The following is a 68,222-nucleotide window of genomic DNA, read 5'->3' on the forward strand; positions in this document are numbered from 1 at the left end:
CGGGAGATGCCGCCGCCGCCGCCGCGTCCGGTCCCCATGGCAACACGGGCCGGGGCCTCGTGGCGCTGAGCGGCCGGGACCGGGCCGGGCTGGGGCCGGCCGGGACCCGAGGTGGCCCGGGCTCTCGGGGGCCGGGCTGGGCTGGGCTGTGCTATGAGACCCGGCTGTGCTATAGGGAGCCGGGCTGGCCGTGCGGGCCCGGGGCGGGGGGGCGGCGGCGGTGGCACGGGGCCCAGGCTCTGCTCCGGGGGCCGGGCAGGGTTATAAAGGACCGGGCCGTGCCCCAGGGAGCTGGGCAGGCTCTTGCTGTAGGGAACAGGGCCGTGCCACAGTCATCTATATTGGGTTTTAGAGGGCCAGGCTGGGCTACAGGGTTTTTGCTGTACTGGTCTCTGTGGGGCTATAGCGGGCTGGGCAGGGCTGTGCTGTAAAGGCCCAAGGAGAGCTCTGCCACAGGGGGCTGAGCTGTGAGTGAGGTGGGGGGTCACGGTCTGTGCCAAGGGGACCGCTGAGCTGCGGCAGCCTGGGGACTGCGTGGTCTGTGGCAAGGGCTGGACTCCGCTGGCAAAACGGGGACGCTACTGGGGACACGACAGCCCCTGCAGGGAGGTGTGCCTTCCTGAGCCCGAGGAGTTGTTGTTGGATCTCTGGGAGCGCCCAGGTCTTGGCAGCAAAGACTGTCCGGAAGCAGGAGCAGCGCACGTGAGGACTTTTTCCTCTTGTTTTTCAGATGCTTGCTCAGGCGCATGGCGAGCCCCAAAACTCTGACTCTTTTCGGAAGCTGTGCTGTGGCTGTGTCAGGAAGGTGAGTGGTGGAGCAAAGGGTGCCATTGTCGTGGGTGGATTTACTGGCAGGGCAGGGAGAGGAGAAAATCAAAAAACCCTTTAGCCTTTGCTTCCCTCGTTCTTGATATCCTTTAGCATCTGTTGTTTGGGCTGTGGCCAGGAGGTGTCCCCTCTGGACTCCTGGAGCAAGGCTTTTGGTGACTCCTGGAGCTTTGCCGCAGGGTGGCTCCTCCCGTCCTTTTGCCAGTCAGAGACTTTTAGCATAGAGAAACAGCTGTTTGATTTCTCCTCCCTCCCAAAGTGCTAATGTCCCTGTTACAACTTCCTAAGCTGTCTGCAAGAAAGGCAAAGAAGAAGAAAGGTGTATTCTGGGGCATTGAGGTGGCTGAAACACTCAGGTGGCGTGGCTGGGAACTCGGAAAAGAGATGATCAAACATCTGATCTTGAAAAATGTTCATGAGAAAACCCAGAAGCTGAGCTACAGGTGCGTGGGAAGTTTCTTTCTCCTTTGTACTCCTCACACTCTCACTGCATCTTCATCCCTCCTGCTGTATCAGTCTTACTAGCACCTTTCCTTGGATTCATCTGCCCCCTCTCCCTTTGGGCTATGTGCTGGAGACAGCGCACGCACACTTACATAGCAGGACAGAAACCTGCTAATTCAGAAGCACAGCCCTTGTTCCTGGCAGGAGTATTTTAAGTGAAATGCCTTTTTTAAAATTCTGTTTTGCTGATACTTCTGTCTGTGAAGCATTTCCAGTCTAGTGAGATTTTAATTGTGGATGTATGCCAGCCAGTCACTCGTGTGTCCTAAAACCATTGCTCCTGGGAATCCCACTGGATGTTGAGCCACTCCAGCACTCCCTGTGACCTTCCCTGCTCTGAAACTCAAATGTTTCTGCCCAATGTGTTTTGCTCATGCCGCATGGCCTGAGAATGTAAAATATTGTTCAAGGAAGGGGTAGGTACTTAGAGCTGGGAATGGGTTTTCAGGACACCTGGGTTCTGCCCCTGTTTCTGCTGATTCACTCCCAAGGTACCCTTGGGGTCAGGTGTGTAAAGTGCTTCTAATTGTGGGGTCTGGAGGTTTTGATTCTTTATTCTCTTTCTTGCTGTCTAACTTAACAACAGCTGTATGCCCTCAGACAAAATCTCTTGTTTTGATTTCATTATCTAGATGTCCTTCCACGCGATTCTTCTTCACTGTTTTTCCACAGCCGATCACTCTGAGCCCTGGTATGTCCTTAACTCTGCCCATCGTTTTCCGGCCAACTGAAAAGGTAAAGTGGCAACATCAAACTTGCTCTCAGTGCTCAGGCTGGCTTCTGGGGGGGCAGCGGGCCTCTGCCTCTCTTGTCCTTTCTGATTTGTTTTCACTTGAATGAATCGGTCCTTAGGGAAGGTTCTAGCATGGAAAGACTGGGCAGCGTGACCTTCCTGCTCTCCCCACATCTTCTCACCTGAGGGAGCCCTAACCCCTGATTTCTCTGCAGATTTTGCCAGTAGTTATGAGAGGGATCCTCACAAAAAGTATTCCCAGTTTTTCACGTGCTGCTTCTGGCCATGAAATCAGTAAGATAAAGTGCTTGAACTGTCCACACTTGGTTTGATCACAGGGAACCTCAGCTGGGTGGTTTTAGTGCAGAACCTTGGGTTGAGGGACTCACCCTCTGCTTTCTTCCAGGAGACCCCAAAGCCTGTACATTGAAGGGCTACTGATTTTCTATAAGGGATATGTCAAGGGCCTCCCTTCTTTTCGATGGGGTGGGTTTCTTTAAGCTTTGTTTTTAACAGCAATTATTCTTTTTACCCAGCCCCTTTTCTTGATTTTCAGCTTGTTCCTCGTGTCTGTCTGTCTTGGCTCTGAGTGTTGATCTCTGACTCTTATTCACAGCTATGTCTTTGATGTGTATCTCAGTCCTAGCCGTAGAGCGTGATCATTGGGCAGAATCCCAGTACCCTGCTCTCTTAGTATCATGGTTTTCTGATGACTGTTCAGTGTTCCCTTTATGAAATAAGCTGCTGGCCTTGTTCCATTTTCAGTGAATAGTTTGTCTGCACCACATCAATCACTGGAGCAGGAGGCTCCCTTTCTTAGAGAGAGCAAAGACTGTGTGTGCTGCAGTGCCCAAGGTCTCTCCTTACCTGTATAAGCGGTACTCAGGAGAGGTGACGACTTCGGAGCATGGAAGACACGTATCTTTCAATTCCTTCTATCTTAGCTGGTTAGCAGATGTCCTGGGGCTATGTGTACACAGTGCTGTCAACGTTGCGTCTTTAAGTTGTGTGTTATCTGCTTAGGCCTCTAGCTGACAAAGCACTTAATCAAAGACTAGTATTTCTGTGCTCGTGGACCTCAAGGAGAGGTTGTACATGCTTCAGTTAAGCTGAATTGAGATCTTGAAAATACTGAAAGAAATCTGCATCAAAACAAATCAGGTGAAACAAATGTGGTCTTCAGCTGCTGTCTCTGAGGTTGTTTGTGTGTTCCCTGACAGAGTGAGGAGTATACCCGAGTACCTTACTCACTGCCTGCCTTTTCCGAGTGCTTCGTACACTCTCTGTTCTGCACAGAGGCCTCCCTGGTGCCTCTGTCGCTGATCATTTTTCCCCAATGCTCTCAGAGGTGAAGGTGACGGGCATTCATGGGTGGAGCTGCGGTGCCTGCAAGATGGAACCCGTCTAACCCCTGTCTTCCCTTGTTTTTCTGTGCAGAGGGAGTATGAAGACAGCGTCTGCTTTAAGAAGGCTGAGGGCGAGTTCTCTGTCACCCTGCGTGCTACGCTTCCACGCCCCTGCCTGTCCTTCCCAGCTGCTGTCCAGTTGCCCATCTGTGCTGTCCACAATGTCACGGAGACAACATTCCCTGTGCGCAACATTGGGTGAGTGAGATGTGGCTGGGCAGACCCTCTTTCTGTTTTGTCAGGTATTTTGCCACCTTCTTAGACTCTCCAATGAATGCAACTCATTTCAGTTGTTATTAGATCTGCTGGCTGCCTTAACAAGCAGCAGACCTCTGCCTCCTCTGAGGTCATAGCAGAAAAGGCAGCAGAAATGGTAGTACAGGTCAGATCTCACTGTGGGCACACCTTGGCACCTCACCTCTGTCTGTTTCCAGCATACGCTGACAACCATTCATGCTGTTGTGGTTTGACCTCAGCCGGCAACTGAGCACCACAGCCACTTGCTCACTCTCCCTCTGCCCCCCCCCCGGTGGGATGGGGGAGAGAATCGGAAGAGTAGAAGTGAGAAAACTTGTGGATTGAGTTAAGAACAGTTTAATAATTGAAATAAAATATAATAATAATAAAAGACTATACAAAGCAAGTGATGCACAATGCAATTGCTCACCACCCGCCGACTGATGCCCAGCCAGTCCCCAAGCAGTGGACCCCCCGGCCAGCTTTCCCCCAGTTTATATCCTGAGCATGACGGCACATGGTATGGAATGTCCCTTTGGCCAGTTTGGGTCAGCTGTCCTCGCTGTGCCCCCTCCCAGCTTCTTGTGCACCTCCCGCCTTCTCAGTCGGTAGAGCACGGGAAGCTGAAAAGTCCTTGACTGGTGTAAGCACTACTTAGCAACAACTAAAACGTCGTTGTGTTATCAACATTGTTCTCACCCTAAATCCAAAACACAGCACTGTACCAGCTACTAGGAAGAAAATTAACTCTATCCCAGCCGAAACCAGGACACATGCACAGGCAGTAGTTGGGGACCAGCATAGTGTCCCACTGAGAAGATCCCACATCCACAGGAGAGCCTGCCTGGTGTGGGCAGGGAGAGATGAGCTACTAGCTGGAAACATTTTAGTCTTTCTGTGACTTGATCTCTCTTCCCTCGGCACAGGAATGCCGTAGGCATGACAGTGGAGTTGCCGGTGCTTGAGCTGTCCTCTTTGATTTGGAGGCAGGCGATACGGAAGTTGGAGAGTCTCTCCAGTGCCTGCTCTTAGGTTCATGGAGCTGCCCAAAGCAGTGGCAGTATTCTATGGCTTGAACTCCTCATTTAGGAGCAAATTATGCTCCCAGTTACCAAGGACTATCTTATTTTAATAATGGAAGGACAGTAATTCAGTCAGTATTGTAGGAAGGAGTACAGTGAAGAAGTTCCTAGGTAGGAAGGAGGTATACTTCCAACCATTTACAGTGAGAGCAAAATAACCTTTACTAGTTGCAAAATGGCCTGTGCTTCCCAAAGCAGTCAGCTGATGCGGTAAGAGGGTGGAAAGGACAGAGAGCACGTGTACCTTAAGCAGAGCAAGGTATCAGCCAGAAACCATTTCAAGTGATTTATTCTCCCCTTAGAGAAATCATTTGTGCTGACTGAGGGGACCAGGGTAGTGGAGGATATGGATGGTAAGTAACATGCAGCTTGGAATCAATAAAATATAAAAAGCTGATGGTATGTCATGTTCTTTGCACAAATCAAAAAAGCAGAGGGGGTTCTGGAGAGTTGAATGAGGTATTAGGAAAACAGCTCAGTCCTCTCTTCTCACCTGGGCATATAACAGAAGAACAAATGTTCATTTGGAATTGAATAGCAGCAAACTTAGATACAGGAAAAGCAAATACTTCATTCTGGAGCTGATTTGTTTGCTGTCACATGGTGAAGGTGAGAAATTTTACGGCCATTAATAAAGTTCTTAGATGTAATAGCTAAGATTCATTAAAGTGTGAACAGAGCATTTGCAGAGACTAGAGACAAATTTCTTCCCAGCATCACTTATTTGGCCAGATGCATTAGGGGTTCTGGCATTTGACATTGGTTGCTTCACATCCTAACCTTGGGAAAGGTCCATCCTATGTGTGATTGCACAGGCAGCAAAGGATCCATTCATCTACTTAAAACGTATCTCCATTTCCTAGTGATCTTGTTACTGTGTTTGCCTGGGAGACGCCTAGCCCTTTCTACATGATTCCTGACTGCGGCATGCTGAACCCCGGTGCTGAGTGCATGGTCAAGGTGGTCTTCCAACCCAAGGTGGCTGTGGTGTATGATGTGGCAGCAACATGCTGGTTTGGAGGTGAAGAGAAACAAAAGAGGACTATCCAGCTAAAAGCCCTGGGTGAGTCTATCTTGCATTGAACACTGAAAGAAATGCGTATCATCCCTAACTGTGGAATAGCATTCCACAGGGAGGCTATGCCACAGTTGGCTCAAGCCACTGGTGAGCAAGTGAAGCCTGTGGTTTGAAAGCGGCCTGTGAAATTCTCTAATATCCTGTTGTCAATTTGGAAGTGTGATCTGAAGAGACAGTAGAGACAGTAGGGTCCAACATGCCCTTTGGCATGGTTTGGCCAAACTGGCATTTCTGGAGCCTGCTTAAGCTGACAGAGGGAAGAAATGAGATTAATTCATTGGCACAATGCAAAAACCTCCAGAAACTCCTGGTCTTGTCTGCACTCAGTCTCTCCTGTCTGTCCCTGCTAGGCAGATAGCCAGAGGGAAATGTCTAAAGCTTTCTGCATGCAAGCTAGAATAAGCAATGGTTTCATTAGCAAGTCTTTGCTTGAAGTGCCTTATATGGCCACTGACAAATAAAAGATGTGTAAATTAGGGCTGGAAGGGAGCTTATTTGGTTCAAAGCAGGGCCAACTTTGAAGGTAGATCCAACATCAGAGTTACCTGAGGTTGTTCAGAGCCTTGTCCAGCTGAGCGTTGAATATCCAAGGATGGAGATTCCACCTCTCTTTCTTAACCCAGTATATAATTCCCTTTAACAGCCAAATACCCCTACCTGCGGGTGAGTGTGACAGAGGAAGAGTGTGAAGGTGTACAGACTGGGAAGTTTCGGGATGTGCTATGCTTTGGATCAGTGCCAGTGGGGACAACTGTGGAGAAGTGTGTAGAAATCTTCAACATGTCCATGGTATGTGGAGAGAGAGACTACCTCTTGTGAGAAGTTGGCATGCTGGCATGTTTCCCTGGGGTATGTGGTCTTGAGTATCTCCCTTAATGCTGTGAAAATAACCCAAGTGGGAGTGTGAATAAAACAGAGATGATGAGTCTTCCCCTACCAACCAGGCCATTCACCCTTGCCTTCCAGCTACAGTGCTAGAAACTTACCCATTTGCAGCACGGTATGGCAGTTCCCGCCTGCTTCCCACTGCGCTTGGTCCAGATCAGGCAGCCACTGTTGTCCTTCACATCCTGCAGCTCTCCTGCTTACCCTGGACAAGCCCACCAGTCCTGCGTGGCAGCTGTGGCGGTCTCAAATTGGCATGCATGTATCCCAGGCAGCTGATGGGTCTTCTGGTGTGCTGCTTCTCAGTGGACTGTAACCTGGTGGATTGCTCTCAAAGTCAAGTGGGCTGCATTTGAGCACCTTGTTCTCTTTGCCAGCTCAGCCCATCACAGCCCCATTAAAAGCTGGATGTACTCAGAGACCAGTGACCTGGATGACAGTAGTGCTGGCTCCTCCACAGGCCCTGCAACTTGGGAGTGCCAAAGACATACTCGTTTGTTGTACTCTTATTATTCACACTGCAGTGGTGCTCAGCATCCCCAGGCAAGGATGAGGATCTTCTTTAAGGGGTTTGAGGAAGGCGTCAGAGCATGAGTCTTGTTTTTTGTGAAAAGAAAATCCCCAGACAAGGTGGGACTGTGGACGGAGAGAAATAAGTTATCTGCCTGCCTGTCCTCCTGGTCACAGCAGTCACCTAGGCTACTTTGGCCCTTGAGGACACCTTGAGACATTCTCCCCCTACCAGGAGGGACACTCCAACCCCAGAGATCACCAGGACATTTTGCTGCAGCCCACTGACTTCTGAGCATATGGCAGGAGCTTGCTGCCGGCAGTGCTCCAGCAAGAAAGGGCTGCAGAGGTTTGCACAGCATCTCTGTGCTGGGCTGCAGTAGCCTTGGTGTTCTTGGTGGTGTTCAGCTCTGCTGAAAACTGCAATTCTTCACTGATTAGTGTCCTGCATTCAGAGCTATTCTGGCTCCTGTTGGCTCCTGCGTTAACCTATTTCTTTTCTGCTTGCAGGTAGATGCACCATGTAGGATAGAAAGAGCAAAAGACCCTCTGGTTCGAGATCATGTTTTCTCCTGTGATGTGTCCCATGGTGTTGTCCCTGCCAAAGGGAAGCTGGTCTTGTGCATACGATTTCAGCCACAGACAGTAGGAGAGCACAGTACCGACTATTTCACTATCATATCTGCTGGATCCCTCCTGCAGACTGTCCTGAAGGTGGTTGGGTCATGTAAAGGTACCAGAGTGAAAGCTTTCCCTGTTTCTCCCTGTCGTCTTCTTAGCACTGCAGGGGAAGGGCGAGTGCCTGGGGAAGGACTAGGGACTGTCACAGCCCTCAGTCATATACTTACCTTCTGCTGGCATCCAGGCTGTCCCTGGTGTGCGGTTGGGGGTTTATACTTGCTTGAGACAGATGTGAGACTGTTGGAAGCGAATGTCCAGCTGTTTGCTAGGACTGGTGGGTTTGCTGATGAGGTGATTCTGGTTTGGGAAGATAAGTTAAGTGCAGCAGTGGCTTGTGACATGTTGACAGAAGCAGCTATGACAGGTCCAGGATCTGTCTTGCATGTTGTTGTGCTAGGTCCTTTGGTGTCCCTGCACCAATATTCTGTGGACTTCGACTGGATCAATCTTGGGGAAAGTTTGATGCAGACGCTGAAAATCAGCAACATCTCAGATGTCCCGGCCTATTACCAGTTTGATATTGATGGCAGAGGGAGTGTCTTCTCCTTGGATCGCCCCTGTGGAGTCTTGGAGGGCACAACAACACTAGCGCTGAAGGTGACCTTTCGACCTACTCACCCCATCAGCTATCACCGCAGAGTGGTGTGCCTTGTCCACCATCAGGTATGAGAGGCAAAGGGTGGTTTCACCACTGTGATAGGTCAGAGGGCTCTTCCAATGTAACCCACCAGGGCTGGCCTCTCTCACTTAGTAGCCCCTGGAAATCTCTTCCCACTGCATTTCCATTGCTACCTGTCCTGGGCTCTTGCTGAGCAGAATCCCCATGGTGTGGGTTCCTACCAGCAGCAGAGGGCTGGTGCGGACAGACAGTCAGTAATGCCTATGGGTGGGGTGAGGTGCGTCCTCAGTGGCTCCTGTCCATTTAGGTCTCTGAGTTAAATTCAGCTGCGCAGCTGTGCACTGAATGCCTTCAACTTTCACTCCAGTTTCAAGAAAGGTCTTGGGTCGCACCAAGACATAAAGTAAATGGCAGTCTAACATTGCAGATGCTAAGCCTTTCCCAGGCATGGTTTTGGAAGTAAGGTACTAGGATGGTGTAACTCTCAAAGCAATCACAGAAGGGCAGTTTATTTCTTATAAGCCTTTCTGGTGTTTTCCCAGGAACCCATGTATGTGGACTTTTTTGGTACCTGCCATTCAGACATAGCTAAGCCAGCCATCCTTCAGGCAAGACACCTCTCCTGGTACCGAACCAACATGGTGAGGGGACTGACCTTCTACCCCCCTGATATCCTGAGTGTGATGCTGAAGGATGGGAAGTTGCAGATGGATGAAAAGGGAGCCCTCATGCTGCCCCCCGAGGTATGAGCTGCCCTCCCTGGAATCTAAGATACTCCCATGCTGTTCACTGCAGATGTTGGTCTTCTGTTGCACAGGCCAGACAGATCTAGAAGGACTTGCAGGTGCCAGACTGAATTCTTTAGTATCTTTGCTGTTAATGTTCCCAGCACACACCAACACTGTCTGCGTCAGTTGTGTCTTGCCCAAGCTCAGCCACTAAGCCACTTTCTGGCTTTAACTCAATCACAGGGTCTTCTTTTGCTTCACGTAGCTTCAGATTGAGGACTGGCTTACAAACAGGAGCCTCCTTGAAGCCTAGACTTTGAGCTGTCCTGGGAACTGTTACCAAACTGCATCTTGCATGCCCTCTTGCTTGTGAAGCAGTCAGGACTGTAGTGCCTGGTGTGTCCCACAGGCACACTTCCCCTGCTCACACTGAGATGTTTCCATCCTGTAGATCCCTCAGGACAAGCCTCCCAAGGAATACTTTGAAGCCAACTCCATGACTGAATATTTCTATGATGGTGTAAGCAGCGACCTGGCCTTGTTTCCCCCTCATGTTAGCGTCAGCCCCAGGGAGTATGATTTTGGTTGCTGCGTGCCACTCCATAAGGTGGAACCGCTTCCTCTCTGTGTGACCAACCACACCAAAGGAAAGATCACTGTTGCCTGGACTCCGAGCCACGGCAGTGCCTTCCGAGTGAGCCCCGAAATCTGCGACATCCCACCTTTGAAGTCTTCAGCCTTCCGTGTCCTTTTCCAGCCCGCTCAGCTCAACAGTCTCTATGCAGCGGAGCTGGAAGGTTTTGCCTTCTACAAGGTTAGTAGGAATTACTAGGACCAGTTTCCAGAGAGGGCCTGGCAAGAGACTGCAGGCTAAAGGCTTTTGGGGGAGTTAAAATTCAAATGGAACCTTTTATTTTGGGTTTGGCAAACAGGCATCTCTCTTAACTCCTTTGGCTGCTGTTTTGATACACTGGTGTGTTAAAATTTCTCCTTCACCTGTGTCCTGGCAAAGATAAATCAGCAAAGCAAGCCACAGCTCATGCATATAGACAGTTACACTTGCTCTTACCCCCAGTGAATGTGAAGTAATGTACACCTCACTGAAGGAGGAATTACTGTGAATTACTGCACTATTAGCATAGATGGGAGCCTGCACAAGGATGGTTGTTGTGGCCTGGGTGATGGGCAGTAACTTGGTTTTTGTGTCTAGCCCTCCACAAGTAAAGCTGCCGAAGGCACTGTATATCACTGCAGCCTCTCCTCCCATGTGATGTGGGATTCGTATTACACAAGGCTGCAATTGCAGGAGTTTTAGCACCTAGAAACTTCCTGGTAGGTGAGAGGGATCTTCATTATGTTGTTGGTTAATTTTCTTGCATTTTTTTCCCTTCTAAGCCAGTGTGGAGGATATCTGGGAGCAACCTTAGAGTCAGGAGTTTCTTAGGCTCAGGTAAAGGATAGATTATTATTTTCAGTGACTCACTGTTAAGTGCTAACTTTAGCATCTGCAAGTATCTCAAATGGCACTAGAGTGTCTGTAGACCCTCCTTCCCTAAGGCAACTCTTGTAGTATCACAGAATAGCTTGGATAGGTCCTTCTGCTTGAAAGCCACTCACTGGTCTTTTGGGTCTAAAACGTAGCTATATGGGAAAGCAGCACTCATGTTCCTCATCTGGCACTGGTCAGTCCTTCCCTGAAAAAGTCAATTCCTCAGCCCCAGGGATGTCATTGAAACAAACTGCTGCTTGTGATGGTACATGCGCTTGAAGGCACTTTGCCACACTCCCTTCCTGCATGCACTCTGTTCTGTCCCTTGTGTGCCTGCAGGTGCTGAGACACTACAGCAACATTGAGGAGGAGGCCACCATCTGTCCATCCTGGTGCCTGACTGTCAGGCTGAGAGCACACACGTATGAAGCAGAACGGGAGCACTTCATCCCACAGTACATCCTGGATGTCCCCAAGGTGTGTAACTGATTGACGTTTGGATCTTTGCAGAGACGCTCAGTGTTTACCTCTGAAGTCTTTACTTTGTCTCCTATTGCACCATCCTGAGATGTGGCTAAGATGGTTTCTGATGGTGTGGAGACTCCTGCTTTGGTACAGAAGTAGGATGCTCTTTCTCCTGCGTTAGCTTCCCAGCCTCCAGTGTGTTAGGTTGCACTGAGCATCTCATTAGCTCTGAGAAGAAAGCTGTTGGGATCTCCTTCCTTTCTGTTTAAGTGGACATAGGCACTGGCAAGGGAGCTTAGTCCCCTTCCAGGAGTCTCAAACACTCTGCATGCATTTAGGCAGATGGAGGGCAGCACACAAGAATCCACGCTTACGGAAGAGAAGTGGTTGCAAGGTAGAGTGGAAGTTTCCCTGGCTCTTCCTGCTGTTTCTGTAGCACAAGAAAGTATTGTTCTTATGAGGTAAAGTGAGATCTGACCTTAGGAAGTAGGTATAGTCTTCAGAACCTCTTAGAAAATCTCCTCAGCTAGTCTAGGACACGCAGCCTGTATCTGATATACATGAGCTGGAGCAAATTCCAGCCTGCTGGAATTCTTAATCCAGGAGATCACTGCAGAGACTGCAGGCCCCAGCAAGCAGCTCACTTATTGGATGAACAGAAAGCATTGCATAATGGCAAGTAGCTTCATTGGTCCCATGAGCCTATGAAAGATGAGGGCCACTGTGGGAAGGGAAAAGACCATAATTTGTATACCCTTGGGTGATTTCCTTTCTTTCCTTGAAGAGAAGCAGTTACGAAGTTCTCCATAGACTCAGGATAGTGCTTGTTGGAACCTGGAATTCAACATAGTGAAAGCTTTTTCTTTAAGCTGGTTTTCTAAACCCAGTGCAAACAACCCTTCTTGCATGTCTCCACCAGGTTTTTCCTCCTGCGGCTCCCAACACTGATACTTACTGCAGTATGCTGCTCTTGAACACGGGCACCTCTTTGATAACCTTCAGTGTGAACCAAGCTGCCTGTCCCTCTGTTTTGGTTAAGCCCTGCTCAGGACACATCATTCCAGGAGGCCACCAAATTTTCTTTCTCTCCACTCACCCAGTTAACACAATCTCGCAGCAGCATGTCCTGCCTTTGCAGCTGAACTCTTATCCTGGATACACCAAGGTAGGGACAGGGAAGTAGAAGATGGTGAGCAAAGTTTTGTTCCCTTGTAGTCTTCACAGTGACTTGCACTGCGATCCCTGTTATATCTCCTAATTGTTAGTTTGGGTTTTTTCCTCTGGAAATAGGAATGAAAGAATATTTTCAACATTTAAGGCAGGGTCAACACTGCAGATAGAAGGTGCTTGTGGTGCCAGACATCCTGAACCCTTGTTCCCTTGGGTTTCCATCTCTTGGAATGCACTATACTATGCTCAGGGTCCTCCTTGACAGCACAACCTAAAGTCCTTCCCCTCCTCCTTCAGACCCAGTTTATTCTTGCTTCTCTCTTGGAAGGAGCAACATCTTTGCAAGGTCCCTCCAGAAGTAGCTGAGACTTCTAGCTAATGTCTGTTACTTTTCCCTTAATTCCACAGGAGATTGCTCTCCGGAGTTGTGGGGAGTCCCTTCTTTTGCTCTTAGAAGGGGATGGAATTCTCTACTTCAAGCCTGCCTATATAGGGACCTCCTCTACACGAATGTACACCATAAAAAACTGCACAAGGCTACCCATGGTTTTCACATGGAAGATCCATCAGTCTGACAGCAAGATCCTGTCTGTCAGCCCCACTGCAGGGATCCTCCAGCCCTATGAAGCCATGGTAAGTTCAAGTTCTACCAAAGTTGTATTTTGCTCTCTACAATACAGCTGAGGAGTGTTTAAGGCAGAAATGTGAGGGGTGCCAATCGTTTGGTCATTAATGCCAAAGTTGGAGAATACCAGTCAGTGTCTTAGTTTGGGCTGCTAGCCAGCATCTGCAGTCGTGCTGATTCCCACAATGTGGATTTGCCCAAACATGATGACATCTTCCTTGACTACAGGACCAAATGGGTCTTAAACAGGCACTAGATAACGATACCCTGGATGGGACTGGGCATTAACACAGCAGCAACTTTGTCGTGCACCAGGAAATGTTAATAGACGGAGGACAAATGAGAGCATGAGAGGGTTTATGATGTTCTTCTGTTCTCCCACCTGTAAATTCAGGTGCTTTTTGAGAGTAGTGAGGACTAGCATATCTCCACGGCCTGGCTTTGAATGTCTGAATGTGCATTCCCAATATGAACCTTTGATACAGGCAGAGATGCTGGAGGATTGAAGTGAGAGTGTCTCCAGAGTTGTCTGTAGAGGACTAGGTTAGCTGTAATGGAGGAAGGGGCTGTGCATTGAATGCAACCGTTGAGGTGTATAGGCTTGGCTCTGGTCTGGAGCTCCTGTGAGTGCTTTCCTTCCCTCTTGCGATTGCTCTCCTTCCCTCTTGTGATTTCAGGCTCAGGCGTGGACTTTTACTCCTGACAAGGAGACCAAGTATCTGCTGCGAGCTATGGTGTTTGTGAGGAGGAAAAGCCCAGACCCTGTGCCTCCCAGAAGTGTTGGTTATGCCCTACGAATTGTTGGAGAGGGGGTGCTGGGCACCATCAGGGTAAGGAACTGGGGCCCACTGGGTAGTAGGAGGGGTGCTAGGGTGGAATGGGGGTCTTGGGCTTCCCCTTTTTACACAATCTGTACTGGAGACAACCAATAAGGATTTACAGCAAAATTCCCAGACATTGCTTTCGGTGGAGATGACAGAGCTGATTCTGGCAGCCTAATGGCAACAGCATGATGTAAATGTCCTGCCAGTTCAAATGTGACCTGCCTGCATCCTCTGAGATCAATCCCAAATCCTCTGTTCCAGATTGCACTGAGCAAGCCATTTGGCTCCTTGGGACTCCCAGCTCGCTCCTCTCATTCTGTCTGCTCTCCTTCTCCATTTGTTCTGCTGTCAGTCCAATTTCTAAATGTAGTGGATCTGGCTGTTAAAGTTGTGTGGCCACAATGTAGGTTTCCTCCTATTATCTGCAGATCTGTGCAGGCACCTTCATTTTCAGGCAGGTTTCATAAGGAATCAGAGCTAATAAAATAATATTTTATAAGTCATTGTCAATCATGTTGGATGGATGGGTAGAAAGGTCTTAGAGGTATTCAGTCAGTATAAATTGCATGTAAGTGGATGACTAGCCAAAAGAGAGGGAGACTCTTAATGCAGTCATGGAAGGACCAGCAGACAGAGCTCAGCCCTTATGCCAAGTGCAGCTGGCCAGCTAGTGTCCTCACAGCCCCAAATGTGCTGCATCTTACCCAGCAAGCAGCCTAAATAACAGTAGGAGAAAGCATTTGGAGGACAGATTGAGCCCCTTGCAGCCCCGTTAGAACATCTCCCAGGACATGCCAGGTCCTAAACAGAGAAGGGAGCCCTTTGCACTGCACTGTGAGTGCCAAGGGATCAGCACGTGGAGAGATAAGTGGTGGCGATACTCGACCGCTATGCTCGACGTGTAATAGTGACCTTTGCACGGTGGGTTTGAATTCCAGGCACAAAAGGAGCACCTGGACCTTGGAAATGTTCTGGTTGGTGACCTGCAAAGCTGCAGCGTTGTACTGCTAAATGATGGGATCTGTTCTTTGAAGTACATCCTCAGTGTGGAACAACAGATCACCGGGCCTTGTGACCCTGAGGAGGTCCGCAGCGATCCACTGGGTACTGTAAGGAAGTTAGCATGGGATGGGGCCTTGGCCTTCCCCTGTTTTCTGCAAAACTGTTCTAGCATGAACTTGGGAGGTTGGGCTGCTTGCTGGCTAGATTGCGTTGATTGTCTTAAGTGCCTTAAGGTACCCATGTTTTATATGATAAAAGTATGCTTGAGAAGACATGAGACAATCTCCGTGTGTGGGTACAGCAAAGCAGCTTGTTTTGTGCTGTGTAAGTGGTAGAAACATTTCATTGTCATGTTAACTTTGCAAAACGTTTATCTGGAAACATAAGTAGCTTCCTGTTCCCATCACTTAATCAAAAATATCTGTGCTGTTCTTTTGCTCAAAGTTTATTTTTTGCACACGTGTAAATTTGAGCAAAATCAAAGCAGCAAGGGTTTTTTACATTTACTAAGGACAGAAGAAAATTATTTTCATGGGCTAGGAGACTGTTATATTTCAAAGATCCATCTTGAAGCACATATAATTAAGTAGGACAAAATAGGGGAGTCTCTTCAGAGAGAATTTCCACTGCATGAGCTTCCCTTACAATTCAGTGGTAAAGAGGCTACCCAGACCCTGGGATGTAGAAACAAGATAGCCAGAAGTCAGAAGGAGTTATGCCACCGTGCACAGCACTGGTAAAATGGCAATTATAATCCTGTGTTGGTGCTCGCACTTTGCAAAGGATGTGAAGGTGCTTTTGCATGGAGGTGCACAGGTGTGCAGAGGGCAGTTGTTGAAACAATGCAGGCAGGGTGTGCACACTCTCACCCTGTGTGTGAGTGTGATTTACATCATCTTATGTGTGTGCTGAAGGAAGAGATCCCTCAATGACTGAGAAGTACCTGCTCCTTCGCTTAGGGATTTGCTACAGGTGACTCTTCTATCTTGCTAGAAAAAGCATCACCCAGAGCCCGACAATTGAAGTTAGACCAATTTAGACCTTGAAATAAGGTGCAATTTCTCAGCAGAGAAGGTAGTTAAACAAAGGAGCTTCCCAGAAAAAGTGGTGGAGTGCAACCCTTAGCTGCCTTTCTAGAGGACCTCCTCTGGGGAAGTTCCCTGTTCTTTGCTGGCCAAAGGCAGGCTGGGTACTCCCAATGAGCTGCCTACAGTCATAGTCTGGGAATCCCAGCTTCAACACCTGAAGCTGGTCCTAACAATTAGGCATGGAGGGGCAGTGGCTTGAATGCAGGTAGGCTTGGGGAGCTGTGTCCTGAACACGCGTGTTGTGTAAGAGAGATCAGTGATGCCAAGAGCTCATACCATCTCTTTTCTCCTACAGCTCTAGAGCTGGAACAGTCCAGAGGGATGATCCCGGCAAGGTCAAAAGCCTCTGTCCAAATAACAGTCAGGCCAGCCCGTCGGCTGCATTATACCTGGTCAATCAAATATGCTATTTGTACCCCCACAGGTGAGAGATGGGTATTTTGGGAAAATCATTCCCTCCCAACCAAGGAGACTGTGCCATAACAGGCTGAGCTGCACAGGTTCCCAGTGCAGGGAACTTCTCACTGCCTGAAGAAATCCCTGTGCGGAGCAATTCACCAGAGCCAGATCCTATGTGCCGTCTCCTTTTTGCTGCACCTTTTGGGGCTAGGTATGATTGAGCCATAACACACAGACAGAGCGAGCTCCAAGTTTCCTGTTGCTGTGGTCACAAGATTCTCTGCTCCTCTGGGAAGGCCTTTTACGATGATGTCGTGATCATGGCCTTTTACGATGTGTCCTGAAATATATTCTGAGAGCTTCATGCAACCAGTCCTATGTAGCTGAGGTCCTTTTTGCAGATCTGGATTGGTCCCTGTATGAGAAAGAATGCAGTTGAACTAGAAAAGGCATGGAGAGGGGCAACAGGGATGTTCAGAGGTGGGGAACAATGTTTGTACAAGAAGAGACTAGTTAGACAAGGAGTTTCCAGCTTGGAAAGTGGAGAATGGCAATGCCACATGAATGGTATGACAAGATATAAACAACCGTTTATGATTTTTCAGTGTGAAAACAAGGAGCACTTCGTAGAATGACTAGGCTATAGGCTTAAATCAAAAAAGGGGGTTTTCACATAGTGCAGAACTAAACTGAGTAAATACACTGCTTAAAAATACGACATTCATAGTCTTTTGGTGACTTCTAAATGCGGAAGTCAAGCTACAGCTGGAAGTCAGTGGTTTAGAGGTTTTCAGAAGCTGCCAGAGAAAAGACTGTGTGTAAGTCCTGTTCTTTCTCTCTTTGGTCTGGGTAGGGCCTCTCTCCATCTTGCTGTCCCGGACAGCTGCCCCTTAATGGTGCATGACTACTTTTTGGTGTTTCTTTCTCTCCCAAGCTACAGATCTTGCGAGCACAAAAGAGGAGCAGCAGCCCCTCTGCTGCATTGTAGCAACAGGTGTCTACCCAACTTTCTGCATCGCAGATGCCTGTTCAGCAGGGAGTGCCAGCGGTATCAGCAAGTTGCACCTCTGGAGGCTCTTTTCCTTGGACACACTGAATGAATACTTGGAGCGAGACCTGACTCCCAGCGAGCTCACCTACAGAGTTCCCACAAGGCACAGGTGAGACGAGGAGGTGGCTCAGAGGATCTTTCAGTCCCTTGCATAAGCCAGACAGAGGTGCCACAGTTGTTGGCTTGTTTTGCAGCTCACTGCTGCATGGCACTCTGTTATTCTATCCTAGCCCCTGCAGGCAGTTGCTCACCTCCACTTCCCTGCTTACCCTCCCTAGAGAGGAGCCACAGGAACAAAGAATAATTTAGTTGCAATGGACCTTTAAAAGTCTCTGGTCTAACCCCTTGCTTAAAGCAGGGACAACGAGATCAGGTTGCTCAGGTCCTTGTCCAGTTCAATGCTGAGTATCTCCAAGGACAAAGAAACCACAGCTTGTCAGGGCATCCGATTCCAGTGTTTGACCACTTTCAGGGTAAAAACTTTCTTTCCTAGTATCTAATAGGAATACCTTGTGTTGCAACTTATACAGTTGCCTTCCCTGAGCCCTTGCTTCATAAGGCTGAACAAACCCAGGTCTCTTAGTCGCTCCTTGTAAGTAATATGCTCCAGCCCTCAACCATCTTGGTGGCCCTCCACTGGACCTGCTCCAGTACGTCAGTCACTTCCTTGTACTGGGGAGCTGAAAACAGGCCTCAGCTAAGCAGGACTCGCAGAGCCTCCATGTATGCCACTCACTCTTGTTAGGCATATATGAAAGATTGGATAAAATCCAAAGGCCTTCCTTACACCCAAAAGGGCCAACAACATAAGGTCAGAGAAGAACTATAAAGAAGAGAGCCAGTGTAGAATGATCCTTTCCCCTGTCGTGCCCTGCCAACCTTTCGTCCTGTCCCAATTTAATCTCTTCTTTCCCTCCTGTGACCAGCACGTGCTTGATCCCTCCAGTGTACACCCCTCACCTGCTGGATTTCAACTTTGGGGCTGCCCCAATAGGCTCAGAGCCTACCCTTGTGATGCTCCTGCTGGCGAACAAGGGTGTGGTGCCCGTGGAGTGGTAAGCAGTGCTTGCTGGAGCTCAGCCTTCTTTCTGGGGTCTGCCTGGGGGTATGGAAATGCTCACAGGGGCCGTGAGATGTTTACAAATTAAGATTTTGTAGCAGTGGCTTGTGTTGTGAAGCTGCAACTGAGATCTGTTGGTGGGTCTGGGTGGGGAAGCAAGCAAGGAATGGCAGAGAGTTCTGCAGATCAGACCTGATGAAACGTAATGTGACCACCAGCTGACCTAAGCCTGGCTGGACTGAATACGCTGACCATGGCCCCGGGGAAGTTTTGTGTCCCTGTTGCTGATCAGCTGACTGGTTCCCTAGGGCCTTCTTGTTTCCTTCTGATCAGAAGATGGACATGGAGCACTGGGCAGAGGATGCTGAGTTTAGCCCCCATGAGCTGCACCAGATGAGAATTCAGGATAACCAGCTCTTCAGTGTTTCCCCAAAGTCAGGGAAACTTCTTCCAGGACAGGAGGAATCTGTCCAGCTCTCACACAGGTGATGGCAACTACCTGTACTTCAGAGCCTCATGCTGCGTGCCAGGACAGCACATGCCATCAGAGTCCCCTGTGTTTCCATGCAGGATCCTTTCCCTTCGCATGCCCCTTGCCCAGCAGAGATTGGGCAAGTAAGAAGTCACTGAGTGTATCCAGTTTCTGGACCCCACAAAGCTTGTCTTCCTCAGGGGAATGTTGTTAATGTCCTTTAACACTGCAGTGTTAAAGGTCTGCATTGATCTGACAGTTGAGGAGACTAACAAGATGCTACACTTCCTGTGGTTTTGATTGTACAGTGATATTCTTATTTTTGTCATCAACTAGAGCTGCTAGCCCCTGTGTGCCTGTGGAGGGTATGAAGAAAGCTGAACACCTACCCTTTCACAGCAGACCTGATCTGAGTAGTACTGGCATTTCAAATGGTGTTGGCCTAGAAGCTTGGGTCCCTAAACTGGTGTATGACTAAAATCAACATTGCATCACTCGTTCCCACCCAAACACAACTGTCCCCCTCCCTCTCTCACTGGCCCTTATGCAACAATGACTCTTTAGCTGGGAAGTGAATTGTCTCTAATGTACTATGTGACCCTGATTCTATCACCCTGGGCACAAGGTTGGTTTCTAATGTTTTTCTCTTTCTCCTCTTTCACTGCTAGACATGATTTCATTGGCACTGATCACCTCCCTGTCGTGCTGAAGGTTTCATATGGCCATGAGATTCTGGTAAGGTAGCAGGTATCTCTCGCTTCTGTTTGCAGAACAGCAGCAGGTAGGAACTGAATTACAAGGTGTTTTCCCCAGAAGCTGCATGGCGTGCAGGGGGCTGTGGCCTTCCCCTGGAATCTGCGCTGCCTGGGCAGTAACACAGGGCCAAGCAGAGATATAAAACCAACATTCTGACAAACTCATGGTTCCAGCACAGTGGGATGTGGCAGTGCACTGACTACATGGCCCTTGGATGTAGCATCTGCTGGTTTCCCCAGCAAGGGATTTTTTTTTTTTTTTTTAATTGTCATTATTAACCTTTTTATTTGACTGGTGGTGTTAGCTCAGAATTGCTTCTTCCTCCAAACCAACTCCAAGTCCAAAAGAGCCCTCCTGGGTTTTACAGTCCCTGCATGCTTTCCACACTCAAGTATATCTCATGGACAGGATTTCTGGGCTTGCTTCCCCTCATTTCATCTGCCTTACCGTGAGTTCTTCCATGCAGTGATCCTGGAGTTCAGCACTGCAGCCCATCCTACTTCTCTCATATGCAGCTTTCCTGAATCTCTCCATCTTACCAGCTCTCCACGCTCTTCAAAACCCCCTGGAATGTGCTTTTCTCCAAAGTACCACCTGCACTGGCTGCAGTTTGGGGATGCACATGCTGGCACAGGGTTGGCAGAACATCCTCCAGCTCTGGAGGTATGGAGGCAGCTGCTTCCCCAGGCCCAGAAGGTACTCCCTGCATTCCTGGTTGGCTGTTCCCGCTGCAGCCTTGATGCCTTTGTCCACCCACTTATTTCTCCTGCCAATGGTGGAGGAGCTTCCTACTCATTCTTCCTGCTTCACTGCTTGCTAAAGCATCTCAGAGCTGATCTGCGGTGTGTTTTCCCTGAGCATTTCCTCAGGCTTGGAACTAATTTCTCTCTCTCTCCCTCTCTCAAACTGTCAGTTAGAGTCAAAGTCACCTTGTGCTCTGCCAGGCACAGCTCATGCCTGGCTGAACCTTCCTGTCTGTCTCTGAAGTTTCCTATGAGACCATTGTGTTCACACATCTCTTTTATTTTTCTTTTCTTTCAGGACTGTTGTCAGCTGAAAATCCAACCCTTTGACCAAGCTGTTCAAACAGTGGCTTAACTGTGCCTTCCCTCAAAGCCCTTGGACAGGCTCCCTGTGCTCTGCCTGCCTGGCACAATCCTGAGAGTGGATGTGAGCATTTCACCAGCTGGCCAGTGAGGGAATAGGCTTTGGAGCACCAGAAGCCTATAGGGCACACATCCTCTCTTGCCACATAGCCAGTGGCTTTGGTGGCTACCAGAGGCCACCACCCTACCTCACGCTGTCATGCAGAAGGGGCAGAAAAAGCATGTGAGGCTCTGGGGATGCTAAAAGGCCCCTGGGTGTGTTAGAGCTCTGGCAATGGGAGGCCAATCCAGAGACCTGGAGCAGTGCAGGTGGTTGCAACAAGCAGGGATGCACAGTGCCAGTACTGAACTGCTAATATCAGAAAGCAGAAATGGAAAAGGCTCCTCCTTCTGCAGAGAGGGCAATCGAGGGGCTGAACGCAGTATGCCTTCATTCGTTTCGGTCATGGCATGAAGAGCACAGAGCTGCCAGCTCCCGTGGCAGAGACTGCCCTAGGCGTGCTCACATGCCAGGGTTGAAGAGATCCTCACCTGGGAATCTGGTGAAATGTACAGAACATATGCTAACCTTAAGGGAAGCAAATGCTGTAATGTCAGCCCAAAAGTTAAGCTTTGGAGATTTGAGAAAGCAACAATAAGCAGAGGTGGAGACCATTGGGCTGGGGTATTGCTTGGTCATTCTGCCAAAGTCCAAATTGCCTGGCTTTGGAGTGGTGATGTTAGCCAGCTGCAAGCCAATGCATGATTTTTTTGGGGGGTTCAAACTCCACCTCTGTGATGGCTCTACCCACGTGGATGGATTTTGACCTCCTACTCCTCTGCTTCCCCAATGGAGTCTGTCTGCTTCATCTCCAGGAGGAGCTCCCTCTCCATTACTCCTTCCCCACTCAGCAGCCAGCTTTCAGTCCTGAGATGACTGGATTTATAGGTGCTCTGAAGGACCCAAACTGATTTCCCCTTGGCAATTTCTTCTGGCTGCAGGATGAAACTTCTGTGGGACTTGTGTGTTAGCCACTTCCTTGTGCAGGAGGGAAACAGTCTCTCGCTGCCTAATGCTCTCACAGGTTGTCCTTTGCCTCATCGCCACAGCCTGCCTGTAAGAGTGCAGCTGTGACCTTGTTCTCAGAGCTCTGGGATAGTTTGGCCAGGCAGAATCTGCAGCCCTCAGCAGTTTTAGCAGGAAAAGCCCAGCCGGCTGCAGGTGTTGCAGGATGATATAGGCTGGTTCCCAGAACTTGCTGGAGAGAAGGGCTGGATCCCCGGGAGAATCCCTGAGCACACAGGATCCATAAACTGGAATTGTTTGCACTTCTCTTCATAGCTGCTAATTAGGTATTGTGAGATGTTGTCACCTGCAGCACGTGTTCTCCAGGCAGCTCTCCTCCCTGGGGAGTCTGGCGTCTCTGTCCTCTCATGCTCTAAGTCATCGCTGTGGGACAAAGTCTGTGCACTCTGGAAGGAGAACTGATTGCAGCAGGTCTTCACTTTTCTCCATTTGTCTCCCTTTAACTGACGGTCCTCTAAATGTCGCACCCTGTGTCTATGGAAACTGATGACAGTTTTTCCTCAGCAGTTGTGGTCTGGTGGAATCCAAGCTGGCTTTTTGACTCAAGTAATATAAATGGGTGTTTCACTCCCAAAGCTCAGGAAGGTTCCTGTCCCTTTTTCCCTTTCAATTTGAAAGTGTCAGCTTTTGTCATCCTCCTATTTGCACTTCATCTGGCTTGCTGAGGCCCTCAGGAGGCTGAATGCTCATGTAGTGCTTTCAAAAGATCCCATGCGGGGCTTTGTTAGCATTGGATTTCTAGTCCTCTCCCCCTCCTCACTTTGCTTATGGAGCTGAACTGGAATGGGTTGTTTTGGAGGAATCTGCATTCTCTGCTCTTGTTTAAGCAGCTGATACAGTATCTCCTGCAGGTGTCTGTCCAAGACATCCACCTGCCATCGCAAACATCCTCTCCATCTTCTGCATATGCACTTGAAAAATAGCCATGCTTTAGGCTTAGCTAATTGTGAATTGAAGCAGCTTAGTTTAATGCAGAGACATTACTAGCTCTGTGACTGCTTTGCAGCCTCTGCCTCAAGGCAGACAGCTCAGGGGTGCTTTGGGGTGATCCTGTGGGAAGTCATGCATCATGACTCATCTCTAGCCTGATTGCAGTTTTCTCAAAATGTGGAATCCTGTGTCTCTTCCTTTCCGTGAAATAGCTGTATAAATCTCTCTGCTTTGCTTGAAGTGCTTGGCGGCTGCTTTACTAGCAGGATGCTGTTGATCATTACTTGATCACTTAAAATTCAGCTGGGATCTTCTTGCAGCTTTTGGACTGTTAGACACATTCTTGGAGCAGGATGTCCTCCAGGGTGAGGACATCCAGATGGTCGTTTCCAAGAGGAAGCCATTACTTACCTAAACTCCTGTCTTTCCAAAGGATTTGGCTGTCACAGCTGCACACTCTCCTGTGTAGAGTCCACTTCCATTCATGGAGAATTTCTACCATATAATTGCAGAGAAGCACTGAGGCTGGTGCCTGACATAGCAGGGAGGAAAGCACCTTGTCTCTGAAACACAATGCAAACCTTTCAGAGAAGAGCCAACAGTTGAGTAGGCTCTCCACCTCCTTGCTTTTTTTCTTAGGACACACTGTCCTGGTATTACCAACTTAAATCTGTAACTGCATTGCCCTCAGCTTGCAAAGTCCTTCAGAGTCCTTGTGCAGTTGTTAGTGATGGGGCCAATGCCCTGTGAGAAAGTGACTGCGTTTCTTTCCACTGTAGCTGAACTTCAGCGGCGTGACGGTGGAACAGGACCAGCGGTACATTCATTTTGCATCCACTAAGCACTTCTTCACACCCGTTGCCATTGGGACCTCTCACCCCCCCACACAGGTGAGCATCCTGGGGCCAAACCCAGCAGCAGCGGAAGGAAGGAGCTAGTGTTACTGTGTCCCAAGGACAGGCAATGTCTGAGGCATTTCCCAGGAAACAGAATGGCCTCCACAGGAAAGCATCACAGCAGAACTTTGAGGCTAGTACTAGGCAGTGCCTGGAAATGGCTGCTGGGATGGCAGCAGGGGAAGTACCTCTCACCATCTCCAGTTTGACAAGATTTGGCATTCACTCTAGCCAGACTGCTTATGAGGTGTGTTCGGCTGTTCCACTATTCTCTTGCATTGGATCCAAGTGAAGACTTGTCTGGCTGCTCCAGGCACTCTGGAAATAAATCCTAATTAGTTTCTTAGTAAACTAATTAAACTTCCTTAAGCACTTATTCAGCAAAAAAGGCGGCTTTGATTCTGTTCTGCCTAATTTACTTGGGAAATGAACAAGTCTGAATTGAATAAAGATCACTTTAATATGAGTGTTTTTGCATTTCAAGTAATCCGCTTTACAGTGATCCCTTTAGCTAATTTGTATTAATCTTCTCCTAGACTGAATTTGCAGGGCACCGCTTGGAGAGGCACTGTAGTTATCAATGTACATACGTAGTGACAAACCTTCAGCGCAGTCTCCTATCAGAGCCTCAGTGATAAATCCTGACACTATGAGGTCTTCTCATTCTTAGGAGACAAGCTGACTAATTAATTATTAATGCTTATTAGAGTCCTCTGGGGAAGTGTTAACTAGTTTAACTTGTGCATGGTATAATAAGCACTACTCTCTGACTCACTTCAGCTTTATGAACTCTACAATGGTGGCTCCATGCCTGTGATGTTTGAGGTTCAGCTGGACAACATTGTGAGGATCCAGGAGGAGAATTTTCAGCATCCTGTGTTTGCCTGCCTAACTCCTAGAGGAGAAATCCCCCCTGGCACAACAGGCCACATTGAGTGGATCTTCTCACCACTGGAAGCCAGAATGTACTTGGTAAGACCCTCCTCATGGCTGCCAGAAACAGGGTTTTTTTTCTGTTGTTGTGTGCTTAAAATTCTTTTGATCTCTTACTGATGGTTGGTCCATGTCATGCTACAGCTGAATTGAGCTCCGTTCCTCCAAGAAGCAAAGAGCCTTGAGAGCAAATGAGTGGCTGGTCGGGTCAGGAAATGGAGCAGATAAATTGTTATCTCATAAATTGCTTCTTCCCAAAGAACACATTTCTTCCAAAACCAATATGTATTTCTCAAGGATCAAACAGTGACGAGGGGTATAAACAGTATCTGATCAGATTTTTGGTTCATTGTTGGCCTCCAGTAACTCTCACTAAAGAGACTGAAGTCAGTGTCTTTTATCGTTGCAGTGTACACTGCTGCAGCCCTCTGGAAACAGCCTTCCCAAAGACCTCTGTCCTACACTGCAGCAGGCAGGCAGGGCCACAGCTGGAGCACTACTTATTGTCCCACTCTGTGGTAGATGCATGGAAAAATAAATAAATTGAATTTTAAAACTCCAACTTTTGCTCCAAGAGGGAGTCCCCGCCCATTTCATACAGGATCTGGTTAATTGACTCCTTAACCAACTTCCCTGGGTTAGCTGGGATGGTCAAGGCCTGAAAGAGCAAAAGAGACTGGATTTCTCCTCACCCATGCATGTGGTGTATTTAGACTAGTCCATTAGCAAGTATACTAGCTTCTTGCACATCTCTCAAATATGACTCTGGACTTAGTACTCTTATCTTGTCGGTGGCAGGTTGATGTTCCCATCCACATTCTGGAGGGTGAATCAGCTCTGATCACCTTCCAGGGAGTAGGCTACGATCTGAATAGCGTAGGAGAGACTGCCACATCCAGCAACGTTTTCTCTCCTTCAGTCTTTCCAGGTTCTACCAAGCTAACTGTGCCCGGGCAGGTAAGTCCAGGTATGCTGATATGAATAATATGGTTAGTCCAAAAATGTGTGAGAGAGACTGAAATATGGAAGTGGCCCCATCTAGCAGTAGCCTGTGTTGCAGGGGAGTTCATTGCCATGAGATAAAGCAAGATATTTCCCTTCCAGCAGGTCATCTAGAGCCTAACTCATAAAAGCAGTTGTTCTGAAAGGTGCCTTCCTTCGAGCTTGCTGCTTCTACTGCCGTTAGAAACAAAAAGGGTTTAGGGTTTGTTCATTTTCTGAATTTTCTATTAAAAGTTGCCTTCCATCACAGCTACCTTTCTTATTTGCAGCTAAAACACCTTTTCTTCAGTAATTCAATCACAAAAATACTCCTGCCATACCCTGTCAGGGCTTGGCTGCCTCCATTTCACAGCCAAACTCAGGTGATGCATAACCTGAACACAGACTGCAGGATGGTCACTAATTCGGGCACATCCCGAGGAATGCATTTGTTTGACCTGTCGCTGGCTCAGCAGACAGGCATTTGTTTGGCCTGGCTAGAGCTGGCCTGGACAATCTGTTGTTAAACTCAGCCACAGATTCCAGCGTAGTGAATCAGCATTAAGCAGCATCAGCAGAGGCATACTCCAGGCAGGTAAAGGATTCACCTGTGTGACATTAGCATGCCTACCTTGGAGCCCAGCCACAGCTACATATGCTCTTTGGCTTCCAGCAGGGCGATTGCATTCCTAGGCACAGCAAAGAGAAGATGATTAACAACCTGCCTCAGGCTGCCAACGAAGATGCCATTCCACAAGGCTCTGTTGCCTGTAACCAAGAGTCATTAGCTTCTCTAATGATTGGTGTAATTAATTAGCGTTTGCGCTGTGTCTGGAGAATGGGACAGACTAGTAGCATACTAGTAGCAAGGTATAGTAGGGAGCAGTTTCCCAAAACTTGCATTCAGGCTGATAAGGATTTTGCACAAGCACACGCCTCACGTGTTTGCCAACTGAAGTAGGAAAAGGCCTGGATTGCAAGTGCTGCAGGGAGAATCGGGGTGCTGCTGGTCCTCTGTGCTCCTGACATCCTCTCCTGCCGCAGCACCAGTGTCATGTTCTATTCATTGCTCATTTAATCCCACTGCAACAGGGCTATCCTCTTGCTGTAAAGAGTAATTGCAACCAGAGCAAAAATGAGAGAAATATAACACTCCCTTAAGTTGTTATGGTAAAGGTAACTGGCAAGTATCATCTATGAATTGCTGGTTAATTTAAAGACGACTGTGTGACTGCCCTTCCCCAATGGCCACATCCCATCTTCCTTCCCTGCTGTTCCTCCTGGTTTCACCTTGCTTCCTGCAGGCAGCCACCTTGTCACACCACAGGATTTGCCTTGGAAATATTCCAGACTGCACCAAAGCCAGTCGACTTGTCTTTCTCAACAATATCTCAGAGAGTAAGGCTGTTGTGTTTGCCTGGCGGATAAGCACCTGTAAAGACAAGAGGGTGAGTCCTTCCTTCTCTTTCCTCTACAGCCTTCTTGCCCATCTCTGTTGTGCCACAAAAGGACCTTACAACTCCATTTTCAACCAGACAATCAGAAACGATCCTAGGGACTTGGCTTTTGTACTAGCTGATGAAAGGAAAGGGCAGAGAAAAGTGAAGGCAAGGGTTAGGATAGGGGGGGAAAGACAGGAATTCAGAAGGGGAATCTGAAGACTCCAGTGAGGATATGTGAACCTGGAACTAGAGGATTTGATAATGAACCTCAGGACCCTGTCTACCAGAGAAGTCCGTGGTCGTTCTTTGAATATATCATCTGCATCTCTCTCATGCCACACACCTCTGAGAAGGGAAGGGGAGAGAGTTCCCACAGTCCTGTGTTCCCTGCAAAGAGAAGGCACATAGGAAAGTCCCAGGATAGTGAAACAGCTCCTCTGTAGCTTGGTGGTTTTTGGTTGGTTTTTCTTTCCCCAGGTGTTGCAGATTGCTCCAGAGTCAGGGGTTGTGCAGCCTGGAGAGAGCATCCCTTGCTTCATCGCCCTGCAACCTTCAGGGAGTGCTTCCTTCTACAGCATAGATCTGGTGTGTGAGGTGAGACCCACGAGGTACCTGTATATTACCATCACCTGGGCATGTCACTGCAGTTCCCAAATGGCTGGCCCCAGCAGTCAGCTGCCTGCTGCTTCCAGCTGAAGGCATCCTTCTTAATGCTGGCCATCACTTCTCATTACTGAAGATACCGAGCTTCATCTCTCCTGATGCTTTAAGCATCTCTCTCTGTCTGTGTGGCTCACTAGATGAGGTGTAATTGTGCAACACATGGCTTTGTGAGTTGAACCCAGCTACTGGAAGTCACAGTTTGAATGGGAGTGGCTTTCAGTGGATGTCAGAGACTTAAATATCTGTAAAAAGCAAGTCTTGCTTCTTTAACATTAGTGGGGGCACAGACTTGCAGTAGTGTCCCTCTGGACACTTTCTAGGTGTCCTTTGGCAAGAGATTGTGTCTTCTCTGTGTAAGTCTTATAATAGCACTGTTCTCTCCCCTTCCTGCCACTGGAAGACATGGAAAGGGAGTGAGCTCTGGCTGGGATGTCCTGGAAGGGAGGAATGGGTGACAGGCATGGACTTGAGCCAGAGACTGTGTTATTTGCAGCTCCTTTCTAGCCTTACTCCCTCCAGTCATGGTTTGCTTCATAGGTATACATCCAGGAGTCCCTGGTTCAGTATGAGAGGGACCTGCAGGAGTGGGAAGGGGCGAAGGAACAGCAGGCTGTAGAGTTCACCATCACAGAGAAGGACCTTGGAACTAAGAAGCCAAAATCACCTGCAGGGGTAAGTGCTGCCAGAACTTTACACCCGCTTAGCTCAGCTCAGAAACAGCAGCTAGGTGTCAACAAGAAACGTTCTTTAAGAAAACCTAGGCAAGTTGATAAGAGGACATGAGGCTCTCATCTACTCAAGATCTCATAGCTGGTCTGTGGATAACAGAAAATAAGATCTTGGTTTCTAGCCAAGAACCCTCTTGCACTCTCTTTAACATTGAGAGAGGGGATAGCAGGTGGGGACCTTGGTATTAAAATGATTTTTCTGATCACCTTACAAACTCTGAATTTGCTAACAATCATCTGAAATTTGGAAGTGTATAAGAAGCCGGGGGGGGGGGGGGGGGAAGCAAACAGTGGCGCTGGAAACCGATCACTGGATTTTTAACCATGAATAAACACCGGAGAGAAATGTGTAACTAACATTAAGAATGTGGCCTGAGAGAAGAATGTGAGGATGAGATCATTGACTCTCAGCTGGGGCAAAGTAAAACAAAATCCTGGAGTGTTGTTCTGCTCCATATCTTTCCTACACTGTGATTTCTCTTTCTTCCTCTTTTTTTTCTTTTGGTTTTTGGTTTTTTGTTTTGTTTTTTTTTTTTCTTTTTAGAGGTCATCAGATTCTGCTGAGACAGAAAATCTTCCTGAATCCTCAGCTGTGATCAGGAAATACAAAGTAAGTCAGGCCTGTCTCGCCCATAGTAGAATCAAACTGACTGCTGTAGGAAAGAGGCAGATGCTGGATATCACAGCATGGGAGCCTGGACAGAGAGCACAGCAAGATTTGCAGCTTCAAGGCTCTGGGAGACAGACTGGAGGAGCCGGAAGAATCAGACTGTCTGGCTGTGTCCTGCGGGCAGTAACTTTCCAGCTGAGGCGAACAGGAAGTGAAACTGGAACCAAATGTGCACCCGTGACTGGAGAAAGGGGGAAAGGTTTTGAATAAGCAGAAAAGATGCACGTGGGCAGGGCAGTCGGTACCTGGACTGGTTTCACACTGGGGCCACAATGGAATGTGTGCCATGATGGAAAGCGGCAGGACCCTGGCGTGACATGGTGCAGACTTTGTTGTCGCTGCTGAAAGAGCTGCGCTCTGTGCCTCGGGAGAAGCTGCAGGCAGGAACTGCCTTGATTTAAGTGCATGGAAAGCTTTAAAGCTCAATTTGCCTGGTTGATCTCTGTTTCCCCTCAAGCTCACACAAGTGTGTGCATGGGCCCACGTTAGCTGCTCTGAGTTGTGAAGGCAGCTTTTCCAGCAGTGGTGGCAAGGTGTGAACAAGGTCCCAGTGAATGCTCTGCAGAACTGCCTGGGCCCAAAGGCAGAGCCACGCTGCGCTTACAGCCAGCGGCAGCATGTGCTGTGGGAATGACAGGGCTTGTGGAGAACCAGCCAACCCGAGAAGTGGAAGGGTTAAGAGGAGTTGGTGTGAGGTTGGGCCTGAGCAGGTTCATTCAGCTAGGAGTCATAGCTTGTTATCTCAGGACTGCCACCATAGTAAGGCTGTAACAGTGCTTCTGGGACCCTGCAGAGTGCCTCTGCATGCCCTGCAGTGTCCTGTGTGAAGGTATCAGCTCAGAGCAGCTCTAGCTTGGACTGTCTGCCCTGTGCTGTTAGGTGTGATCAGTGATGCAGGTCGAGGCATTCACTGGGATGAACATAAGGATGGTTGTGGAAAAGTAAAAACAGTTTCATTTAGTCCTCTAGGGTTTTAGCTCCTAGTGACAATTTGGAGCCTGCAATGGCCTGCTGTGTCTGTGTCAGGAGCGGTGAAGGCCTCTGGCCTCATTCCCAGAGGCTGGACAGCTATGTCTTGAAGGTCACTGAAGTCCTATGATGCCTGAGGGCTTCTCCAGAGCTGGGTGGTGTCCTTCTGGCCCAGGCTTCTGGAATACTCCTGCCCTAAGAAACTTCCCCCAAACTGACTGCTGGTAATTCAACCCCAAACTGGCCCATGTGGTGTGGCTGGAGTCAGTTCCTGGCTTCCTTCCAGGCTCGGGGGACAATTTCCGCATGCATTCCTGCACATCCCTTCTCCCACAGCACTCCCGGTGTCCTCAGAAGAGCAGAGGTGATCTCCCAGAGTTCCACAGGGATAGAGCTGAGTACAACAGCCCTGAGTGCCCTGGGGAGACCCTGAAACCCTGCTGACACTCGGGGCTCGCATGCTAGGCGGTGAGGAGGGAGCGGACCTGATTTCCAGCCTGGCCACTCGTGCCTGATAACAGTACTGCAGTGCCAAGATCATTTTGACACTGTCTCTTGTCCAGGATCTGGTGGTTCTGACTGCTGGACTTTCCAGTTCTCATGCCAATGCTTACACCTATGCCGGCCTACCTATGGCCAGAGAAACAACCAAGTACCTGCCATTTCTTTCTCTCCAACAGACGCTACCCCCTATTAAAAACCACCCTATGCCCAATCTGCCTGCCGGACACTTTCAGAGGAGGCTACTCTTAGACAAAGAAGCCAGCCGTGTGTGGGTCAAACCAGAGCCTCCCAAGCCCATCCTCTTACACCTTGGTGTGACAGCCAGGTCCTACTCTATTGAGGACTTCTACAGCAACTTCACCTCGGAGTTCCCCAAATACTTCTTGTCCCGGTAAGAGATCCAGCTTTTTGGATTGGCATCTTCATCTGAACCAGGGCTGTCCATGCTGTGATATTGCACTGAAGCTGGAGCTTAGGCAGGAGGTGCCTTGCTTTCCCCAGCATTAGCTGACAGGACGTGTTTCTCTCCCTCCCTCAAAAGGGAGATACTGTCAGAGCTCAGTGCTCCTCTTTTATGATAGTGTTCCTGCTGCTGTCACAAGTGCAACAGCTCCCACTCTTTCCCCAGCACCCTGCACCACTCCCCGCTTGCCTGCAGTGCTGCTGCTCAGCCAGGACAATGCAGGTCTTTGGTAGTTTGGTTCAGTAGTGCTGCCACTGATGGAACAACTCCTTCTTTCTCAGCCCCTTCAGCGACTGGCCCTTGGAGAGCAAGTTTGTGGACAGGAGTAGGGACAGAGACAGGATGGACATGGACCCCAAATGGCTGTCCCTGGCTGCTGCTTCCAAACAGGAGTTGCAGACAGTGACTGACATACTCACAGGTGTCATCAGGTGCGTGTCCCTTCACCCTCACCCATTTTGGAGCCCCTGTCCTTCAGGGGAGTGTGTGCAGCACAGCCAGCCCCCTGCTAATCCCAGAGGAGTCTGTGCACTTGCGTTGCACCAGAACAGGGGATCCAGCCTGTCAAAGGCTGCCTTGGGGGCTACAAGCTCAGGAGTCCTGGTGTGACAGCCTGTTGTGGTTTAACCTCAGTCGGCAACTGAGCACCACACAGCCGCTCGCTCACCCCCCCCCCCCCCCCCGGTGGGATGGGGGAGAGAATTGGAAGAGTAGAAGTGAGAAAAACTCCTGGGTTGAGATAAAAACAGTTTAATAATTGAAATAAAATAATAACAATAATATCATCATAATAATATACAAAGCAAATGATGCACAGTGCAATTGCTCACCACCCACCGACCAATGCCCAGCCAGTCCCCGAGCAGCGGCCCCCCCGGCCAGCTTTCCCCAGTTTCTGTACTGAGCATGACGTCACATGGTATGGAATGTCCCTTTGGCCAGTTTGGGTCAGCTGTCCTGGCTGTGCCCCCTCCCGGCTTCTTGTGCACCTCCAGCCTTCTCAGTCGGTAGAGCACGGGAAGCTGAAAAGTCCTTTACTGGTGTAAGCACTACTTAGCAACAACTAAAATGTCGTTGTGTTATCAACATTGTTCTCACCCTAAATCCAAAACACAGCACTGTACCAGCTACTAGGAAGAAAATTAACTCTATCCCTGCCGAAACCAGGACACAGCCAAAGGCAGAGTCTTGCTCCCCAGCTAGGGGCTGCACCCATCTCTGCATAGTGATCGGTGTCACTGCCCAGGAACCAGGGCACTCTGCCTGCCATGATCTTGGGAACAGGCTGCATTGGGATTCAACTGTTTTGTCTGTCAGCTGCATAAAGAACCAGTGCTGGGGAGGCAAAGGTAGTTTCCTTAGCTCAAGCCATCTTGCTGCCTCCCTTAGACCCAGAAAGCAAGAAGGGTCAGACTAAACATTGACATCAGTCAGGGTTTTCCTCTGATTTGTACTGTCTTGTAATGATCCTCTGGGATCATACAGATACCTGATTTGCTGGGACTCATCCATTATTTTCCTTCTCCCAGAGGCCTCTTGGAGAACACCCAGTTCCATGACGCAGTAAGAAGAAGCCTGGATGAGCCCATTCCATATTTCTCCCAGTTCCGGTGTGAAGAATCAGCAGAGCTCCGGGACAGGAGACAGTGCTCCACGGTCCCCTCCAGGGTCTCTGCTTCCCCAGATCTTTACCTTGAGAAGGATGGAGAGAGGAAAGAAATGAGGCAGGAAACCTCTCCGAACAATGATTTTCTGGAGTCTTGGGAGAGGATGAGTGAGATTTTGCACCATGAGCAGTTGAGGGAGCAGAAGGAGATGATGAGCAGGTGAGGAAGAACTCACACAGAAAAGGCAAGAGCTGCACAGGCAGGAGAGCCATGGCAGCACACCACCTGGCCAGAAACCCATTTCTGCTTCTGCCCTGCAGCATTTCTGCTGGGGTGTTCTGTGTGCTCTGGGTGGAAATCAATGCTAGCCTGCCTAGCCACCTTCTCCCGAGTGTGGTTTGTGAAGAGTGCAGGTTTGCTGTGTCCTGGGGCTGAGTCCTGGGCAGTGCCAGGATGTTGGTGGTGAGTAAAGTCTGCTTTACGCTCGGACACTCCTGGCCGTATTACACATTAGAGTGCAGTGGGTGCTTACCTTACCTTTTACTTTTACTGCAGTATTTCATCACTTTGCATTTGCTGTGGCTACACTCTTGCACGCTGCTACAGGCCATGAGCATATGCACAAATACTAACTACAGCACAGCTTGGAGGGAGAAACCCGTAAAACCACAGTCACACAGCTCTGTCTGAGGTCAAGGCCTGACGCCAGCTGGTGACAGTTCTGGGAGAAGGGTCAGCACCCCATTGCTCAAGCCTTTGGTTCATTGGCCTCAGTGTGTAGGGAAGAGTGTGTGCTCCACTGCTGTGCCTGATGTGTCCTGGGAGGAGTCACAGCAAGCAGCCTGCCTTATCTGCTTTCTGATAGCTGTCCTCTGCCTGTACTTTTGCCCCTCCAGGCAGCCGGCCTTTGGGAACCTGGTGGAGCTGCTGCTGGAAAACACACTGCAGAATATCCTGATCGAAGCCAGCCGTGGGGAGGTGGTGCTGACAGCCCGGCCCAGGGTCATTGCTCTCCCCCCCAGCCCTTTCCGAAGGTAGCAGAGTATATCTGTGCTGTGGTGGGGGACAGGACCTGTCCTTAATATGTCAGGCTGAAGCACAAGCCCGTTTTCTAGACCATGTGGATTAGCTGGATCGATGCCTATCAATGCCAAGGCTGCCTGTGCAAAAGGGGGAATCCCCTCCCAAAGCCTCTGCCCCTTCTTGGTTTATCCTGAGCCACAGAGCAGAGGTGGTAATGCCTTTCTGTGGACCCGAGACCATCATGCAGCTCTGGGGCAGGGCGCTGTGAGTGAACAGCTGGCAAAGGGGGCCAGCCTGAGGCACTGGAGAGCCCAACACAAAGAGGATCTCTTGGGAAAAGGGGTCAAGGAGCAGGCAGCACAGCCTTTGACAGCAGAAAGGGGGCAAAGCTTTTGTAGTCCAAGATGGTGTGGGATCTAGTTAGGTTGAGGGAATGGCCACCGTTGGGGAGGCAGATTTGGGGCTGAGGGCAAAGCATGAGGATTTGCCCCAGCTTGGGGAGAAGTGCAGGGAGATTGGATTGAGGGAGCGTGGGAGAAGGTTGTTGGATGGAGATGTCATCTCCAGAGCTGCAGGAGTCTTGTCTAGATAGATGATGGGTGTTCCCCGTGATCCCTCAGGGAGGGATAGTTGCCTGGGGTGAGGCGGCAACAGCCTGCACTCCCCCCACCCCAAAAGCAATCTCTTCTTCTTCAGAATCACCAATCCAGCACCCCCACCCTCAAGAGCATAACTGCTGGGCACTGTGCTGCTTGAGCTCTTCAAGCGCATCAACTGTCTCCACTCTTCATCCTGTCCCTGTGATGTCCAGAGCAACTCTGACACTCTCACACCATGACCTGAGCTCAGCATGCTGGCTGCCTCTCAGGAGGTATGTCCTGATTATGTCCTCAGCTCCAATTTGAATCCTCTGGTAACTCCACAGCAGAGTTCATGAGATCTCTCCTCTCTGTGGCTGGCCACGTCATCAGAAAAGAACCTCCCTGCGCTACAGGGAGCACATGGACAGCCTCTGTGACTGTTCCCACTGCCCCCAGTCTGTACCAGCTGGGAGAGAAGTGGAATCTGCTTTGAAATGTAGCCGAGGAAGGACTGACAGCTGGGCATTGAGGTGCTGAGCCCCTGCCGACATCAGTAGGGTGCAGGTACTGAAATCCTCCTCTCCCCTTCCTTGCTCCAGTGGCTACTGCAGGTCCCACATACAGCGACCCAGCCTGAGAGAGCAGCTGCAGCCTGAGAGAGCAGCTGCAGCACCGTCTAGCACACTCGGCAGCCCAATAAAAGGAGCTTGGCCTCTGGGCACACAGGCACCGGCGAGTAGCGTATGTAATCGATGCATCTGGGTTTGGGAGCGCCCTGGAGGAGCTATCCCCTTTTCAAACTGCAAGGCTGTCACCTGGGGAAGGGGATGCTTTGAGCCTTGGCCTGGCGCAGGGGTCCGGCAGGCTGCGGGAGGGTATCACTGTGAAGGAGCGGGGTTTGTCACAGCCGGGAGGTGGCAGTGTTACTTGTGAGAAATCCCAGGTGCCAGCGCGGAGCTGCGCCCGGTGCCGGGCGCCGGCTGCCTGCTCCTCGGCAGAGCCGGCAGGCCGGCCGTGCCAGGCAGCAAGGGTGGGTTTGCAGCATCTCCCCTCTTCTGCAGCCCTGCTACGGGCTCCGCTACGCAGGGCTCACCCAGCCACCCTGCTCTGGGGGGGATGCAGCTGGTGTCCCCCTCCAAACCCTCCTGTCCTGTGTTCCCGGTGCCAGCACCGAGCCAAGACCGGGGCTGCACCTTCTCCCCTTGCAGCCCAAGAGAAGACCGTGCACGAGGAGCTGCAGAGGGCTTTCGCCCTGCTCGGCAGAGGGCAGATGCCTGCTGTGCCCAGGGGTGCTGCAGCTCATCCAGCACCACCCCAGCGCTCTGCTCTGTGCAGGAGCCCTGCGTGCGTAACCATTACTAAGCCCCAGGGCCGAGCTGTTCCTCTTGTCAGAGATACAGCAAAGGCACTGCCAGCTCCTGAGCTCAGCCTGGGCTCCTGGGGCCTTCACGTGGGTCCTGGATCTTTCTCATGAGAAGTGAAGACCCTCTCCTCCCTCCCCGACACTCTGTGTGCCAGGTATGCTAAGTCACGGCAGCTTTTCTGTCTTCCTCTGGGCTTCAGCTGGTGCTGAACAGGTGACGGGGTACCACCTCCTTCCTCCCCAGCTCAAGGCAGCAGCAGGGCCTGGCTGTTCAGTCCAATTAGGGTGACTTTGCTTGATGCAGGCTCCTCAGTAGGATTTGCTCGCTACAGATGCTCTGTAGTCCTGTGACAGGCTTCCCAAATGGGTCACACAGGCAGGGGCAGGAGCCTCGCCATTGTCCTAAAGCAGGTTGAGTCCAGCTGCCTGCAGGAGCCCAAGAGCAGCCTGGAGCAGCGGAGACAGGGTCAGTGAGTTTGTCCATCCCCAGACCTGCTGTGTGATCTGATGCTCTCTGGACTGCGTCGCTGTTAACTCCTCTGCCTTGTGGCACAGATGGGTCAACATGGGAAATGCTGTGTGTTAGTGTGCTGTAACACCCAAGAGCAAATGGATGGAGCCTGAGTGCAGACACATGTGCAGGGAATGACTTTTTTGTCATTAAAGCTCCTATCCTCCCCACTCTCCTGTACTGAACACAGCCTGGACCTGGAGAAAACGGAACTCACACTGTACTTGCCTGTTGGAGCACTATCAGAGGTAAATTCACTTCTCTGATTAGGGTCCCTCTAGTAGGAGAGAGCCCTGAGACAGTGCCTTCAGCAACGGGTGAGTCAGGGAACAAGAGGTCTGAGAGCTACCTACACATCTGAGAGAGAAATCTTTCTTCCCTCGGCTCAGGTGTGAGATGGTGGTTTGTCACCTCTATTCTAGGTCTTCTCTGGTGCCTGTCAACCAGAACCACTCAGCGTGCACCAAGCAAAGCCATTAGCAGCTGTCACGCACTTTTCTTCTTTTATCCTCATCCTAAGTTAAAAATACACCAGGGACAGCCCCTTTCCCAAACTGGGGAAATTCCTGCTTCCTCTTCTCAAGCTGGGAACTAGACCCTGGCCCTGGTTTTGGAAAACACTCGCATGTGCAACCAAGCCATACCGCTGTCCCTTTGGCAAAGGGAGTGGGAGACAGCAGCACCCCCAGGCACCGCTTGGGGTGAGCTCTGCAGAGTGGGGAGCCTGCAGCAATGCACTCACCCAAGGGCTTCAGTGCTTCCCTGCTGCTCCTCCCCACACTTGCATCTTGGGGGCAGTGGTGAGGTGAAGGGTGGGCAGAGATGTGCAGCGCTGGTGGGGAGGACTTGTCCCTTAGCAAGAGGCTTTGTTGCTACCCACTGCCAAGGGTGAAGGCGATGAACCGTGGGACTGTAGTAGAGCCAGACCCACAGCCCAGTTCCCAGAAGAGGGGAGAAGCCCTGGCTCTGCTGACCACATTTGGGTCTCAGGCAGGAGGAAGTCTGAGCTTGCTGTACTGGCTTCCAGGACTGGATTTGGCCCCTGCCACAACACCAGCCATGTTTCTAATGCACATCTCTCTAATGGAGATATTGTAGATACGGGTCCCGCTCCTTCCCACTGGTGTTCGGGTGGTGAAGTAGGGTGATGTTCCCATGGGGCTGGGGTTGGTGGCCAGGCCATCCAGGACAGGCTACTGGCAGGTATACGGCCAGCGTGAGGATGGCTTGGCAAGCTAATGGGGCTCCCCTCCTTCTTGTGTTAGTTATCAGGAGTGCTCAGTCATCAGGCAGTTAATGCAACACACAACAGGCCTTTTCTTCTTGGCTGTTAGTCCTGGCTCCTAGGGAGGGGTGAAATGGCCTTGGGGCAGGTGGGCAACAGAAGCTATCCTGAATCCCATTAAAACATTTAACACCTGCTGAATCGTGCCATTGTCTGGGAGATAAAGGGAAGGGAACAAAGCTGCTCTTGGTCTTCCCTGCCAGGGTGTCTGCAAGGCTCTGCTGTCCCACTGCAGCTGGGGAGCCTGGATCCCCTGCAAAAGACCCACTTGGCGTGGCTCTGTGTCCATGTGGGAAAGGTGGCAGTGTTAGGGGACAGTCCCCTGGGCCCCCTGCTGCAGGTGTGCACAGCCCCTGGTTGGAATCGGCCCCTTTTCCCCCTGTACTGAGTATTAGGTAGGAACCTGGAAAGGTCCTGCCCTGACTAGCCTGCGGTGTCTGCGCAGGCCAGGTAAAGTCTGGAAAGAAAAAATGTGAAGGTCATCCTCCCAAAACCCTTGGCAGGACTGGGAAGAGACCCTTCATCCCTGGCCTCCCATGTCTGAGATGCCGGGCTTTGCTGGCTCAGCTGTGTTGCTTTGGTATTTGGGAATGGGGACTTTTTAGTCCATGCCCAGGTCAGGCCGGGGCACAACGGTGGCTCCCGATGGACATGAGAGGTGTTCTGGTGTGAGCTGGTCAGTCCTCATGGGACAGTGAGGCAGCACAAACCCTTGGCTGCTGCAAGAGGAGGCTGAGCCTGCCTCTGCCGGGGCCAGCCCTGCTGAGTGCATAAGCAGGGGCTTGGGTCCCAGCGCTGCCTGCCTGCCTGCCTGCCTGCCAGGGAAGAGCACACGCCGGTAGGTGCTGCCCTGGAGATGCCAGGGCCAGGGCAGGTGGAAGATGTTGCCTGGGATAGCTGTCCAGTGCAGGGCACTCTGCAAGCTCAAGGGACCCGCTTTTCTCCCGTTTTCCATAGGGTAGCCCTGCAAGGGCAGTCTTTGCTGTTATTTGGTGCGTGGTGGGGCCCTGCCCTTGCAGGAGAGAGGTTGGGGTGAGAAAGCATTTCTGGCAGAGCACATAGTGCTGTCTTGGAGATGTCTGTTGGAGCTACAGCAGCAGCAGTGTGGTGTTTGGGGGTTTTCTAGCTTCTCCGGAAAGGGGGGGGGGGCAGCCAGGCAGCCTATGCCAGGAGCTGCTGCTCTGCTCTGCTCTGCCGGTGCGTGGCCTGGCAGGGAGAGGCGAGAGTCCTGCCCAGTGCGTTTTCCACGCTGGGAAAGAAGTGGGCAAGCCCGAGCATCAGGGCCTGTATAGTGTCAAAAAGAGAGGGAATATCATGTTTCCTCTTAGCACCACAACCCAGGGCAGCAGTGGTTCTGCGTTTCCTTTGCTGCTAAAACTACTGGAAAAGAGGATCAGGGTGACCGAGGCCAGCAGGTTGGCATCACTCCAGCTCATTCCCGTGCCAGGCTCTGCTGGGCTGGGAGCCTGCAGGACCTCAGCCCCAGAGACAGCAGCAGGCAGGAGGGATGGAGCCTGCCTTTCAAAATCCTGATTCTGAGAGACAAGTCTCCAGGGAAGAAGAGTTGGGTGGCAGTGGCTGATAAGGATCTGCACCTATCCACTTATATTTGGGAATCCACTGCAAGCACACTCCTGCTCTGGAAAGGACAGTGGTGGCAGTTTCTAAAGCACACCCAGGACCAGGATACCTGCAGGTGTCTGCTGTGGGTGTTAAAGCAGCATTACCCCCTTCCCCAGCCACAAACACACCCATCTACACAAACAAACACGCCAGTGCACTTGCACAAAGGAACTTCTCCTGCCACAGAAGCTGCACTTCATGCTCCGTTATCCAGGGAGCTGCGGGTGCCAGAGTAACCCAGAGAGATAGGCCAGCTCCTGCTGGCTCCAGCTGAGATCAGCTGAGGATTGTCAGGGCTGAGAAGCGTGGCTGGGTGCTACAGGAGTGTGTCTAAACTTCTCCTGGCCCCCATGGGCTCTGCACGCTGCTCCCAGAGCCAGCATGGGGGTGTCTGCACCGGTTACCCCGCTGTGACACAGCCAGGATGCGGAAGAGTGGTGTGACTCTGGGATGCGGTGACTCCACGGGAAGGCATGTGCACATGGAGTGAAACACATCCTGTTCTCGCGGCTGCGTTGGGAGGGCTGGCTCCTGGCCCATGCAGCCGTGCTGGAAACGCTCCCAAAGAGAGCGAGCAGAGGTGGCTTTGTTGAGTTCTGCTTTGCTGCCCGGCTCAGAGGTCTGTGGGCTCCTGTCAATGAAGTGTGCATCTCCCTGGTGTGCCCAAGGGGTCTTCAGCATGAGTGGGGGGATTGGGGGGGGGCAAGGGGGTCCTTGCCATCACTGGCACCAGTGTCAGGTTGCTTAGGATAGGCGGTAGCTTTGCTTTCCAGCCCCGGGACCTTACCGCTCCCTCACCTTTCAGCAGCCCAAGGCATTGCAAGCAAGCAGCCCCCACCCCAGAGCTGCCCAGGTGGGGTACCCCCACACCTGTCTCCCCTGGCCCCCCGCTCTCCCCTCACCCCCAGCTGCAAAGTGAGCCAGGCAGGTGGGTGGAAAAGTGACAGCTGGTGTTGTTCCAGTGCAGGTTAATGAATGCCTCCTCCTCTCCCCCCCCCACCTCCTCCTCCCCACCGCCCGCGCCAGCACCCAGGCTCCTGGCTCCTATCAGCCCATCAGGCTCCCATTAACAAAGGCAGCCCTGGAGAGTTTGCATAGAGACCTGCTCTGCCTCTAATCTAGGTGGGCTAATCGCCTCCCTTGCCCAGCCTGCCTTCCCTGGGTCAATATTTGCTCTGAGCAAACACAGAGCCGTGACAGGTGTGCTGGGAAGAAGGCTCGCCGCCGCCAGCCCAACCCTCTCGCCTGTCTCTGCTCAGTCACATCTCTCCGGCCCCCCGATCACCGGCCAGCCAGCGCTATTTTTATCAGGGCTATAAAAGCCCCATCCAGCCGGCGTCACCCTCATTTTCTGCTCGTGAGCCGGCGGGGGAAGGCGAAGCCGCTCACCTGCCAGCTGCCAGCGTGTCACCGGAGCCAGGTGAGGTGCTGTAGCCCGGCACACCTGGGCCGGGCTCCTGCCTGCCCAGCTGGGAGCAGGGTCCTGGGCGGGGAGGATGCCCTGGGGGCTCCCCTGGGACAAGCACTGAGAGCCCAGTGGCACCCCCGAACTCTCGGGAGGGAAGGGGATGGGCTCAGGGGACACCATCCCGGCTGTCCCCTTCCCTTAACTCTTCCCTTCTCTCTCTCCTGTATTTTCTGATCCTTTCTGTTCCACTCCCCGCCTTCATTTACTTTCTTCCTTTCTTCCTTCCTTCCTTCCTTCCTTCCTTCCTTCCTTCCTTCCTTCCTTCCTTCCTTCCTTCCTGCCCTGTTTTCCCACCCTGCCTCCCCACCCTGCTGTGCCAGTTTAACCCACCCCTGCTCTGTTTGGCTTTCCCAGGCAGCAGGTGTCAAGCATCCAACCTTCCGGACTTTACCCCCGGAGGAGCTGGTTCAGGGCAGTGGGTGCAGCACGGACAGCGGCTCCCAGCTTGGAGGGACCCGGCTCAGGAAGAAGGATGGGGAAGGGGCTGCTGGCAGCCCATGGCAGAGCACCCCTCCAGCCCACGCCGTCCGAGCCCAGAACAACTCTGCACTTGCCTGGCGTCGAGCCCCACGTGCAAGACCTGACCTGAACGTTTTGTTCGTTCGGCTCGCGTTAGGCAGGTCCAGCCCGTCTGCAAGCGTGCAGCTGGCGCGCACATGCGCCACACCACCCGCACACCGCTACAGCGTGTCCCATGTGCCCGCGACCTGCAGCCCATGTAGGGAGCGCACGCTTGCTTGCAACTCACGCAGGACATGCAAGCTGGTTTGCAGCACGCATGCCAGGATGAACATACAGCCTGTGTGCGGAGCGCACAAAGGACGTGTGTACAACACACAATCTTCACCTAAACACACGCGTGCAGCGTATGACCTGTGCATGGCACATGCATGAAGCGATGGACAGGCAGTGCATGCATGATACAATCTGCACGCAGCATGCACAAATGCCATGCGACCTGCACACGCATGGGACATGGGACCTGCGTGGCATTGGTACACATGGCATTTCTGACACTCAGCTTTGCAGGCTGTGAGGTGCAGGTCCCACGTCCACATGCTCTTGGCATGACAGGCATGTGTAACACACTAGGCACATGCATCCCACCTGTGCGGCTGACCGCTGCCTGCAGCAGCTTGCTGGGGAAGGACAGCCTGGCCCTTGCGCCCCGGCAGCACTGCAGGGCTGTGGCAGGCACAGGGAGCCCTGGCAGCACTGCCCTGCCCTGGCACAGCACTGGCCCAGGGTGGAGCTCGCCAGCCTCTGCCAAATGCGCAGGTAGGTCTCAATGGTCTGCTGGCACCAAGGGAGCTTTATCTGCTGACACAGTGCAGGCAGTGCGGAGGGAGGGCAGAGGATGGGGGGGGTGCCGCATCCTTTCCCACACGCCTCTGCCCAGGTTCAGTCCCAGGAGCTGCACTTCCCAGTCCTTCCAGGGTCCATCTGCCTGTGCACTGGGCTGCCCTGGGCAAGTTTCACCTGCTGCTCACCCTCATCCTGCGGGCCAGGTACCAGCTCCTGCTGGAGGCAATACCCCTGCCCATGCTTGCTGTGGAAGGGTATGGGGGGGCTGGATTTGACAAGCTGGGGAGTCTCTTCCAGGACAGCACTGCCCACTGCCTGCCCTGCTCTCAAAGCGCAGTGCAGTGCTTGACTTGGACTCCTGTCCCATCCCGTGTCCTGTCCCATCCCCATTGCCTTCTGCCAGCACAGAAACATTCGGAGCCCGGGGCTGCTCCTAGCCACATGGAGACAGCAGGGAGTCCTGGAGGGCTAGGAGATGGGACAGCAATGGACCTGCTTTCCTCCCACCCCAGTAGGTTGTCTGTGGGGTGCAAAATGCTCCACACCTCCTTGGCTGGCCATGTCTGCAATTTCTCTGACAGCCCCAAGCATGGTCCTGCCCTGCCCTAGGAATGCCGCTCCCGGGCGCTCCCCAGCAGGCACGAGCACTTCTCTTGTAGCACAGGATCCAGCTCCAGCCCCGCCATGCTCAGGGATGCTCTGAGTGTACAGGTGGGTCCCGAGCCCTTCCTGCAGTCTCTCCACAAACGCCGCAAAGGCTGAGCCCAGCCCCACAGTGTAGATGGAGGAGAGGCTGGAGGTGAAGGAGCCCAGGAGTGTGCCAAGGGACAGGATGATTCCTGCTGCTTTCCCTCACCCCCATCCAATCCATATGCAGGACAAGGCTCAGCAGCCCCTGCCCTGGAGCAGAAGAGCCCTGCTCCCTCCCTGGGGTGCCCCTGCAAGGGATGGAGACAACGCACCTCCTGGGCTCCCCGCCTGGGCAGAGGCTCAGAAAGTTTCCAACTGGTGGTGTGGGAAAGCACCAAAATCAAAGAGCATCTCCATGGGTGCTGAGCTCCCCACGTCTCTCCAGAGCCAAGCGCCCATCCTAGCCTGGGAACAGCCACCACACAGTGTGGTGACTGGCCGTCACGGTGGCCACAGGCCCCTTTGGGCCATGTCTCTGGGCTCTGTCTCCTGCCACCAAGCCTGGCAAAGTTGAAAAGCCAAGAAAGCACAACACATCCCCTGTTACGCGTAACCCCCTGCAGCTGCCCCGCTCAGGCTGGGATCAAACAGAGCACAATTAATAACGCTGAGCAAAGCCAGACCCTGCTGCCCATGCTGCTCCAGCCGCCACACGTGCGTCCCCGTGGGGGCAGAGCCCGGCAGAGATGATATCTGTCAGAGCAGGGCTGCAAAGATGCTGCCCGGCCGCCTCACTCTCCCTCAGTGATTCCATGCACTGCTGGGCTGCCTTGTGCTCTAGCATGAGCCTGCACCCTGTGGGACCTATGTTGCACCCTGTAGATAGCCCTGATGCTCCAGAAAAGCATTTTTTTGGCTTTTCAGGTATCTGGGCAGCAGCCAGGGAGCCAGACCCTGTGCTGGCACCAGCAGCAGGTCTGTGTGAAGGGCAGCATGGGTGTCCCAGTAGGAGAAGGGGACAGCCACAAGCAGCAGCACTAGAAAATGCCCGCCCCCCCGCCACCTTCCCAGCCTGCTCTCCCTGTCCCAGCTCTGCCAGCCCAGTGGCACTGGGAAGCCGTGACACCCTTCAAAGCTGGGGGTGGCCCCGGGAAGCCACATTGCCCTAGGGGCTGTGTTGGCTGGGGAATGGCCCTTTGGCAGGGTTTGCACCCAAGTGTGAGCTGATCCCCAAGCTGGGCAGAGCCAGGGGCTTTAAACACCCACGTCTCCCATGTCAGAGCCAGCACCAGTGCCAAGGGCTGTGCCAGTCTGGCAGGGGATGAGGCGCAGGGGGGTGCTGCTACCTGCACTGTGCGGTGCTGTCCCCCCACCCCCTGGGCCCCACATGGCCGTTTGCGTGGCATTGGGGACCCGGGGACCTGGGCTGGGGATTTGCATGGTGCAGCTTTGCACGGGGAGGATTTGCATGGGGAGGGCAGGGTGCAGGAGGCGCACTGGGGAGGCATGAGTGCCCATGTCTGCATTTGCATATAGGTGTAGTTGTATGCAGGTGTGTGTGTGTATGTGTGTGCATTTGCATATATATGTTTATGTGTGTGCATCTGTGTGCATGGCTGTGCATGTGTGTGTATACCCTCCCTGGGTTGGGCAGGCAGTGCGGAGCTGGTGCATCTTGATGCTGCATTAACTGCGCTGAGTGTGCATGTGTGCGTGTGCGTGTGTGTGTGTGTGTGTGCTCCTGCTGAGCTAAACGTGTGCGCTGGCCATGCCCCTTGCCACACTTGCTGCTCCGTGTCCTCCATGGTGTGTGGATCATATGAAGGTGTGGGTGTGAGCAGAGGCGTGCACCGTTGCTGGCTGCTGCGGGGTGCTGCCTGCGGGCTGTGTGTCCTGCCCAGCCCGGATGGGGTGTGCCATCCCGGGGCAGGCACTGCTTTGCCGCAGGATGTGGCAGAGGCAGCTGGTTAACCTCTGCACCCCAGCGCCCTGGGGGGATCAGCCCAGGGAGCTGCCGCTGCACACAGGGCTGTGTGGGCACCCCAGGGGCTGAGCACCAGGGTTGTGTGGGCACCCCTAGACCCCAGCTGTCCCCCACCCAGCCTATTTGCCATGGCTTTGTTGTGCCTGGAGGAGATGCGCAGGCTGAGCAGGGGGTCCCTGCCCCTGAAGGTCACTCTGTCCCAGCACCGCTGCGTGTACCCAGCCAGCTTCCACAAAGAGACTGAGGCTGCTTGTGTCCCTGGGGCTGGGCTAATCTTGGAGGTCGGGGTGTTGCTGAGCACCCCCTGACTGTCTCCAGCCCCCCAGCTTGCTCCTGGCCAAGGCAAGGACCAGGGCAGGGAACACAAGGGACTGTCCCAGCTCTGTGCTGGGGTCCTGCAATCCCCCTTCCAGGCTGTAGCTTCAGATACTGCCCCCAGGCAATGGGTCCATCCCACACATTCCCCCCCCAGCTCGAGACCATGGAGAGAGGCAGCCTTCAGCCCAGCTGGCTCTGGGACAAGCTTATTGCTATTTGGCAGGCAGGGTGGAGGGGAGAGGTGGATCCCAGGCGTGGAGCTGCATCCTGCTATGGTGAAACAACAGGCAGCTCTGCCCAGCCCCAGCCCATTCCTGGCCATGGGGAGCATCGGGCACAAGGTGGGTACAGCCTGGCATCCTCCCCCCTGCACCCACAGGCCACTAGGATGAGGGGACGGGTTTTTCTATTGACCCAGGAAAGGGCTCTGAACCCCCATGAGTGAAGGGGATGGGGGGAGTCCTGCTGAAGGACTCAAGGTGCTGGGGGGAAAAAAACAGAGCTTGCACTAGTCCTGCATCTTGGAGTGTGTCAGCCCCATCCTCCCATGGGGCCTCTGGGGAAGGGGTGAGCAATGGGGCTCCCCTCTCCCAGGCCAGCTGGTGGCCCCGGGAAGCACGTGGGCAGCCTGCCCAGGAGATGGACGTTGAGTAGGGTGCCAGGGCTGCTGCTCCTGGCCCAGCTGTTGCTGCCTTCGGGAGCCCCGAGGCAGGATGTTCTGTTCTTGCCGCAGCACCTGGCTTGGCCCCTGCCTGCGCTGCCTCCTCAGAGCTGCTGGAGGAGGGGAGCCGCCACTGCCAGGCTTTTTGTCTGCCTCCTGGATGAGCGTCACTCTGGCTTGGGGCACCTGGCACTACAGGTGTTGCCGACAAAGGAGTGGAGGAGCACCGGTGTGGAGTGGGACCTTGGCCAGGCACTGGCTGAGTTGGCATCCCCTGGCTGGGGGGCTGAGGGAGCTGGGGAGGGGAGGTCCAAGGACCAGCCCACCCCCAGCCCTGTTCTTGCACCCTGCACCCCCATGGCAACACCCCAGGTGCTGGGTAAAGCTGGGACCCGGGAAGCTGTGCTCACCCCGTGGTGCCCCTTCAAATATGATACAAGGTACTGCAGGAGATGCACCCGCAACTGCATCCAGGACGGGCTGGGTGCAGGGTTGGACATGCTCCCTCTGTCTCCATCACTACTCCCCTGGGACTGGTCTGCACTGGGCACTGTGTGGGGTCCAGCATGTTTCTCCAGGACACTAGCTATGGGGTGCCCTGGGGGTGCCAGGCTGGGGTCATCTGGGGTAACAGGCAGGAGGTTGCAGTGGCTGGCACCAGCGGGCTGCATTTCAGGTCAGGATCTGGACCCAAGGACCAGGTACCAGCTCCTCTGCCCCGGTGCCTGGCATCCCCATCTGGGTAGGGTATGATGGATGTGGGGTGGACACCTGAAGCTGCAAGGGACCTGCCACCCTGGGGCCCCTTTTGGAGCAGCCCAGCTGGGTTTTGTCCTGCTGTCAGTCCCATACCGGGGCTGGGCCAGCCTGGGGATGCGGCAGTTGCCACCTGCTCACACCCAGGCTGTAATCCACAGGCAGGAGGTGAGCAGCTGGCGGAGCCTCCCTGACCTTCAGGTGGGATTAGTCCCCATGGGAACAGTGGGGAGCAGGCAGGTGAGGCCACGGCTCCCCCAGCAGCTCCTGGGGACTGAGCAAGGCTGGCAGAGCCGGGGGACTGAGCACACCCCCATGCCGGGGGCAGACCACAGCCCGCAGGCAGGGCCAGGCAGGGGCCATGCAGGACGGGTCCTGGATGGCTGGCAGGGGGTGAGCATGTATCCCTGGGGGTATCCTTGTCTTGGTTGGTCTTTGCGGGTACATCTCCAGAGCCGCGGGTGCCACAGGGCAGAGAGGGCACCCATGGTCCCACAGGGAGGGGGTGAGCAGCATGCCCGGGGGTGGCCAGGGTGCCGGTGGGGGCAGCGGGTGAGCAGGTCTGGAGAGCCGGTCCCAGCGGGGGTACTGGTGGCTGGCTGAGAGCCACGGGTGCGTGGGGAGAGCAGAGGCTGGGGTGAGGGGTGCTGTGTGGAAGACCACCTCAGCAGGCTGTTTGGAAGACCCGGCTGTGAGCTGTACCCAGTGTGGGTACCCCTTGCACTGCAAGTGGCTGTGCCCTCCACTGCGTCCCTGCCCTTCTCCGGCCATTGGTGATGATACCCAGAGCCCAGTCAGCATCGTGGTCCCCAGTTCCCATGGGGTTCCTCTCTCACTGCCTGCTCACCCTGAGGACTCATCCTGCTCTGGGTGCAGCAGGAGCTGGGGCAGGTACCCAACAAGCTCTGCCCAGGGGAGCCCAAGTGCCCGGGACCTCTCCGGGCACAGAACGGCTGGCAGCCCACGGCATGCGTGTGCGCCTGTGTAGGAGCTAATCCCAGCAACATCTGCCAGGCTGTTTGCGATCCCGGGAGTTTCCGGCTGCGGGGAGGGGACGGCTGGGTGCACGGGGGACACGTGCGTGCGGGGCGGCTGGCGTGTGCCAGGGCTCCCTGTGCAAGGCAGTGCCTGTGCAAGGAGGCTTCTGGGGAGGGTGTGTGCCTGCACACGTGTGTCCTCTGTGGCCAGCAAGGCCCCAGGAGGGGACAAGTGGCATTGGGGACCCCAGCGAGCCCCTCAGCTCTGCCATTTGGGGACCCAGCAAGAGGAAGAGGGGGTTTGGGCTGGGATTTACCAATCCTGGTGTGGCCATGTTCAGGGCAGCCTGGAAGGGGAGATGCTTGGGGAGGGAAGGGGGGTGTTTGCATCCTTGCCGAGGAGGATGATTTCCCAGGGAAATGAGGCTGGGGGAGAAAGGGGAGGAAAAAGGAGCAGTGGGGCTGCGTGGGGGGAACAACACACTGCCCCGATCTAATCAGCCAGACCCTGCAAATAAAAGCCACCTGTTTTGGCCCTGGCAGCAGGAAGTCATCCCCAGAACAAACAGAGCACCAGGCAACTGGGGAGAAAGACAAACAGGGGCCGGCACCAGCTCCATCTGCTCCTGCTCGGCCCAGGCCCTGGACCTCCAGCCCCTTGGGGTGACGGTGCAGCTCCCAGAGGGGTTGGGGGCAAGGAGAGAGGGGCTAGTGGGGCTCGGGGGGGTGGCGGCCAGGGCTCAGCCCATGACATCAGCCAGAGGCAGGACTGCACACAGCTGTGCTGGCCTGGTCAGCTAGCCCAGATACTCGTAACAGCAGTGGGAAAGACAGCATGCTGCCATAAGCCCCAGATGTGTCCCAGATGTGGCATCAGCATCAGGATGCCCAGGCAGCACCTGCCTCACCTCCCTCGGGGCTGCCTTTCAGCCTGCTCAGCTCCCCAAGCCAGGCACCATCCCAGGACCAGCACCTGCACAAGGCATAGGGTATAATCCCACAGCTGGGGACCATGGACGGCATGGTCTGGACTTGGCACGGAGCACTTGGGCGACCCTGTCCTCCCACTGTGCCCCCGGGGCTGCCGGCCGCCCACACTGTGCCCTGTGGCATGGAGAAACCCGATCTGTTTTGCTAGCGCAGGAACAGGCTGAGCCGGGAGCGATGCGGGGTCCTTATTAAATTAGCTTATGCAGGAGGCCCTGGGTGAGCACTAACCAGCTCCCAGAGCCAAAATTAGCAGCTGCCCTTGAGCAGAGTCGCTGCCTGCCCCCGCACCAGCCTCCCGCTGCCCGTATCCCCGGCCGGGCAGGTGCGGCTGGGGGCTGGCAGGTGACCCAGCCACGGGGATGCTGGGTGGTGCCAGGGACTGCCTGGAGGCGCTGGGAGATGCCCCAGGGAGGGCAGGCTGCATCAGTATCCTGGGGTGCAGTGGGGAAGGGCCCTTGGCACAGCCACTCGTGGGTGACCCCCCTGATCCACTGTCCCCGGACGCAGCTGCGGCTCCCATGTGGCTGCCCCAAATGTGCCGAGCGGGGGGGTGAGGCACATCCCAGCGTGTAGGACACGCTGAGAAGCGAGGAAGGGGGGCAGCCTGCAGCTGGGGGTGAGTTTCTCCCCTGCAGCCCCTGCAATGCTTTTATCCAAAGGGTTGTATGGGAGTGACTAAGCTGCCTGCGTGCCCCTCATGGCATACCACCAGTGCCCCATAGATCCTGTAGCACACTACACAGCACCCCACACACCCCATACGTACACCCCATAACAGCCCACAGCATCCCACATATCCTGCGATGCCCCACACCCTGAGGCTCTGTAATACTCCCCACAGTGCCATGCACCCCATAACCCCAGACTGCCCTCACACCCCATAGCACCCCAAACTAACCAGCACCCCATGCCTCTGCTCACACAGCCCAGGTGAGGAGCAGCAGCGGCGTGGGGGAACCCTGCAGTGCACTAACTCTGCATCTTGCCCCACCTTCCCCAAGATGTTGGCTTCCCTAAGGTCTGCCCAAACCTATCCCCCAGCATTTTGGGGGATGTTCTCAGGCCGCCCAGCTGTGTGCCAGGGGGTCTGCTTGCCCCCATGCATCCCCTTCCCTTCCCGGGGAGCATCTCCATCTTTCCCCCCATCCTCTGCTCCCCCAGGCAGTTCCCCGGGGGTCTCCCCCCCTGCTACGAGCACCCAGGGCGTCGCAGGCTGAGGGTCGCCTCCCCAGCGCCTGTCCGCGGCCAGGGGCCACCAACGACCTTTAGCTGGAGCAAGATCCAACCGCTGCCAGGCTGCACCCTCTGCTGGGACCTGCAGGCATCGGCGCAGCCCCGCACCGAGCCTCCGAGCAGGGAGGGAAATGCTGCCCGGTGCGTTGTCGAGCAGTGGGGGGACACACGAAGAGGACTCACGAGTCCTGCCCCCAGCCCGTCGCTGCTCAGTCCCCAATTCTTGCTGAGAACGGGGCAGAGATGCCAGGCGTCCTAACACCACCACCAGCTGCCCACGCTGCACCCTCCATCACTGGCACTGGCCGGGCTCTCTTGGGACACTGACCCCGTGCTCAGGACCCCCAGGAGGGCTGGGGTTTTCCTGGGAGGGTTTGGGGTGCTCTGGGCCAGCCCTTGCTCGGAAGCCAGCATGGCTTCTGCCCAGCTGAGGGTGGGGAGTGCCCAGCCTCACCGCAGGCTACGCAGGGATGGTGCAAGAAATGCTGCTGCCAAGAGACCTGGGATTTCACAGCTCAGCAGTGCACTCTTCTTCCTTTCCAGCCTCTGTTAGCCTCATCTAGCCCAGGTTCTGGTGGGAGGCACTGGGGATGTCTGCATGGCATGGTGCAGTCCCAGGCAGGGCTGGTCCTGCTGCCCAGGTGAGGGGGACAGATCTGCCCCAAAGCTGGTCCCCTCCTGCTGTGCACGGTGTCCCCTGCCTGGGCGGGAGGTGTGCGGGCAGCACGGGGAGCCCTTTGCCAGGCCAGGGGACATGCCCAGGACATTGCAAGAGAGGAGCATGTAACTCGGGTCCACCAGTGCCCGGTCTGGGGTCAACACAGAAACCTCTGCAGGGTGTTGCACATCTCCCGGAGCATGGATGGACCAAGCTGTGGCTGTGCCAACGCCTCCTCCACCCCTCTCGCTCACCCTAACCTTCTCCCACCCCACACGAAGCCCTGCCTGTGCAGACTGAGTCCCTGCCCTGCCCTGCCAGCTCCGGCCACGCAAGGCAGAGCCTGGCCGGAGGAGGGACCCGTGGTGGCAGAGCCCCAGGCGGAGGGGCAGTTGCAGCCCCAGGCGAGCCCTCCATCCCAGTGTGAGGACATCAGTGCTCCTCAGCTCCCAGCTGGCAAATCACCGCTCCACCCTGGCACCTCCTTCCCACCAGCCTCAGCCCTGGCAAAGGCTGCGGGTGACCTGGCAAAGGCTGGGTCCCTAATCCCCCAGCCAAGCGGGGACATTGTCCAGGGGCAGAAAGGAAAGCGGTGCGTCAGGCCCTTTGCCCATTGTGCCCTGAGCCCCTGCACAAACACAGCCCAGCACTTTCATTGTCAGCCCTGCGGGGCACGGGGGGGCCGCTCTCGCCACACTGCCTAACTGGAATGGACAGCTGGAGTCTGGGGTGGGTGTGCACCCCGCCCCCCCCTCCCCCATCCCCTGCCTGCTGACACAGCGCCCTACCCGCCTGCACCATCGGCACTTCGGCCCCCGCCTATAAAGGACAAGGGGAAAAGCCGGTGCCGGCACTGCCACCGCCACCTTCGCCTCTGTGCCCTGCCGACCAAGTAAGTACCAGGCTGTGAGCCCCCAAGCCCCCCCCACTGCACAGGCGCTGCCACGCTCCTTTCGCCCCCCCACACCGAGCCCCCCCACCCAACACACACTCTGGGGAAGGGCAAGCTGCGGGGTGCTGCATGGCATAGCAGGGGTGTGGGCAGGAGGGATGCTGGCACCCATCTTTGCAAGAGGTGGGCTGCTCTGCCCCAGGGCTGCACCCCGCACCCATGTCTGAGTTGGGGTCACTGCCACCCCCCCTGCACCGGGTACAGTGCCACCATGCCCAGCTGACCCCAGGAGTCATCGCAGGGAGCTTGGGAGCCGAGAAACTGAGGCAGCCCCGGGTACATCACATGGAGAGATGGAGCATCGCAAGTGCCCCCAGCAACTTGGGGGTCACCGGACAGAGATCCCCCAGCACCAAGGGAAGGGGAATGGGAAGCATCCCCTGTGCCAGCCTGGGAGGGCGAGGGGCTGGTGGCACAGGATGTGTGAGGGCAGCACCGCCAGCACCCCAGGCTCGGTGGCAGGCAGCGGGGTGGCTGGGGGCTAATGGTGGGCACCTGCCGGGGGTGATGTGTAGGGCTCTGCCAGCAGCCAAGCGACCCGCATGACCAACAGTGAAGCTATGGATACCCTGGGGCAGTACAAGATAACAGTGTGGGAGGAGGAGAGCTTCCAGGGCAAGCGCTGCGAGTTCCTCATGGAGTGCCCCAGCATCATGGAGCGCGGCTTCCGCAAGATCCGCTCCATCAAGGTGGAGTCTGGCCCGTAAGTGCCCCACCAGCCTCGCGGCCCTTTGGCACACCCCGCTCCAGCAAACCCGTTGTTCCCAGGGGACTGTCGGGAGCTGCCGGGGAGGCAGGACACCCGGGTCCTTCCTCGGCTCCGACACAGCCTCATCGTGCGACCTCCCTCCCTGTGCTCCTTGCGTGGTGCCTCAGTTTCCCCATCTGCAAAGCAGGGAGACCTTGTTGAGCCAAGGTGTGGGTCGGAGGCACCGGTGTGGCCCTGGGGAGAGGGGTCCCACTCTCAAAAGGGACGTTTGCTGCTAGCAAGGACCCCGACCTCCGTGACAGACCCACACCCTGCCAGGACGTCTCCATCCCCTGCACGGGAGGGAGAAGCCGGCCCTGGGCTGAGCCTGGGGGCTGTGCCATGCATCCCTGAGGGCTTTCCTCCTCTACCCTCCAGCTGGGTGGGTTTCGAATACCCCGAGTACCAGGGGCAGCAGTTTATCCTGGAGAAGGGTGACTATCCCCGATGGGAGGCCTGGAGCGGGAACAGCGGCTACCGGACCGAGCACCTCCTCTCCTTCCGGCCCATCAAGTGCGCGGTGAGTTACGGGGACACCACCGCGGTGCGCTTGGGGCAGGCAGAGTCTCCCCCCAGCAGCCCAGCATGGAGGGAGATGACGGACAGACAGGAGGACGGGTTACGTGGGATGTGGGATGGAGGGGTGAGGTGCGCACGGAGGTGCTGTGGGGTGGAGGGGTGGCTGCACCCACTGGCTACTGCCTTCCTGCAAGGATCCTGGGATGCTCTTTTGGGCTAAAATTTAGCCTGAAACACCATCCCAGCTCCTTCTGCTTTGTGCATTGGAAAGCCACCTCCTAGGCTAGGGTCCCCGGGCCTTGTCCCCCCGCCCTGGATACCTGGGGATGGGGTGAGCAGAGAGGAGCCGTCAGGACCGCAGGGATGCTTGGGGTGCGGGGTCTGTGCCCCTCCTGCCTGGGGTACCCGAGCCGTGCCCAGGCAGATGCAGCCTCTATCGCTGCTCCATCTGCAGAGACACTGGTGCTCGCAATAGCGGCACGTCTGCGCCTCCGAGCGGGGGGTCCCCCCCCAACTTTTAATAATCACCAGGCAGATATGCTTGGGCTTTAATAAAGGGGATGCGATAAGATCACTCCTTACTGGCAGGACTGCTCCTCGGTGCAGATAGATGCGTGTGGGGGCTGGGCACGGGGGACAGTGCCGCATCGCTCAGTGTCCCAGCAATTAACCCCTCGGTGCCCAGCACCCAGCAAAGCCGGGGGGACCGCTCTCAGCAGCCTGCCTTGCCCTGAAATCCTCCTGCAGCCTCGGGGAGCATGAGGATGCTGAGGGCAGGAGCCCATGTGGGTGCAGAGGATGTGGCCACTGTTGCCCTCACCGGCAGCTGTGCATTGGGACCACAGGGGCGTGAGAGCAGCATCCTCTGGGCAGCCCTGGGGTGTCCCGGTGAGGGGGTGCCAGGCTGCAGGACATCCCCATGCCTTGCACCAAAGCTGGGCATGGTCCCAGGCCTCCCACGGTGCCTTGGTGCATGTCCTCCTGATGCCACATCCTCTATCCCTGCACAAGCCACCCCATCCACACTGACCCCCAGCTCTCTCCCTCCGCAGAACCACAACGACAGCAAAGTCATCCTCTATGAGGCAGAGAACTTCCAGGGGCACAAGTTTGAGCTGAGTGACGACTACCCCTCGCTGCAGGCCATGGGCTGGGGCAACAAGGAGGTGGCATCCATCAAAGTGAACGCTGGAGCGTGAGTCCCGCTGGAGCGGGGAGAGGGGTGGTGGGGGCTGAGAGCAGGGGTTCAGCGAGTACCTCACTCCTGCATAGCCCCAGGGATGGGGAAAGGAGATCCCAAAAAGGAGGGGTGCCTGCCTGCCCCCCTTCCTTTGAAAATCCAAGCCATGGGGTGTTTCCTGTCCCTGCTCTCCCAGGGCAAGCAGAGGGATGGGATGGGATGGGATGGGATGGGATGGGATGGGATGGGATGGGATGGGATAGGATGGGATGGGGGATTTGGCCCAGGCTCTGAGCCAGGGGTCTGCCTGCAGGTGGGTGGCATACCAGTACCCGGGATACAGGGGCTACCAGTATGTGCTGGAGCGGGACAGACAGAACGGCGAGTTCAAGAAGTACAACGAATACAGCAGCCAGGCCCACACCAACCAGATTCAATCCATCCGCCGCGTCCAGCACTGAGCAGGGGCAGGGCCGCGTGCCCCGCAGCCTCCGGGCTGCTGTGCAATAGACCTCTATCCAGTAGCAAATAAAGGCATTTGTCAAAAAAGGGTGCTCCTGCCTCTGCCCTGCTCCTCAGGGGGCTGCCAGACCCAGGGGACCCCCTGTGGGGTGGGAGACAGGGTGCCTGCCCCAGCCCTGCTGCCCCCCAGCACTCAGCAGTTGGAAGGGGTTTCTCCTTCCCCAGGCAGTTTTGGACCCGTGGCCACCTCCACCCTGGGCTGAGCTCTCTGCACCCCACCTCTGGCCCGTGCACAGCGACCAGAAGGAATGCAGAACGGTTTCCACCCCTGTGGTGCTCTGGCTGGGGAAATGGGAACTTACTGGGAACTTGCTGGCCTTACTGGAGCTGGGAGGGGGCATCCGGGGGGGTTGTGCCCCGGGTCCTCCTCCCAGGCTCAGCGCACCCCAGTTTGGAAGAGAGAGGGGGGTCCCTGCCTGCTGTGGGCCTGGGGAGGAGGAGCACCGTTGGGGTCACCTCGGGGGGGGGGGACACTTGCCACACATGGGATGGCCACAGCTGGGGCAGGGTTGGGGGCACTGCCTTATAGAGGGGCCGTACAGGGGTTGTGTGGGGGTGCAGGGGACAGGGGCAGGAGGTCCTCGGGGCAGTGTCCTGCAGCTGGCAGGGGGCTCAGCTTACTGTTCCCAGCACCCTTAGGGTCCGGGTCCCCCCACCCCCAGCCTGGCCACACCAGCACATCCGTACCAGCATCCGGCTCCGGCTCCGGCTCCGCCCTGGCACACCAGGAGCCCCACCCAGCCTCCTCCTCCTCCAGCACCCTTTCCCGGCCTACTCCTTCTCTTCCATCCTGCTCCAGCACCCCGAACCCTCCTGGGGCACAGGCCTCCAGTCCCGAGGTGGTCCCTGCACCCAGGACATCCCTTCTAAAGCCACAGGACAGTGGAACAGTGCTGGGTGGCTTGGACTCCTGGGTCCCCAGATGCCCACCCTGCTACAAGCATGCCTGGCCTTGGGGCTGTGGGTGCCCCAGAAGGGTGCTGGGAGATTGGGGAGGACTGGGCTGGGGGTCAGTGTGTGCACGCCCTGCACCCAGGGCCGCACAGAGACCCCAGCCCTGACGTGTGTGTGAGTGTGTGCATGTGTGTGTGTGTGTGCACTGCACACACGAGCTTGCACATGAGCGTGCATGCAAGTATGCCCATGCACGCCCTGCATGTCCCCGCTCCCTCTCCCCTTGCACCCCCATGTGCACCATGCTAAAGCCCCAGCACCTTGTGCATCCCCATCCCGCAGGGCGTCCCTGCTGTGGGGTGCCCCCAAGCCCTCCCCTGTCTCCTCCGTGTCCCCGCTGGCCCCACCCCGCCATGGCCCCACGGCAGCCAGCCTCTCCCCCTGCACAAACACATTCCTGCACACCCGGCCGGACTGCAGCCAGCCCAAGGCCACGTCAGCTCAGCTCTGCTCCACGCCGCCGGCACACAGGTGAAGTTATCCTGGGCACCTGCACATAGGGCTGCGACGGGGGGGGGATGTGTGGGGGTCACGGCAAAATGTGGGGTCCTTATTGCTCCATCCTGGGGCAGGGGGAGAGCGCTGGGTTGGGGGGTGGGGGGCAAACTGCCTGCTTGCAGCCAGAGGGTCCTTCTGCTGCTGCCAGCTGGGTGTTCCACGTGTCCGGGCTCTGTCCCGTGGAGCCCCACAGACCTGGACCCTCATCTCCCAGACCCCCCATGGACCCGAAGCACCATCCCCTGGCTCCCCCATGGACCTGGGCCCCTGTTCCCTGGATTCGTCGTGTACCCTGCCCCCCCATCCTGTGAGTCCGCCCCAGCTCCCCCATGTCCCAGCTCCCCCATGAACCTCGGGTCACTTTGCTCAGGTCCCCAAAGCTCTGCACAGGCACAGGGCTCCCCAGCCCCTGGGACCCCACACTCCCTGCCCCTCTGCACCCCTCAGCCCCCAGGTCACCCAAAGCCCCCAGTCCCCTCACATCCTACTGTAAGTCCCCCCACCCACTGGCTTTCCCAGGGACCCAGGAGTCCCCATCCCCAGTGCCCCCCACAGCCTCCTCACCTCCAGCTCCTGCAGCCCTAACTCTGCTTCTCAGGCTGATTCCAAACTACTCCCCCCACTCCAGGTTGATGCAGTGTCCCTCAGCCCACATCCGCGCCCCCCCCCCCTGCTGCCCCCTGTGCCCTCCGCCATGCAGGTTTGCTGGAGGAGGATCCTGGTCACCAGGGGTGCCGGGAGGAGAGGGGCTTGGCAGGTCGGGCCCCCTCCCCACCTCACCCCGCTGTCTCCGGGGCTTGTTTTCCGTTGCCTGCGGTTTGTTCCAGTAACTCAGGCAGCGAAAGCAAGTCTGGGAGGCTGCGGAGCCGCTGCCGGGAGTGCTGCACCTGGGGGACTGGGGAGGAGAGGGATGGGGGGAGCAGCCAGGGCTGTTGGGCTGTACAGAGCTGGGACACCCCGCTGCGGGGTTCAGGGGAGCTCAGGGGACAAGCTGGGGGGAAGAGAAACTTTTTAAGGGCTGTTACATCCAAACAGGATTGGTGGGGAATTGGTGGGGGAGTACTGTGGGCTCTGCTCATGTCTCCCCTGCCAGCATCTGAGCTCTGTCCCCAGTGGAGATGGGCAGCAGGGGTGGAGCATCCAGAGCCCAGCTCAGCACCCATGGGACCCCCTGTTTCCTAAACTCTTTGGACACCCCCACCCAGGAGGAGCCACCATTCATGTCTCACGATGACCACTTTCAAGAAATTCGGCTAAGTCCAGCGTGAGAGCTCATCCTTTTACTAGACATCAATGAAACACCGCAGGAGAGGTCATGGGCTGATGGGTGGCTTGGCTGTACAGCATTGGACTCATGGAGCAGAGCTGGTGCCCGCTGCTGGCACGCTGCCTGGCTGCCTCAAGCGCGGACCCTCCGCCGGCACCCTGCAGCTGCATGTAGCAGTTGGAGCCATGGGTGATGGGGAAAAACCTGGCCAGATGTGTCTTTTGGGAGCCGAGACCACTCCAGACCCTTTCCCTGTTACAAGTTTCTCCCCTAATTGCCCTCCCATCTTCACAACACCCAGGGCTGCCCAAGACAAGCTGGTGGAGATGGGGCCATGCAGGTTTGGGTGGGTGTTGGGGGTCACCCAGCTTCTACAGGTCCTAATAAAAATGGGCAAGAGATCGGGACAGGGCTGGGGACCCCAGGATGGTCACAGGCTTAACCCTCCCTGAGGCAGGGACTGGCCAGAAGGGCACAGAGAAGCCAGGGAGGTGGCAGAGCTGTGGTACGTCCTGGTGTCACCAACCGCTGGAGATGCACTTACCCACCCCGGAGCTCTGGGCGCTGTAAAGGGACCTCAGCATAAGGGTCCCGGAGGTGGAGGGATGTGGCAGGAACACAACTGACCCACCCCAGGGCTCTGGGGGCTACAAGGGGACCCCAGGACTGTGCTGAGGACCCTGGAGCTGGGGAAGGGGCAGGCAGGGAGCCCCACGGCCGGCAGCGTGGGTGGCTTGGAGGGATGGAGGCAGGCGGGACGATGCCACACGGTGAGATGCAGAGGGCTCAGGCGACGCTGGCAGTGTGGGGACCGCCGTGTGCGCTGGCCGGCCGACCGGGTTGGGGAGCAGGATGCTGGTGGTGGTGGTGGGAGGCCGGGCCCGGGTGGTCTCCAGGCAGTGTCCGAGCTCCGCTCCCAGCTGGGATGGCAGCGCCGTGTTTGCGAAGAGTTAAGGAGGCGGAAGAGGCAGGAAGCGGCCCGAGCCGCTCTCCATAGAAACCCGCGGCCGTGATTAAAGTCTGATGCGGACCCGATAGCAGGGGGGGGCAGCGCCCGCTTTAATTACAGCAGAGGAAATTGCTGGAGCCGGGGCCCCGAGCCCCTGCGAGTTGCCTGGAAACTCCCCCCCCCCGCCTCCCCCGGCCCCTGCCCGTCCCCTGCCCGTCCCGCTGCCATTTATTCGCCATCAGCTGCTCCCTGATAAAGTGGAATAATAATAATAATAATAGGGGCAGGAATATTAAAACATGCAGCCCGCGGGCCACCCCCACAGCTGCCATGAGACACGGCGCCGGAGCGGTGCCACTGCTGCTCAACATGTACCTGCCAGGTACGGGCGAACCCCCCCCCGGCTGCTGCCCTGCTGCAGTGCCGTGCACTGCACAGCACCCCGGCCCCCACCCACCCTGCCCCAGGGCTCTTCTCTGCCCCATCTCCCTCCAGCACCCACCCTGCCTTCCCCTCTCCCTCCGTCCATCCTCCCTTCCTGCCTTCCAGACCCCCAACCATCCCTTCCTCCTTCCTTCCAGCTGCCCTCGCAGCCTTCCACGCCTGCACACCCGTCCTCCCTTCCATCCTTCATCCACCCACCGTCCCCCTGTCCTTCCATCCCTCCATCCACCTTTCTGTCCTTCCAACACATCCTTCCACCCACCGACCCTTCCCCTGTGCTTCCATCCATCCTTCCACCCCACCCACCTGTCCCTCCGTCCCTCTTTCTGTCCCCGCTACCGGCCATCCCCTCCATCTACCCTCTGTCCCTTCCATCAGCCCATTCTTCCACCGTCTTACTCATTACCTGCCCTTCCTTCCATCCTTCCACCTCTCGCCCTTCCTTCTCTCCTTCTTCTTATCCTTCCCTCCATCTACCCATCCATCCACCCATCCTCTCTTCTGTCCTTCCATCCATCCACTCATCTCTCCTTCCTTCCATCCACCTCTCCATGTCTCTCTCCTTTCCCCAGCCATCTGCTCCCCAAACACCGACACTCGTCCTTCCTTCCACCCGCCGCTCCTGCCACCCATCCTTCCACCCCACCCGCCTCCTCTCCCTCTCCCCCTGCCCCGCAGCTCTCTCCCTCTCTCTCACTCTCCTCCCTACCCCAGCCTGCGGGATTTTCTATTCCTATTTAAAAGCTTCCCCGGCTCGGTCGGAAATCGGATTTCCTTTTTCCTGGACGCGTTTCCTGGCTTCGCCGCCGCGGCGGGGCAGGCGAGGGGGAGCGGCAGGGGGCTGCGGAGAGGCTGCCCGCGGGTGGGCGCCGGGGGGTCGCAGTCCCGCCTGGCCCCAGCTCCCCCCCCGCACCCCCACCCGCGCCCCTTTTTCCCCCCAGATCCAGTCGGGGAAACTTTGTTCAAAGACGGCAAGAGCCAGGCGTGGGGGTCCCTCAGCCCAGGCGTGCAGAAAGGTAAGAGCACCGCTGCCCCTTCCCTGGGGCCGGCCCCACTCCCCCCGGCCCACCCGAAGCGGGGACCCCCCTGGGGCACACGCACCCTCCCTCGTCCCGCAGCCCTCGGGGACCCCTTCCCGTCTGTGTGCCGGGCACTGCCCACGCAGGACACGGCCACTGTGGAGCCCCGCTCCCTGCTGCTGCAGGTGGCTCGGACTGGGAGCATCCCGCTGCCAAAACCCACTGGGAGAGCGGCCGAGCCCCGACGGCTGGGAGCTGCTGTCCTGCTGCAGCGGAGGGGAGCAGGGTGCCCAGTGCCCCCGGCCCCCCCGGAGCCCCGCAATGGGGCTGGGTGGGTGCGGGGTCCCAGCTCGAGTCCCCCTGGTGCTCCGGGGACATCCGACGGGGAGGGAGCTGCCAGCCAGCCCGGGAGCTGGGGGGGTTAATCTGGGCTCTGGGGACCCGTGCCTGGGAGTGGAGGAATGAGGTGAGATACCACCCAGGAGGGAGCTGCCGGTGCAGGGCTGGGGCTCGGGCAAGGCATGGGTCGGCTGGGAGATGGTGGATTCCCAGGAGCCGGAGCCAACCGTCCGGGTAAAGCCGTCCAGCGATCCCGGGGATCGGCCAAGGGCTGGCCAGAGAGCAGCCTGGAGCCTGCTGGGGAGCACAGCAGGGCTGGTCATCGGGCAGACACGGGGCCAGCGCTGTGGCGTTTGGGCCATGTAGCTTGCCAGTCTGGCAAGGAGACAGGGGTCAGGGGGTGCTCTGAGCAGGAAAAGGGGAGCCCTGGTTTAGGGGTGAGAGGGGGGCAAAGCTGGGACCGGGGAGGGGCCCTTTTGCGTCTGCACTGCGGACTCTGCCCCAGCCATCCTCTGCGCACTGCGCTGCGTTGAGAAGGACCTTTTTGGAATCCTGGAGGTTTCCTCAGGGAGCTGCCAGGCGCTGCAGTATAGCACCCTGCGGCAGGCAGGATTGAACCTCGCCGTCCCACCCAGCTGCACCCCCCAACTCCTCCCTGCCCTCCTGCGTGGGTTGGGGAACCTCATGGGTGGGGGATTGGGGGACAGCAGGAGCCCAGGGTGGGGGCTGCGGGGATGGAGAAGTGAGGGCTGTGAATGTACCCTAGAGAGGAGAGATCCCCCACCTTGGTCCCAGGATGGGGGATTTGGAAATACAATACCTTGGAAAGACCTGGGCTCGTCTGCATGGATTGGGATGTCTGAGCGAGGTTTGGTGGAATGGGGATGGAGGGGGAACGGCTGTTCCCTGCTTCTTCCAGAGCAAGAATTGGGGGGGACCAGATAAAATAGGTGGGTGCAAAGCAAGCAGGACAAGGTGGTTCTTTGTGGGAAACGTAGCTGAGCTGTGGGCCTGCCTGCTGCAGGGGTTGTGGGTGCTAAACCGCTGTATGGGATCCAAGCACCTTTAGACAAAATAGTGGCAGAAAAGCACAGGGAGGAGGATGAAATGCAAAGACACTTCCTCTGCCGTGGGAAGAGACTTTGCTGCAAGGGTTGGGTCAGGACCAGGGATGCGCAGGGGGTGCTGCTTGGGAGGGAATGGGGGGAAGTGGCGGGGGGGTCTAGGAAAGTGCAGGGCTGCTCTGCAGGGTGGCTGATTCCCAGAGGCAGAACTGCTCATCACCCTAAAGTCCAGGGACCCTCTCCTCTCGTGACCTCTGGCCAGACTCAGTGGAGCCTGTCCTCGTGCCTCACCATGGGCATGTCCAGGTGCACCAGGCTCCTGTGTGTGCACAGCCTGGCACAGGGGCATCTCGGGCACCCACCAAGGGTCCTGCTCAGTGCAAGTTGCGGGTGCAATGGCCATGGCTCAGAGAGGACAGTTTTCCTCTGGAAATAAGGAACACTGGTGCCTGATTCAAAGCCACAGCAGGTCCTGCCCTGTCCTGGTCTCTCCTTCCCCTATACCTGCCTGCGCCTGCCAGGGGTGCAGGTCAGAGCAGTGTTTCACCCCGACTTCAGCTCACCATGGAGACATCCTTGCAGGGCACAGTGCCCCTAGAGATGGGCAGGGGCCGTGCTGTGACACCAGCCCAGTTTCAAGCAGAGGTGGCAGTGGGGATTATTAGTGCTGGGATAGATCTGGGTACTGCCAAGATACCTCCTTCTTGGGGCTGCAGATGAAAGAACCAGGCCAGATCCTCACACCAAAGCAAATGAGCAGGTATTCATCTTCAGTGGGGTGTGAGTAAGGGCAGGAGGGATGTGGGGACCCTGGATCTAGACCCACCGCAGCCTGCGTTGACCTCTGAGCATTCCTACCCCTGTCCCGAGGACCCCTGTCCTCTCCTCCTCTTGTTTGGGGGGCAGGATGGGGTAAGGACGCTGCAAAGGAGACACAACCTCGTTACCATCTTCTGTGTCTCGAGCAGGGAAGATGCAATGAGGTGCTTCTAAAACCTGGGTCCGGGAGGGGGCAACATAGCAGGGGGTCGAGGAGACCAGGGCACATCCTGCCCCTCTCCTTGTGCCCTGAGAGGGAGCTTTAACCTCTCCGCGGCCTGGCCTTGCAGGCAGCGGGCAGATCCAGCTGTGGCAGTTCCTGCTGGAGCTGCTCTCGGACCGGGCCAACCTGAACTGCATCGCCTGGGAAGGCACGAACGGGGAGTTCAAGCTGATCGACCCTGACGAGGTGGCGCGGCGCTGGGGCGAGCGGAAGAGCAAACCCAACATGAATTACGACAAGCTAAGCCGGGCACTGCGCTACTACTACGACAAGAACATCATGACCAAGGTCCACGGCAAGCGCTACGCCTACAAGTTCGACTTCCATGGGCTGGCGCAGGTGTGCCAGCCGGCCGCCCCTGATCACACCCTCTACAAATTTCAGGGCAACCTGGCCCCGCTGCCCTTCTCGGGCATCTCCAAACTCAACCTCATGACCTCGGGGGTGACGCCAGCCAGTTTCTCCTACTGGCCTGGCTCCAGCCCATCCCTCTACCCCGGGCACGGGCTCCAGCCCTCTGCCCCGTTCAGCGCCATGGCAGCCTCCCACCTCAACAACATGAACAACCATTACCATTAGAGGCTCGGCTGTGCCAGGCGGACCTCCCCGTCCCTGGCAGCTTGGGGCTGTGGAGTTGGGGAGCTCGGCAGGGAGGGATGGGGGGGTGGGCTCGTGCCCTGCTCTCAGTTGCCCCCTTTTAGATTTGGAGAGTGGCATGGGGGGCAAGGGATGCTTGCAGGGTAGCTGGGTTGGTTCCCTGATGTGGGTGGCTGGAGGAGAAAAGCCATCTAAATTTAGGGTGAGGAGGGATCCATGATCCTGGGAACAGACGTGGATACCTAAAGCGGGGTGTGAATGGAAGGAAAAACCATGGGCTCTCCTCCTGGCAGGGACTGTGCCCCCCCCTTTTCCTTTGCAACCTGCCACCCACCCCATGAATGTCCTTAGCTCTGCCCCCAGCCTGTGCCTGCCCTACCCTCTCCCTGCAGAGAGGAGTCAGGAGCTGGGGCCCCAGGGCAGCTGTGTCCATGGGTGAAGATCCCACTGGGCAGGGGCAGGGAAAGGGGACCCTCCTTGCCGCTCCTTGGTCCCCCACCTTTGTCTCCAAAGCCTTCCTTTCCTCCATCCCTCCTACACCTCCTGCCGATGGTGGCTTCCTCCAGACCTCAGGAGAAGCCTTGGTCTGGAAAGCAGATACCCTTCATGGGTTAAGTAAGTCCTGCCCAGGGCAGGTCTCTGGGGTTGGAGGTGCCACAGGCCGGTGTGGGGGGCACTGCCAGCCCTCAGGGCAATGCCAGAGCCTGGAGGCAGCAGAGCCTGGCCCCTGCTACTCTGCCCTCTCCCCAGTGCCCGAGGACCACGCCACAGAGCGGGACGGTCCCCGACACCCTGCACACAAGCCCGTGTCCTGCTGGTCACTTCCAAGTTTAATGCTCCAGTTTTACTGTGGCTTTAGCCCCTCGAATGCAGGGCTTGGTGGGACACCCTCCATGGGTGGGGACATCCCCAGGGACAAGGCTGGGTGGGAGGTGGAGCAGGAGAAGGGATACAGCAGGGCTGGGAGCCCCGGGCACTGAGGGGCAGCCCTGGGTCTCTCCCCCCAGGTCCAAGGAGGTGCCCCCATCCTCTGGAGCAGGACTTTGGCCCAGTGGATGCACAAGAGCTGGGCATGCTGGGCTCTGCACTGGCTGGAGGGAGGGATTGGTCTTCAATAAAACAGAGAGGTGCTGTGACCTGTGTCCTCTCGCGTCTGCAGGGGGCAGTCGAGAGGGGAAACCACCCAGCAAACCCCCTCCCATCTGAGTCAGAGCACCTGCAGGGCTGGGGTGGGGAGGATGCAGCCGCCGTGCTGCATCACCTTTTCTCCGGGCATCATCTCTGGCTCTTACAGGCCCCAAGAGATAGCTGGAAACCTCTGGGCTTCTTGAGACACCCCTCCAGGGAAGCCACATATCCTGTTCCCAGGCTGGCAAAGGGATGGGGCAGCTGGAGGCAAAGAGGAGATGCAGTTGGCCTGGTGGGATGTCTGCCACTCTGCCACCACCCAGGGGGATCTAGGATGCCAGGAGCCAGATCTCCCATGACTCACAGAGCCCTGTGCAACCAGCTCAGGGCAATGCACTGGGCCCAGTATGGCCTGATCCTGCAGCGGGTGTCCCTGCTGGGCTGTGCTGTGCCAGGAGCAGGGAGGTCCCAAGTCACGGGGCCAGGCTCACGTGTGACATTGATGCAGGGTTGAGCGGGGAAGCACTGCTTGCTCGGCTTCAGGAACACGCCCACAAATCCACTGGTGCCTGTGGTGGCTGGTGTGGGCTCAGGGGCTGCCCTCTGCCTGCCCCCCGCCTCAGGGCTGTGCTCCCCATCCCACCCCCATTGGAGGTCCAGGGTGCCAGGGCTGCAGGTGAGGCTTACAGCAGGGATCAGACCGGCTGTGTAGGGGGGTGCCGTGCAAATACCCAGCCCATGGAGGGGGTGGTCAGCCCCCAGCCCCTCTCCCTGCGTCTCCCAGATCAGAGCAGCCCCCAGATCTGGGGGCTCTGTGCTGCCCCCTCTGCATGCCTCCAGGGTCGGGTCACTCTCATGGCCTTGGTGGCATCTGCTCGAATGTGTCCTCACTGCCCTAATCAGCTTAAGGGAGAGGGATCTGATGTCAGTGTCTCCTCTGGGGAGGGCTCAGGCTGCAGGGTGAGGGGGCCTGATGCTGCCAGCAGTAAGCCCATGTATGGGAAAGGAGCTGCAGGGACTGGGGGGGTCCCTCCCGGGGGAGGGGGGGGTGTCCCTCCCTCCAGGGTCCCTGAGCATTGCACAGCCTGGTCCCCAAGGACGGCAGGAGGTGAAGCGGGGGGGAAAGGAGTAGTTACCCCCATGCAACCAGCACTCAGGCTGGAGACACACCCCCCCTCAGGCTTGGCCTTGCAAGGGCAAAATGGCTGGGGGCTGACCACAGCTGGCTCCCTCAGAGCTGGGGAAGCCTGCTTCAGGGCTTAGGTAACTGCATGACGCAGGGCAGGACATGGATTAAGGAATGTGGCTTACTAGTAGCTCCCCCCACCCCGCCATCCCGCTCCTATCCCTCCTGTCCCTCTGCCAGTGCCTGTACCACAGAAGCCCAGGTGAGCACAGTTCCTTCCTCATTCCCAGCCGTGCAATCTGGGTCCCGGTTGGATCGGAGGCCGGGCATGCTGCGGAAGGGGGGAGTTACCTTTTTGGAAGAGGGAGGGCCACTGCACAGCCCCAGTGCAACAGGCTGCAGCTGAGGGCTTGCTTTGCTCTGTTCTGAGCTCACCTGGCATGGTCCCCCTGCTCTGTCCCCAGAGTGCCACCCCAAAAGCCAGGAACCAGCCCTGCATTCCCCAGGGACAGCAGCCAGGAGGGAAGGTGAGGAACACCCATGCAGGACTGCACCAGCGATGCTTTTGCCTGCCTGAGGATGCAGCCGGTGTCACCATGGCAACTCAGGATGCTCCCATCCCCAGGCCCCACTGGGAGCAGCCCCCCCACCCCATGTTGTGCTTACCGGAGGAGGGGACAGAGCATCACCTCCCACCCAACCCAGCCTCCCCCCTCCCCAGAGCCCCATCTGACCCAGCCCGCCAGCAGCGCTGCTTTCTTCAGTCACCAAAACCTCCGGCTCAGAGTAGACTGCAGCAAAATCCTGCCAATGGGCGAGCGGGGCTGAGCCCGGCACAGCTCCCAGTGGAGCATCATCCCTGGCCCCGACCGGGGGTGCCCAGCCTGGGGGGCTGATGGGGGAGCACTGTCCCTAGCAGTGGGGTGTACCGGCTGGGTGGGGAGCCTGTCCTAGGTGGCTGGCAGCAGGGTGCATGGGCCCGGTGCACCCACGGGCTACAGACCTACCTGCAGGGAGTCCTCGGGTGCCCTGCCCAGGGTGAGATGGGGGAACGTGGTCCCAAAGGGCCTCAGCCTGCGCGCTGGGAAGAGCGAGGAAGCAGCACACGTGGCCTGGCAGTTTCTTCTGCTGCCTTGTGATTAAAGGCAGAAGGTTTTTTTTCCTACTTTAAAAAAAAAAATATGTATCTTTGTCTCTGGCTTTGCTTAGCCGGTAAGAGGGCAGGATTGAGCCCTGCCCTGGCCTCAGCCTCTTGCCAGGATGGCAGGAGGACCCCTCCAGCTCCCGCAAAGCCTCCCAGCCCCACAGTAAGGGATGAGAGGGGGGACGGAGTAGCCCCTCTCCTATTTTAGCAGAGCCACATCGCCACTTGCTTCATTTCTCACGCTGGGAAGAGCCTTCGCAGCACAGCCAGGTCACGTCTGCCCCAGGGGACATGGGCTGCCTCCCTGCCCACCCCTGCTCCCCCTCCAGCTCTCCCAATTCCCACCTATTTCCTCCTCTCCGCACCCCTGCTGCGCTGGCTCCTCGGCTCAGCCCCCCCACCCCCAAGCTGCTGACTCACATCCTCTCTCCAGACGCCACCTTCCCTTGGCCTGGCTCCCTGCAAAGTGCCTCGTGACAGCGTGGCTTAGCCGGAGCCCGCAGGTGCAGGCAGTCGGGCTCCAAAACCCCTCGTGAAGCCCCTCCAAGAAACCAACCGTAACGCTTCCAAAAGATGCTGCTTTCTCCCTTGCCAATGTGCTCAGGGCTGGGGCCATACCGCCACCGTAAACCCCCCAGGTCCTGGATGCACCGGGAGGAGCTTTGTGCGCTTTGGGTTTCTTCCCTGCTCGCTGCCCTCCCCAGACACAGGGATGCTCTGGATGGAGCCCCAAACCTTGACCCTGCTGCCGCCTGCGCTCTGGTGCCCAGGCAAGGGCTGCCAGGGAGACAGTGTCCTGGTGCCGCTCCTGCCCAGCTGTACACCGAGACCTTGGGCTGGACTCTGCTGAGGGCAGGGGCTGGGCAGCGGGGAGGACTGGATTAATGCGCTAATGCCAGATTACACTCTAATGCAGGACTTCTGATGAGGGAGCGGCACCCGGTCCAGCCTTGGGGGCACTCACTCCCTGGGGCAGGCTCCCCATGACTGCTCCGGGCCACAGCTTGGTGTTGCCTGGCTGTCCCCCAAGGAGCTCAGTCCTCAGGGGTGACACAGGACTGCGAGACAGGCAGGGGACACAGCACAGGGTAACCTCCATGCTCAGCTCTCAGTGGGCTGGAGGTAATGCCCCAGCCTAGGTAGCCCTGGCCTTCCGCTCTGCAGGGCTCCATGGCAGAAGGATTAACCATCACAGCAGGGCTCCAAGGCATCTGATACCTCTTCTCCATCTGCCCCAGTTTCTTGGCACAGAGCTGTCCCCAGTCTGTGCTTCTCAGTCCCATACCCACCAGCCAGGCAATGACACAGGCCATGTTTTGGCTACAGCAGGGACCAAACTGTTTGCTGTCCCAGCTCCCTTGGTCTCATGCCTGCCACTGGGCTACCCTGGGCACAGGCAGAGCTCAAAGCCTCTTGCAGGTTGCCACCCCAGCCTGGATGCGTGCCCCATCAGCTGAGACCCTGTGGCAGCTGTCCTGCCCCCTCCTGGGTACAAATATCTCATCAGCCAATTTAGTCTAGGACGCCTCATGCTCTCTCTGCCATTTGCTGCCATCTCCCTGGGTCACTTTGTCCACATCTTCCCCCCTAGACATCCTACCAGCAGCTGTGAGCAAAGCGCCATGGAGCAAGGAGGGGACCAGAAACCTGCACCCACAAGTCATCCCCAATTCAGCAGAGCAGCAACAGCCCAAAGCTGCGACGGAGCCAGTGTCCGAGTAGCTCCCACAGTGGCAGAAGAGAGACCTCCTACTTCCATCTGCCTTGAGGAACACGTTATCCATCATCCTCGCAGCCGAACAGAGGAGAAGAGCTTGCGCAGAAAGCTGGGCTGAGGCAGGTCCTTCACCAGCCACGTGGGCGCTGGGTCTGCATCATCCGAAGCAGTTTCCTCCCCACGGAGCAGCTCCGAGTCACTCTGGGGGATGCTGCCAACTCTTAATAGCAAGAGCACAGCTTCCCCACTGTTTGTCCAGCAGGAGGAGGCATGGCTTGCCAGGCTGGCTGCTCCAGCCGCCCATCGCTCCTCCATGCCCCAGTGCCATGGCCAGCACGTCCAGTGCATGGAGTTTGCTCTGCAGACAGAGCAGCAGGGCAAGGGGAGTCTCACAGAGCTGTTGCTCCACGAGCTCCAGGCAGAAACCCTCCCCTTTCACGGGTGACTACGCATCCTGGGGACCCACTGCCACCCAGGATGCCTCCAGCAGCCCCACACACCCTTGGGGAGCAAAAGAAAGATGCTATGGCCTGAGAAGGGACCTCCCTGGGGGAGGAGGGGCTGAACCCACTGCAGGCTGCACCATGCAGCTTGTGCCCACCTCCCCTGCTGCAACGTGGGGTGGAGCAGATGCATCCACTGTGAGGCATAGAGAGGAGATGTGTTGCTGCTGGAGAAATTTCAAACTAGGAAAGCGCCGGGATCCTTCACCAAGGCCCTGTGGTGATGGATCCCTGACTTGGCCCTGCTGCTCTACCTCTGAGCCCCAAACTCGATGTGAATCCCCCATCCCTGCAACCCCAGACACTGCTGGGCCCTGTGGCTGGCAGCAAGAGGGGCTTCCCAGCCCCTCCTGAGAGGGTCTCAGCCCCTCACTGCTCCTCAGGGAGCACTGGGTCGCTGCAGGGATTACAAGTTTGGGGAAAAAGCTCTATCCATCCCCCTCCTGCTGCCCCATAGCTGGCTCCTGAGCCCAGACCCCCACGGCATCGTGCAG

The 68,222-nt window shown here is 55.7% G+C and overlaps 3 protein-coding genes across 3 annotated transcripts; all 3 read left to right on the plus strand.

Moving 5' to 3' along the window:
• Positions 1-730: 730 nt before the first annotated feature.
• On the plus strand, positions 731-34,983 carry CFAP65 (cilia and flagella associated protein 65). The gene is given in 34 exon segments (XM_076342835.1): positions 731-805; positions 1,117-1,271; positions 1,965-2,067; positions 3,503-3,669; positions 5,654-5,853; positions 6,512-6,657; positions 7,774-7,996; positions 8,342-8,607; positions 9,106-9,306; positions 9,743-10,105; positions 11,120-11,257; positions 12,165-12,410; positions 12,824-13,048; positions 13,718-13,870; positions 14,803-14,968; positions 16,250-16,378; positions 17,288-17,513; positions 18,331-18,459; positions 18,773-18,949; positions 19,605-19,671; positions 23,574-23,684; positions 24,471-24,662; positions 25,422-25,580; positions 26,909-27,052; positions 27,524-27,640; positions 28,247-28,381; positions 28,982-29,047; positions 30,757-30,983; positions 31,352-31,474; positions 32,573-32,869; positions 33,551-33,684; positions 34,370-34,449; positions 34,452-34,554; positions 34,557-34,983. Coding segments are annotated over 34 exon segments (5,634 nt in total). The 3' UTR covers positions 34,748-34,983.
• Positions 34,984-51,510: 16,527 nt separating this feature from the next.
• On the plus strand, positions 51,511-53,890 carry CRYBA2 (crystallin beta A2). Its single transcript, XM_076340784.1, has 4 exons — positions 51,511-51,671; positions 52,095-52,236; positions 53,288-53,430; positions 53,729-53,890. The coding sequence occupies exons 1-4, from the start codon at positions 51,511-51,513 to the stop codon at positions 53,874-53,876; spliced, it is 594 nt and encodes a 197-aa protein (XP_076196899.1). The 3' UTR covers positions 53,877-53,890.
• Positions 53,891-57,935: 4,045 nt separating this feature from the next.
• FEV (FEV transcription factor, ETS family member) lies at positions 57,936-62,221 on the plus strand. Its single transcript, XM_076342836.1, has 3 exons — positions 57,936-57,987; positions 58,991-59,065; positions 61,581-62,221. The coding sequence occupies exons 1-3, from the start codon at positions 57,936-57,938 to the stop codon at positions 62,090-62,092; spliced, it is 639 nt and encodes a 212-aa protein (XP_076198951.1). The 3' UTR covers positions 62,093-62,221.
• Positions 62,222-68,222: the final 6,001 nt, after the last annotated feature.

Source organism: Aptenodytes patagonicus, chromosome 6 (genome assembly GCF_965638725.1).
Source record: "Aptenodytes patagonicus chromosome 6, bAptPat1.pri.cur, whole genome shotgun sequence".
NCBI lineage: Eukaryota > Metazoa > Chordata > Aves > Sphenisciformes > Spheniscidae > Aptenodytes > Aptenodytes patagonicus.

What these genes read in the sequence shown, in the direction of transcription:
- CRYBA2 (XM_076340784.1), top strand. Translation starts at nt 51,511, where the DNA reads ATGACCAACAGTGAAGCTATGGATACCCTGGGGCAGTACAAGATAACA. An exon ending in TCCGGCCCATCAAGTGCGCG is followed by an intron (nt 52,237 to 53,287) that starts GTGAGTTACGGG and finishes CTCCCTCCGCAG; the next exon opens with AACCACAACGACAGCAAAGT. An exon ending in ATCAAAGTGAACGCTGGAGC is followed by an intron (nt 53,431 to 53,728) that starts GTGAGTCCCGCT and finishes GTCTGCCTGCAG; the next exon opens with GTGGGTGGCATACCAGTACC.
- FEV (XM_076342836.1), top strand. Translation starts at nt 57,936, where the DNA reads ATGAGACACGGCGCCGGAGCGGTGCCACTGCTGCTCAACATGTACCTG. An exon ending in GCTCAACATGTACCTGCCAG is followed by an intron (nt 57,988 to 58,990) that starts GTACGGGCGAAC and finishes TTTTCCCCCCAG; the next exon opens with ATCCAGTCGGGGAAACTTTG. An exon ending in CAGCCCAGGCGTGCAGAAAG is followed by an intron (nt 59,066 to 61,580) that starts GTAAGAGCACCG and finishes CTGGCCTTGCAG; the next exon opens with GCAGCGGGCAGATCCAGCTG.